Source organism: Vitis riparia, chromosome 18, assembly GCF_004353265.1.
Source record: "Vitis riparia cultivar Riparia Gloire de Montpellier isolate 1030 chromosome 18, EGFV_Vit.rip_1.0, whole genome shotgun sequence".
Lineage (NCBI taxonomy): Eukaryota > Viridiplantae > Streptophyta > Magnoliopsida > Vitales > Vitaceae > Vitis > Vitis riparia.
Window position 1 is genome coordinate 28,469,446 of NC_048448.1, and position 66,437 is coordinate 28,535,882.

At 32.8% G+C, this 66,437-nt stretch overlaps 4 protein-coding genes and 1 long non-coding RNA gene across 5 annotated transcripts; 3 read left to right on the forward strand and 2 right to left on the reverse strand.

The window, feature by feature from the left end:
• The first annotated feature begins 23,481 nt into the window (after positions 1-23,481).
• LOC117905634 lies at positions 23,482-24,286 on the forward strand. The gene is made up of 5 exons (XM_034818518.1): positions 23,482-23,538; positions 23,603-23,695; positions 23,793-23,906; positions 24,003-24,239; positions 24,272-24,286. The coding sequence occupies exons 2-5, from the start codon at positions 23,693-23,695 to the stop codon at positions 24,284-24,286; spliced, it is 369 nt and encodes a 122-aa protein (XP_034674409.1). The 5' UTR covers positions 23,482-23,538; positions 23,603-23,692.
• Positions 24,287-24,917: 631 nt separating this feature from the next.
• LOC117905635 lies at positions 24,918-26,481 on the forward strand. The gene is made up of 7 exons (XM_034818519.1): positions 24,918-24,941; positions 25,052-25,299; positions 25,411-25,590; positions 25,690-25,794; positions 25,867-25,936; positions 26,095-26,187; positions 26,291-26,481. Exons 2-7 carry the CDS (start codon positions 25,124-25,126, stop codon positions 26,384-26,386), a joined length of 720 nt encoding a protein of 239 aa, XP_034674410.1. The 5' UTR covers positions 24,918-24,941; positions 25,052-25,123; the 3' UTR covers positions 26,387-26,481.
• A 91-nt stretch (positions 26,482-26,572) lies between these two features.
• On the forward strand, positions 26,573-27,921 carry LOC117906405. Its single transcript, XR_004649809.1, has 3 exons — positions 26,573-26,611; positions 27,011-27,113; positions 27,717-27,921. It is a non-coding gene; the product is annotated as an uncharacterized LOC117906405 (long non-coding RNA).
• Positions 27,922-35,542: 7,621 nt separating this feature from the next.
• LOC117907208 (laccase-15-like) lies at positions 35,543-38,472 on the reverse strand. Its single transcript, XM_034820651.1, has 6 exons — positions 38,360-38,472; positions 37,972-38,123; positions 37,468-37,712; positions 37,247-37,375; positions 35,982-36,932; positions 35,543-35,859 (listed from the first exon to the last, which is right to left on the reverse strand). The coding sequence occupies exons 1-6, from the start codon at positions 38,459-38,461 to the stop codon at positions 35,729-35,731; spliced, it is 1,710 nt and encodes a 569-aa protein (XP_034676542.1). The 5' UTR covers positions 38,462-38,472; the 3' UTR covers positions 35,543-35,728.
• Positions 38,473-43,958: 5,486 nt separating this feature from the next.
• Positions 43,959-44,828, reverse strand: LOC117905636 (receptor-like serine/threonine-protein kinase ALE2). Its single transcript, XM_034818520.1, has 2 exons — positions 44,693-44,828; positions 43,959-44,284 (listed from the first exon to the last, which is right to left on the reverse strand). Exons 1-2 carry the CDS (start codon positions 44,826-44,828, stop codon positions 43,959-43,961), a joined length of 462 nt encoding a protein of 153 aa, XP_034674411.1.
• Positions 44,829-66,437: the final 21,609 nt, after the last annotated feature.

A 66,437-nucleotide genomic window follows, 5' to 3' on the forward strand; every position in this document is an offset into this window, starting at 1 on the left:
TGCGTGGAAATTTAGAACTCAAAATTCTGATGGCAGTATATATTCTGAATTTGAGGACAAATTTAGAGCACTTACCAGAGTCTATTTTATACATACTATATATCTTTTGAAGATCAGGAAGTTAGGAGTCCAACACTTCAAACGGTGTGCAAATCAGAGCTTAAATGTAGAAGTTATGGCTATTTGAAGAAAACTGCACCAAGTTGGAGGGTCATTTCGAAATGACTTCGAAATCCAACTTATGAATTTGAAATCCACTTTGAAATGACACCAATTTTGAATTCACCTGCTGCCACTTTGATGTTTCGCCTCCTCTGCCTTGGGAATTGCATCTAGAGCACTCCATTTGCCCTAAGTGGACCCCACACGACTAGAAATCACCATTTTATTATTTTTTTTAATCAGTTTTAGGAAATTATTTTGTAATGAGTGGCCAATGAGAGTGTGCCACATGTTAGATAATTGATGATATTATATAAACTCTCTTAATTCTAGGTTTTAGGGATCTTGAATTTTTTTTCGAAGAGTTTGACATTGAAGGTGGAAGAAGACGAGAACTTTGGTTTGTTTTCTTTTTTTTTTTTATTAAATATATTGTTTTTAGTTTCTTTTGATTCAAATTATGGATCTTTACCCTATTATGGATTGTGAATGTGACATCACCCCCATGAGAGGCTAAGAGCTAACTTGGGGCTTGAAGCATGAAAACCTAAGGGCTAGGAAACCTATAAGGACAATGGGTAAATTATTATAATAATGAGATTAATTATTGGTTGGATGACAATTTATCAATTTTTTTATTCTATCATTGTGAGTTAGTTTAGGGAATGATACGGTAGGTTATTACCCGATACTAGTGATTCTTGGTAATTCTTGATCATTGGTTATCCTCGTCTTCCCTATCATTATTTGCCCTAAAACAAAGCTATAAGGAGTATGAAGGGTTAAAAATCCAAATCTTAAACTAGTAATCAATCTCATTCATCTTATGGTTTTAAGAATCTGTTTTAAAAAGGAAAAATTAGGTTTTGGATGCAATTTTGTGTTATAGAACTCAACTTGATCACGAGCGACCAAGGATCCCAAAACCCTAAGATCATATTACTTAAAAGACCCTTGTTTTCTCTAATTTCTATACCCTAGGTTGGATTGTGGAAAACCCCAAACTTGAATCAATCGAATTTAAAATCAATATTCATTTTTTTTAATTTAATTTCTTTTACTTAGTTTCACATTATTCACATATTGATTTTCACTTTCGGATTTAAACAAAAGCAATTCATTTATTCTAGTATTGACAATTTGCATAAGTCAATCCTTGAGGACGATACCCGGAGTACTACAAAAGTCGTAGTGACTCTTTCTCTAGTTTTTCTTTACCAGAGTTGCTACATAAAAAGGCTAAGTATTTTGGTACAACAGATAAGTTCGGCCAGAGATATGGTTGAGAAATATTGATTTGACGTCTTTTATATTGGGGCATAGCCATTTGAGGGAGTATTTATACTAGGGCATGACCATCTTATTGATCTTCTAGAACATTGGAATTCGGCTACTTGATTGAGGTTTTTTATGGGTTATAGAGATGATGACGCCTTGGATTCAATTTTGTCACCATACTTGGTCTGATTTAGATACTCTCCTACATTTATTTCATACCAAAACACTCCCATTTTGTTATCTTCACACCTATATCTTGTATTCAATCCACTCATCTCATTCCATCATGACATATAAACTTATTTTGCTTCCAGATCATAGGAGGATGTAGACCAATCATGAGTTCCCTAATCAAACTTTCATGTGCCTTTTGGATACTGAATTTAACATCTTAAATGATGGCAAGGCTTAACAAATTGTCGATTGTTTGTGATGTTTTTCATTTGATAGTCTACATGTCATGACATGACCTGGTGCATATTTAGACTTAGAGCTTTAGTTAGCTTTGTTTTTGTTCATCATTTGGTTTTATTTCGATAACATAGTCCCAAGACACATAGTCCTATTTAGCTTTTCTAATTGAGGATTAGACATTTTCATCTTATTGTCGACGTGTGTATCCTAGAGTACGTCGGTTGTTGTATAACATTTCATATATTTTGTCTTTTTCCTTTTTAGTCTTATGTTAGTTGTCTTTCAATCTTTGGTATTTTCTTAGTCATCATTTGAACCCTAAGTCACACCATTAGTTCATCTTTTTTTCACCCTAGATCAACCTCAAGCCACACTTTTAGGTCATTATTTGGCCCTCGGTTGAACCTTCATGTATCTTTAAGTTTTCTCCTCTTATCTTATCTATCTTGTTCACCAATCAACCTAAGCTTTATTGTTAGATCATCTCTTTATCATTTTAGATGAGCCTTGAGCTTTACAATTAAATCATTTTCTCGATCACTCTCTAGCCTCGAGCTACACCTTTAGATCATCATTTAGCTAAGAGCTACATTTTGAGTATTATCCTAGTCACTTTTTCAGTCATCCTGATTGTGCCTTACTATCAAAGTTTGACCCATTTTTAAGTTTCTATTAGGGTCAAACCCGACTATTTAGCCTTTTATGTCTCTATTAGTACCATAACCTAATTGTCCAGCCTTTTTATGTTTTTATATTAGTGTCATGCCCTGATTGTCCAACATCTTTTATGTTTTCTTAATATCGTGCCCTAACTATCCAATCTCTTTTTATGTCTCTTGTTAAAGTTGCACCATAACTATTCAACCTTTTTATATTTATTTTTTTTAGTATTGTGCCTTAACCATTTGACCTCTTTTATGTTTTCTTAGAGTTGCATCATGACTGTCTTATGTCTCTTGTTAGTGTCATGTTATAACTATTCGACCTTTTTATGTCTCCTATTAGAGTTATGCCTTGATTGTCTTACCTTTCATGTATGTTCTTACATTGTGCTTTCAACTATCCAACTTTTCTATGTATTTTTTTAGTATCACAGCCTACCTGTCTGATCTTCTTATACTTTTTTCATTGTTGTGCTTCAATTGTCGGACTTTTTTTGTCTTTTTTCAGTGTCACATCCTAACTGTCCAACCTTTTTATGTCTTTTTTAATAGACCCCTCGACTGTTTGGCCCTTTATGTCTTTTTTTAGTGTCGTGTCTAGACTATTCAACTTTTCTATGTCTTTTTCGTGTTATACTTAGATTGTTTGACCTTTTTATGTTTCTCTCATTGTCGTGCCCTAATTGTCTATCCTTACTATGGACCCACATTTTTTCATGTGCACTCTCACTCGATCGGCGAGACTCGCTTTTTATTTGGTGAAAATTTAATATTTGAAAAAAGTCGGAGTTGCCACTTATTTTATTTTATTTTTTAAAAGGGAAATAAAATAAGAAAGAAAACCCCAAAGAAGCGACTCCATAGTTTTGGAAAAGCAAGTCTTTGAAAATTGGAGTCTCGGTTCGGGGATCAGGTTACCTATTGGGAAGGTACCTCTAAAAGGTAGCACCTCTCTAAGCCCTAAAGAGGTCTCTACTGACTAAATTGTAGGAAACATGGCAATTAATTGGTTGATCATGGATACCTAAGTAGGCTAGGTTATTTCAAAAATTGCATGCCAAACAAGAAAAACCAATCATAATCATAAAGAAGATTTAGGGCGTGTGCCTGAATTGCTTCTCAAGCACTTTCATGAAACATCAAAGTTAGTATAGAAATATAGCACACAACATTTGTTTTAATAATGGAAAATCAAACGATCGAACATATATTAAGGCAATCAAGCACACATCTAAGCACCTAAGGATCACATCAAGCATAAATAAGGCTCATATCAATATGCATGTTCATGGAATTCCAAAAAGTGAGTGATAGAGACTGTACCTAGATAGCATGCATAATTTATAAGATTCCTCAAAAAAGGTTAGAGTGGTTAGGATAAGTATATATTATATAACAACTTTATTATGTCCAATATACAGTACCAAAGCCAAAATTGAGCTAAGATAAATCAAATGACTAAAAAAATAATAACAATTTCAAGTAAAGTATAAAACCATCAGCATGCAGTTAGAAAAGGAAGCATCACAAAACAATTTCTACAAAATGGCTTAGAGTGGAATTTAATTATGAAAAAATTTTAGGAAACAACTCCTACATATCTAGATCAACATGTCAAAAGCCAAACACTCATTCAAAGGATAGATTGCAGAAAAGACACCTAAGGGTTCTACAAAGTCCATATTAGATAAGAAAAAGTGACATGCATAAATGAATTTTTTTAAAATAATAAATAATCACATAAAATCATAAAAAAAAAAAAAAAATTACACTCATATTTCAAAGTGCCTATATCACATAAAAAAATCCAGGGTCAGATAGTACTCAAAAATATTTTTAAAACACTCAAGCTAATCAGATGCCCAGAATCCAGCATGCACAGTAAGAATGACTTTGAAAAATCATATCTCCCACAAAAAGGCATATTTTTTTTAATATTTTATGCATCTAAGGTCAATTTCAAGAAGCCTAGAATTGAGGAAAAATATTGAATTAAATTTAAAAGGTCGTCTGTTATTTTATTTTTGCAAAAATATCTCGGGTGTCCAGAACTGGGTGAAAACGGAGCCCCCCTAAATACTCGTTTATATCTTCTATTCCAGAATGGCTTTCTAACTCAAACGAAACTTTAAATTCAAGTTCAAGAAGTGAGAAAGTCATAGAAGTTTCATAAATTTTTTTAAAATATTCTAAAGTTGCTTAAACGAATTTTAAATCTAGAAGGTCAGTGGTTGAATGGAAACTAGAAGCAAGAGAGAGTTTTGAAAAAATGATTTTTTTGTAGGGGTTTCACCAATTCCCCAATTGCTTTTGCACAAATTAATTCAATCAGTCCCATTATTTGGAACCATGAAGTCTTTTTAGGCTTATCGAAAATAGTGAAAATCAAGAAAATTGTTAAAAAGCAATAGAGAAAATTAGGAAGGTGCATGCCGAAAGGAAATTTGGCAGGAAAAGTTCATTGAAAGTAAGGATTTTATTGTCTAGAAAAGACGTCTAATGATGGACTTTTGAAGTTGGAATTAATTCGGTTAAAAAATGGATGTGAGAATTCAATTCAAAACGAAAAGTTCCTGATCAAAGAAACCAAGGAAGAGGGAGATTGTGCACCAAGATGTAAGCTCAGAGCACCACTAAGTTGTCTGGCAGAGACCCAACTGAAGGTGTGTGTGTGTGTGTGTTGTTCCTGGTCTGATCAGGCTTCAAATTGCGATGTGGAATACTGGTTCCCCTATATCAGAAGCAAGAGATACCCACCCATATGCTTGTCTGGATGTGCTCCTATCTTTTGAGGCCTGTTTCCGAGTCAAATCCGATTTGATAAGGCTAGTGAGTTCCCAACCAACCGTACTCAGCATATTGTCGGGTGGAGACCTTCCATATTTGACGTCTTCCTAATATTAAAATGCTGACCACTGATCTTCATGTTCCACATGCTTGATTGTCCTTTGCTGAAAGAATAGATAGTGATCCATTTTAACACATGATCCACACCGTTTTTGCCATTCTTCATATCCTATCCCTTTTATATATATGCTTCCTGAACTGTTTCTATTAATAAAATGTGGTATCTATCCCATACACCTTCCTGATGGCCAGCGTCTGCAGAAGCTATAGAAATGGTTCCATATTTTGCTTCCGCCACTTTGGCATTCTCCATGATGGGATCCAATGGTGCAGGTTGTGTCGATGTCTATGCGACACTGCTGTCCATTTTGGTGCACGGGTTGTATACCTCTTCCGGGCATGCTGTGTAATGTTTTTTATGGCTGAATGGTGCACATGATCTCTCAAAAATCTGCCACCTGTGCTTTGGAGGAAAGATCCCTCCAATGATGGCATTCTAGGTAGCCTCATCCATTTCTTTCTTTTAGGATCAAAAACTTCCCATGGCATTAAAATACAGGCCGAATAAACCCCGTGTTCCATAACTCCAAGCCCGCGTTTGAGTTTATACAAATATCCATTGCCAATCAATGACTTGAATTTCTTATTCAAACAAGCAAGTTTCGAGTAATCTCATCTGCTGCTCCAATAAAAAATATTTAATGTCGTGTCATCATTAAGACCAAGTAGGAAACTATCATATGATGCCTAACCACCATGATTCTCTTCCAAAACACAGACTGATTTCACCCCGAACAGCAGCCCAAATTTCTTCCAAACTACAAACTGATTTCACCCCGAACAGCAGCCCGAATCTTTTCCAAAATACGGACTTATTTCACCCTGAACAGCAGCTTGACCTCTTCCAAAACATGGACTGATTTCACCCCGAACAGCAGCCTGAATTTCTTCCAAAATATGGACTGATTTCACCCCGAACAGCAGTCGGAATCTCACAAAAAAAAAAAATCCTTCTGCCACGCCCCTTAGCCCTCTCTCTCTAGAATGATGCCACTGTCATCTTCAATCGTGCGTCCTCTTTTCTTTTTTCTTTTTTTTTTTTTCTTTAATCTTTTGTCAATCGTCTGTCAGACCCCTCTCCAGCCACCATGATGAAAGACACAGCAGGAAAGGTCTTTCTTCGTCTCTTCCAATCACCCTCCATCCCCTCCAATCTTCCTCTTTTTTTTTTTTCCTTTCTCTTTCCTTTTCTCTCTTCCTCTCTCTCCAATTTTCCTTTTTTTTTTCTTTGCCTTTCCTTTTCTCTCTTCCTCTCTGTCCAATCCACCGGCTGCCTCAATTTTCTTTTCTAAAATGGTGTTCCCTTTCTTTCCCATGCATGCTCCATTTCCTTTCCCATATGGAGCACGTGGAATCCCATGCAAAACAAATAATAAAAACAAAGGAAAAGGAAAATAAAAATACCAATAAAAGAAAACTAAGGGTTAGAATAATAAATATAAAAAAACGTGTAACTAAGAATTAAAAATCCAAAATATGCAATTTTAAACGAAATTAAAAATATAGATCACATGCAAAACTAAAATGAATTATTAACTCAAGCAACTTTCTATCAAAATAAATTAATGAATAGATAAATAAATAAAAAAAACGAATATGATTATTAAGCTCATGCGATTTCCTAAAAATAAATAAATAAATGAATAAAACCAATAAATAGAGAAAGATAAAAAAACAAAAACAAAATCAAGCACATGCAAGCCATACGAGCTATGCAACCATGCAAGCCATGCAAACCATGCATCCAAGCAATTGCCTAAGTGGGCCTAGGGTGCCTAAGTGGGCCTAGAGTGGCTAAATGGGTGCCTAAATGGGCCTACGGTGCCTAAATGGGCCTACGGTGCCTAAGTGAGCCTAGGGTGCCTAAGTGGGCCTAGGGTACCTAAATGGGCCTAGGGTGCGTAAATGGGCCTAAGGTGCCTAAATGGGCCTAGGGTGCCTAAGTGGGCCTAAGGTGCCTAAGTGGGCCTAAGTGGGCCTAAGGTGCCTAAGTGGGCCTAGGGTGCCTAAGTGGGCCTAGGGTGCCTAAATGGGCCTAGGGTGCCTAAATGATCCTAAGTCTAAATAGGGCTACCAAGAGTCACAATGGGGTTAGATAAGTCCCTCAAGCAAAGTCCCCAAGGTGGCTTAGAAAAGATAGGATACACGAGTAGTAATGGCCCACCAGGGAATTACTGTAAAGTATCGAACAAATACCTAATAGGACATGTGCTAGGAGGACAAAATGGAGGGTCTACACTTACTATATCATTTTTAATGTCAAGCCTTGACTATCCAACCTTCTTATGCTTCTCCCATTGTCGCACCCTGATAATCTGGTTTTCATGTTTTTTTTTTAGTATTATACCTTGACTATCCAACCTCTTTTTTATGCTCCTCATAGTGTTGCACTTTAACTGTCCAGCTTCTTTATGTTTCTTTCTTAGTGTTGTGCCTAAACTGTCAAGCCTTCTTATGCTTCTCCTATTGTTGCACCCCGACTGTCCAGCCTTTCTATGTCTTTTTTAGCGTCGTACCCTGACTATTCGACCTTCTTATGCTTCCTCCATTGTTGTGCTCCGATTGTCCGATATTTCAATATCTTTTTTTAGTGTTGTGCCCCGACCATTCAGACTTTTTAGGTTTCTTTTAGTGTTGACCTTGACTATATGACTTCTTTGTGTTTTTTTTAGTGTCACACCCTAACTATTTGGCATCCTTATGTTTTCTTAGTATAACACCCTAATCGTCTAACTTTTTTATGTCTTTGTTAGTGTCACACCCTAATTATCTTACTTTTTTATGTTTTCTACTAATGTCATGCCTCGACTATCTAACCTCTTTTATGTTTTTTTAGTGTCATACCCGGACTATTCGGCATCTTTTTGTCTCTATTAGTGTCATGCTTTGATTGTCCAACTTTTTCATGTTTTCCCAGAGTTATCTTCACTATCCAACCTTTTAATGTTTTCTTAAAGTCAAGCCCTGACTGTCCAACTTCTTTTAGGCTTTCTTAGAGTCGCACCCTAATTGTTGGGTCTTTTTTGTGTTTCCTCTAGTGTCCATGACCTAATTACCCTACCTCTTTTCATTTTTATTTTATTAGCCTTGAGTATTTTCTCTAATCATTAGTTTCCTCTCTTTTCTTCTTTCCTCTCTTGTTCACTTGTTCATTCCCTCATTTGGATAGCAAGGTCCCTAGTGTTTCACATAGATATTGTCACTACCTTATTCAAAAGAGTCTCTCTTAAGATCCACATAGATATTGCATGTTTCTCTATTAGTAGATCACTGAGCACATTTGATAACCTTAGAGAGTTTGTGTCTTACTAAGACAAATTTGGTGATCTTTCTTGTACTTTAGTAGAGCCCACTTTGTTTAGTTGGTTTATACACTTCACTTGTGAACTCTTTTGAAAATAGACATATTTATAAATCCCAAAATTTACCCCAAGCCCATTCTCACTTTTTATTTTATTTATTTTATTATTTTAATATTATTTATTTATTTATTTATTTATTTTTACTTTATTTTTTTCTTTTTTTCTTTTTATTTTTTTGTTCATTCCTTGTTTTTCACCCCCTTTTTTTTCTCCCACTAATGTGCAACTACAACGCACCCTTTCCCCTTCTTATTTTTCCCTCTTCCTTCTTTTTTCTTTGTTTTTTTTTCCTTCCTTTTTGTTTTTCTTTCTTCTTCTCTTTCTCTCTACCCACCCTCTCTCCCAAACGCATCTCCAACTGTCACCTACCTTCCCCATCTTTCCATTTTCTTATTTTTTTTCCTTTTGTTTTTCTTCTTGTTACCTATTTCTCTCTCTCACCTTGAAGATCCATAACCACAGCTGCCCCATACTCACCACACCATCGGCGAGCCATTATTAGACTACGATCCCTTTTCTCCCTTTTTTTCTCTCTTTTCTTCACTTTCTCTCTCTTTCTCTTATCTCACCCATTTTCTTTTATTTATTTATTTATTTATTTATTGTTATTATTATTATTATTATTATTATTATTATTATTATTATTATCTCATTCTTTCCCCTTATCCCTTATTCCACATTGCATTCAAGAAATGGGTAAGATTCTTTCTCCTTATCCCTTATTCCATATTGCATTCAAGAAATGGGTAAGATGCTCCTTTTCATTTTCTTATTTCTTTAGTCATTTTATTTTTTTATTTCTATAGTAATTGTTCTTGATTGTCGAGTTTACTTGTTTGGACTTTAGATAATTTCGCTTGGAATTTGCATATTATATGTTGATCTTTTTTTAGATTTTAATAAATTAAGTTATCCAAAAAACTTCTTTTTAAAAAATAAAATACATCCAATAAGACATTTTCATTAAATAAGAAAAATAGACCCAAAAATTTCTTTGAATAAAAATAAGTTTTAGACATCTTTTTTAAGATAAAATAGTCCAAAAATTTTGTTTTAATAAAAGAAACAATTCATAATTTTAAAATAAATAAATGTTAATGTATATTAAGGGTATATTATGTTATGGGCTTTAGGCCCAGTTAGGTTACTTGTACCACACACATATGCCTCCTATATAAAGGCACTGATGTATATTCTTTCACTGAGGAAATACAATACAATCTTTCAGTATTTCTAACATGGTATCAGAGTCACTACTCTGACCCTTTCTTAGCAGTCTGTCTTCAGTGTGACTTCCTTTCTTTTTAACGCTTCCGCCATCACATCTGCCGCCGCAGCCTTTTGCCGTTGAACCTCCGACGTCATCCAGGCGTCGTCCTTGGGTTCTGGACCTGCAGCCACCGTCCTTAAGGAGTTTCACACAGCACAAGATCACTGTTTTTCGCATCACCGCTGCGAATATTGCTCCGATTTCAATTTTGACGGTACCACTGAGATCGTCCAGCGCCGATCTACACATTGTGGAAACCTCATCGCCATCGGAGCCCGCACGTGCCACGTCAGCCCTAGCTACATCACCACTGCTGACGTGTCAGTGCCACGCTAGCCCTAGCTGACATCATCTCCACGTCATCCGTTTACCAGCGTTGACCGTTGACTTTGACCAGTGTTGGCCGTTGACTTTTCCAGGGTTGACCAGGTTCTCCTTACCCAGTTTTTCGCGTAGATTTCACTTTTGCAGTCTGTTTTTGCATATTGTGTCTCTAAATGGATAAAAAGGATATTTTTCTTTCTCGCCCCATCAATACTGTATTGGAGGGAAATAAAAATTACTTATCTTGGTCTCAAGCTATGCGCAGTTTTCTTAAGGGTCGCATGCTCTGGCATTATTGTACTGGTGTAATGATTATTCTTGTCAAGGGAGCAAGTGAAGGAGACGTTGTTTTTCTTAATCGCATGATTGAAGGGGATAGTCATAACCACATGATCCTCACATGGATTCGGAACACTTCCATTCCCTCTATTTCCAATCTGATGGGCAGCTTTGATGATGCAAAATCTGCATGGGATATGTTGGCCAAAAGGTACTCCACTGCTCATGGATCCTTGAAATATCAGTTAGTGGTTGAATTACATCAACTCAGGCAAGAACCAGGGCAATCCATCAATGACTATTATGATCAACTTCGCTTTATTTGGGACCAAATTGACCTTTCTGATCCAACTTGGACATGCTCAAAAGATGCTCAGCAATATGCTTCCATTAGAGATGAATTTCGCCTTTATGAATTCTTGATGTCACTTCACAAGGACTTTGAGCCCATTCATGGTCAGCCACTCAATCGCAGTCCTGCTCCCTCTCTTGATACTGCTGTAAATGAGTTGGTTAGAGAAGAAGCTCGTCTTGCAACCCTTCAAGCCCAGAATAAGCTCAATGTTTTGGCTATTACTCCATCTACTCCACTCATAGAGCAACCCCAGCAATCAGGTGATTCTTATGGCTCTAGCAATCGTCGCAAGCAGACCAACAAAAAGTTCTGCAACTATTGCAAGCGTCCTGGCCACACAATTGAGACTTGTTACCGTCGTAACAAATCTACTGCTGCTGTTGCTAATATTGAGCCTACTCCGCCAATGGCTTCCACCTCAGTTGAGTCCAAGTCTTCTGGATCTACTGTCAACCTCTCCTCCACTGAACTACAGGAGATCATAGCTTAGGCTATTCGCATGGCTGGTAATGCATCTCTTTCCACTGCCTTATCTGTTCTACCTGGTAAGTCTCAAACTTGGCTTTTTTATTCTGCCTGCTGCAATCACATGACACCTCACTCATCCCTATTCTCCAAACATGACCCTGCACCACATCCTCTAAATATTCATATAGCTGATGGTTCCACCATGCATGGGAATAGTCTAGGTTTTGTTTCAACCTCTAATCTTTCTGTTCCTAGAGTCTTCCATGTTCCTGACCTATCCTATAATTTGTGCTCTGTGGGACAATTAGCTGAACTAGGTTATCACCTTATTTTTTACTATTCTGGGTGTATTGTGCAGGATCCGAGGACGGGGCAGGAGCTTGGGATCGGTCCTAGAGTAGGGCGTATGTTTCCCGTGAGCAATCTTCATCTTCCACCTGTTGCTCCTGTTTCTATTGCTACTGCAGCTGCTGCAGTTTCTTCCTTACCTTCTCTTGCACTTTGGCATTCTTGTCTTGGTCATGCATCATCTTCTCGGGTACAACAGTTAGTGTCTAGGGGTCTGTTGGGTTCTGTGTCTAAAGACATTTTTTATTGTACTTCTTGTCAGTTAGGAAAATAGCCAGCTTTGCCTTTTAATAACAGTGAATCCATTTCTAATAATATTTTTGAGTTAATTCATTCTGATGTTTGGGGACCTTCTCCTGTTGCTAGTATTGGTGGATCTCGATACTTTGTTGTTATTATTGATGATTATTCTCGTTATAGTTGGATTTTCCCTATGAAATCTCGTTCCGAAATTTTATCAATATATAGCAATTTTGCAAAAATGGTTGAAACACAATTCTCCAAACGTATCAAAACCTTTCAGTCTGATAATGCTCTTGAATATACTCAACATGCGTTTCAAGCTCTGTTACATTCCTATGGCACTGTACATCATCTAACTTGTCCAGGTACCTCTCAACAAAATGGTTGAGCCGAAAGAAAACTTCGTCATATTCTTGACACTGTTCGTGCTCTGCTTATTTCTGCCAAAATTCCTGCCCCATTTTGGGGTGAAGCGGCTCTTCATGCTGTTCATGCAATTAACCGTATTCCAAGTGCTGTCATCCATAATCAGACTCCGTATGAGCGTCTCTTTGGGTCACCCCCTGTCTATCATCACCTTCGCTCATTTGGATCTGCTTGTTTTGTTCTTCTTCAGTCTCATGAGCACAACAAACTTGAGCCTCGCTCTAGACTCTGTTGTTTCCTTGGTTATGGTGAAACTCAAAAGGGGTATAGGTGTTATGATCCTGTCTCTCATCGTCTTCCTGTTTCTCGTAATGTTGTCTTTTGGGAACATCGATTGTTTGTTGAACTCTCTCACTTTCGTTCTTCCTTGACTAACTCCTCTGTTTTAGAAATCTTTCCAGCTGAGTCTCTTGTTCCTTCTACAAATACTTTTAATCCTCCTTTGAACTTCTCTCCAGATATTTTTTATGCTTCTCCTAGACAGGTTGCAGATGAACAGATTGATGACGAGCTACCCCACTTTAAGACTGGGTCCCCTGCTCCTACTCTGCCTGAAGATCCTCCACAAGACATTCCACCTCGCCACTCAACCCGGGTAAGATCCATTCCTCCACACCTACTTGACTATCATTGTTACACTGCCCTTGCTACACTTCACGAGCCTCAAACCTATCGTGAGGCCTCTACTGACCCTTTATGGCAGATTGCTATGAAAGAGGAACTTGATGCATTAACCAAAAACCATACTTGGGACCTGGTTCCTCTCCCTCCTGGACAATCTGTGGTTGGTTGTAAGTGGATCTATAAGATCAAGACTCGCTCTGATGGATCCGTTGAGCGCTACAAGGCTCGTCTTGTTGCCAAAGGCTTTACACAGGAATATGGGATTGATTATGAAGAGACTTTTGCTCCAGTTGCTCGTATCTCATCTGTTCGTGCCCTCTTAGCTGTTGCTGCTGCTCGTCATTGGGACCTTTTTTAGATGGATGTTAAAAATGCCTTCCTTAATGGGGATCTGAGTGAAACAGTCTATATGCAACCTCCTCCTGGTCTCTCTGTTGAATCAAACAAGGTTTGTCATCTTCAACGTGCACTTTATGGTCTTAAACAAGCCCCACGAGCTTGGTTTGACAAGTTCAGCTCCACTATTTTTCACTTGGGTTACACTGTCAGTCCGTATGATTCTGCCTTATTTCTTCATCGTACTGATAAAGGCACTATTTTGCTTCTTCTATATGTGGATGATATGATCATAACTGGTAATGACCTTAGTGGCATTCAAGAACTCAAGGATTTTCTCAGTCAGCAGTTTGAGATGAAAGATCTTGGACATCTCAGCTATTTCCTGGGTCTTGAAATTACTCATTCCATAGATGGTCTTTATATTACTCAAGCCAAGTATGCTTCTGATCTGCTGTCTCAAGCCGGACTCACTGACAGTAAGAATGTTGACACTCCAGTCGAACTTAATGCGCATCTGACACCCTCTAGGGGGAAACCATTGTCTAATCCTTCTCTTTACAGACGATTGGTTGGCAGCTTAGTTTATCTCACAGTTACTCGTCCAGACATCTCCTATGCTGTTCATCAGGTGAGCTAGTATTTGTCTGCTCCACGATCAACTCACTATGCTGTTGTTCTGCGCATTCTTCGATACCTGAAGGGTACCATTTTTCATGGCCTTTTCTACTCAGCTCAATCTCCTCTTGTACTCTGTGCATTCTCTGATGCTGATTGGGCAGGAGATCCTACTGATCGCAGGTCCACTACAGGTTACTGCTTCCTTCTTGGTTCTTCTTTGATTTCTTGGAGAAGTAAGAAACAAACTTTTGTGGCCCGCTCCAGTACTGAAGCAGAATATCGTGCCCTTGCTGATACCACATCTGATCTCCTTTGGCTAAGATGGCTTCTTAAGGATTTGGGTGTGTCCACCTCCTTTGCTACTCCCCTTTATTGTGACAACCAGAGTGCCATTCATATTGCTCACAATGATGTCTTTCATGAACGGACTAAACACATCGAGATTGATTGTCATTTTATCCGTTATCATCTTGTCCATGGTGCTCTTAAGCTTTTCTTCGTCTCCTCCAAAGATCAGCTTGCAGATATCTTCACCAAGTCACTTCCTACAAGACGCACTCGTGATTTAATTGACAACCTCAAGTTGGTCTCACATCCACCTTGAGTTTGAGGGGGGCTGTTAATGTATATTAAGGGTATATTATGTTATGGGCTTTAGGCCCAGTTAGGTTACTTGTACCACACACATATGCCTCCTATATAAAGGCAATGATGTATATTCTTTCACTGAGGAAATACAATACAATCTTTCAGTATTTCTAACAATAAATAAATAAAAGGTTTAGAAATATTTTTTCAAATAAAATAAAATAAAAAATAAAAATAAAAATAAAACAGTCTAGCAATCTTGTTTTAATGAAATAACAGTTCCAAAAATATTCTTTTTAATAAAAGAAAGTTTTCTTAGTAGAAAGTTTAGATAAATGTTTTTTGAGGAATCTAATTTTGTTTAATAAAAATTCAAAAAATTGTTTTTAAGAACAAACGGTCTAGAAATTCATTTGTTTAATAAAATTTTCCAAAAAGAAATTGATTTTTAAATAAAATTGTCCAAAAATTTAATTTTAATAAAATCATCCAAAAATTGATTTTTAAATAAAATTCTCTTTCCTTGATAAGAATGGGATTAAAAGTAATTTTTATAAATAAAGGTCTTAAAGAATTTTTTTTAATAAGAATAGGATAAGTACACCTTTAAATAGAAGTGAAAGACCTTTTTTTAATATATTGATGAACTAATCTCTTTCTAGATGAAATCCAAAAAAAAAAATTCTTTTTTAATAAATTGGAATCCATGGGAATCAATTTGTGAAATTCTTTCTCTAAATAAATTAGTAATAAAAAATCTTTTTCTAAGTAAAATAAAAATATATATATTTTTAATAAATTGGGTTGAAATTCCTTCTTATAAACTTGTAAATATCTTTCTTTAAGTTTGTAGAAATTTTTTTAAAATAAATAAAGATTGAATCAAAACACTTTTTAAAATAAATTAGTAAAATTTACCCTCTTCTTCATAAGGTAAACAAAAATCATTTCTTGTAAATTAAATCAAATCTTCTGTAATAAATTGAAGCCTTGTGAATAAATAGATTCAAATCATTAATTTGAAATTGGTGTTAATATTAATGAATTCTTTGAAAATTTTTGGAAATTGTATTATGATATTTGAATTAATAAAATTTTTCTAATAAATTATTTTGTGCATTTCTTATGTATCATTTTTGCATATCCTTATAATTTGCTTTTGCATTACTCCATATACTTATATTATTCTTTTTTTCCAATATCCATGATTAATTAATTAATTGTCATAATTCCCTTTAACGATCTTAGTAAAAACCTTTTTAAGGCTTAAAAGAGTGTTACTATAGTAGCTTCCCAATAAGTAACTTAACCTCTAAATTCAGATTCAGTTTTTGCTAACACATCTTTTCTTTAAAAATGGAGTTACACTAAGGCTTTATTTCTTATTTTGTTTTCTTTTTTTTTTTTGAAAAAATAATAATAATAAGTGATGACTCCAACTTTTCAAAAAAAAATGAGTTTTTTACAATAAAAACAAATTTCATCATCAAGTAGGAACGCACATGAAAAAAGTGGGTTCACAATTGTCACTACTACAAAAAATGTAATTTATGACGTTTTTTTTCTTGACGCTTATATAAAGTGCCATTATTTATTCTAAAAAATGGGTATTAATGACGCTTGCATTATCTTGGCGCTTTAATGGGAGAAATAATGACGTTTTTAAATAATGACGCTTTTTTAAGCGTCATTGTACAATGAATTTAAAATAATGACGCTTTTTTAAGTGCCATTGTAGGAGAACCTCAACCTTGGCGCTTTTAAAAGCGTCATTGTACAATGCATTTCAAATAATGACGTTTTTTTAAGTGCCATTGTAGGAGAACCTCAACCTTGGCGCTTTTAAAAGCGTCATTTTCTGTTCATTTTATAATTACTCACATTTTTCAATTAAAAAAAAAAGTGATAAACGTTATAAACCCTTTTCTATACCCGATGCCCACACTCAAGTCATTACCAACTCTGTCTCTAACTGAACCAGCAAGCTCCAGCCAATTTCGAAAGCTAGGGTTTTTTTAGATTCGTAGGTTGGGAGAGGCAAGAGGCAGCAAAGGCAGGTGCCTTCGGTTGAAGAGGTAAGCAAGGAGGAAAGGTCGAAGAACCAGAGGAACAGAGGAAAGAAAAGAAGGGAGAACAAAAAACCCTGAAGAGAGAGTTGTCGGGTACGAGCCCATATGTTCTCGTTTTCCCATGGATTCACATTCTTCACTATTGATTTCTGGGATTTGAGTGTGAATGCTTGCAAATCTGTTGTGGTTTTTGTTTATTATTAGTTATTTTCTTGGTTTGCATCTCCGATAAAAAGCCTCTGTTTTTAGGCTCAGTTGTGTCTCTCCTCTGTTTTTGTTCTCTGGTTCTTATGTTCTCTAGAAGATTTGGAAACGGTTCTGGTGTGTTGTTCCATTTGTGTACAATGGTTCATGCCGAAAGGAGCTTGCTTTCCATGGAGTTGTAGGTACTGCCTATAACTTGTTTGATGAAATGCCATTTCGAGATATGGGCTCTTGGAATGCATAGAAAGTTTTTCAACAATTTTTATTAAGGGATGTAGTGTCTTGGAACTCAATAATTGCTGCCTATTAAGCAGAATCATGTGGCTTTTGGAATAAATAAAAAAAATTTCTTCAGGGGGCGCTGCCCCCTTCAACCCCCACGAGCTGACCGGGCAGCTCGATCCCCGCAAGCTGACCGGGTAGCTCGACCCCCGCGAGCTGACCGGGCAGCTCGACCCCCGACATCCCAAGCGAAGTGCAACATTTACTACTAATTTAAGCATCACAATCTGACATAGGCTTCATTGCTTATGTTACAAAAGATGCTATTCAACTTCATTTTTAAATGGGTTACACAACATGTTATCTAATTAATAATAACGTCATGTTTGGTTCATCTATTCAATAAACTAATTGAGATTTGACACCCCACTTATGACCACAAACTAGAATGGTCACCCCCAACATAAGTAGAACACATGTCAAGGTGCAACTTAGCTCTACTTTAGCCTTACTTGGGAAATCTACCCAAGTCTAAGCCTAAAAACAAAATGAAAAAAATATCATGATATTATATTAATACAAATTATATGTATCTATATTGATTATCTAATTAATCAAGACTCTAAAAAATGAGTAACTTTGATAAATCATTTTGGGGGTTGGAGATGAACCAATTTTAACATGAACTTTATGTAGTGGGTCTTTAATGGATTTAGCCAAGTTTGTGAACTTAGGCCTACAATGTGATGCTTACAAACAATATTTTCCTATTCTCACCATTGCAATTGATATGAATAATTTATAATACATAACTAGATGTAATATTTTAATAAGTATTTATGTTTTAGTTTTAATCAACTATGCATGCATGAAACCTTAGAATTCCCGTTCAAGTATCATTGTGAGACAGAAGTTTCTCTTATTACATACTAAGACAATAAGTTGTCAAAATGTGAAATGTGGGTATATTTAAGCTAGTTTCAAGTTGACAACTACTAAATTTGTCTTCCATGTGATAAAGATCTTTTCTCTGCAAATGATGTTTGAATTGTCCAGTTGGACAGTGTAGGAAAACATGATATCTATGAAGTTAATTGCTTGTTCTTAATTCAATTTTTAGAAAATTTGGTAGTCTTTCTTCTTGTTCTCTGGGTGCATATTTGGACAAGGTCACATATTGTGCCTTATCCATTTTGTGTACTTGGAGAACTATAGGGAAATGCTGCCGAAATTTCTTTAAAATGAATTTAAGTATATTGGCAATTGACACATAGGGATTATGTATTCCTATATGGGATAGGAACCACCACCAAATTAAGGATGTTGGAGATGTTAGAATGCCTAAATCATGTATAAATCACTTGCTTCTATTCATTCGAATCTTAGTTCCATTCGTTAATTGTTTAAGTTCATGGTATCATTGTCTCATGTGGTTATGTGTTTTTAAAATTTTCAAACTTGGTGTATTCAATAATATAAGAGAAGACTAAAAGTTAGATCTTGCTTTTCATTCCTATTCATGAATAAAGCAAACATCATGAATGAACTAAGATCCATTTTTTATGCTAATATTGAATAACCTAATATACTAATTATGTTTCTTGTCATATTGCTTATTGTTAGATGACTTGCACATTGTCGTTTTTTGGATTGGTCTAAGTTTTGTGACAATGTGGGAAATTTTAATTTGGTAGATTATATATTTTAAGCCTATTAATAGGATTTTATTAATAACTTTAGTTGTTGGTGGTATCTAGGACTTGTGTTTATTGTACATCAAATGGATCATTCTTGGATGTCAAAGGATAGGAGATCAAAGGATTATGCAGATGGGGTAGAAAGCTTTATCGCATTTGCATTACAATATTCCACATATAAAAACTCCATTAAATGTCCATGCCTTCAGTGTGGTAATATGATATTCCACACTCCTCAAAAAATTAGAGAACATTTATTCTTCTATGGAATTGATCAGAGTTACCATACATGGTATTGGCATGGAGACGCTGCTCCAAGTGGACCACCAACTAGTAGGGCAGAATGGCATCATACAGTTGAATTTAACGATGTGGATAGTACAATAGAAATGGTTCAAGTTGCATATGATGATCGTAAGAATGACCCAAAATTGTTTGAAACATTACTTGAAGATGCTCAAAAACCTTTATATCCTGGTTGTAGAAACTTTACAAAGTTATCTGCATTGGTCAAATTATACAACCTGAAAGCACGATATGGATGGTCTGATAAAAGCTTTTCAGAGCTTTTAAGTATTCTTGGAGATATGTTGCCTCTAAACAATGAGTTGCCTCTATCTATGTATGAAGCAAAAAAAACATTGAATACATTGGGAATGGAATATGAGAAAATACATGCATGTCCCAATGATTGCATATTGTATAGAAATGAGTTGAAGGATGCAACTTCTTGTCCTACTTGTGGAACTTCAAGGTGGAAGTTAGATGGAACAGGTACTAAAAAGAGGAAGGGAGTCCCTGCAAAAGTAATGTGGTATTTTCCTCCTATTCCAAGATTTAGAAGATTGTTTCAGTCCCCAAAAATTGCAAAAGACCTCATATGGCATGCTCAAGAAAGAGAATTTGATGGTAAAATGCGTCATCCATCTGACTCCCCATCATGGAAGCTAGTTGATCACAGATGGCCTGATTTTGCTTCAGAACCTAGAAACCTTAGACTTGCCATTTCAGCAGATGGTATAAATCCTCATAGTTCAATGAGCAGTAGACATAGTTGTTGGCCTATTATAATGGTCATTTACAACCTTCCTCCTTGGTTGTGCATGAAAAGGAAGTTTATGATGTTATCTTTATTAATATCAGGTCCGCGACAACCTGGAAATGACATTGATGTTTATTTAGCACCATTATTGGATGACTTAAAAATGTTGTGGGATGTAGGGGTTGAATGTTATGATGTGCATCAGCAAGAGGTCTTTACATTAAGAGCTGTTCTACTATGGACAATCAATGATTTTCCTGCATATGGTAACTTATCTGGTTGTGTAGTTAAAGGATATTTTGCATGTCCCATATGTGGGGAAGATACATACTCTCATAGATTGAAGCATGGGAAAAAGAACTCATATACAGGTCACAGAAGATTTCTTCCTTGCAACCATCCTTTTAGGAAACAAAAGAAGGCATTTAATGGTAAACAAGAGTTTAGCTCACCTCCGCAACCATTAAGTGGAGAGGAAATCCTAAGGAAAATTGATGTCATTTCTAATTCATGGGGAAAAAAATAAAAACTCCCGAGGCAAGTTAAATGTCAATACTACAAATTGTTGGAAAAAGAAGTCCATATTCTTTGATCTTGAGTATTGGAAATACCTACATGTTCGTCATAGCTTGGATGTAATGCACATAGAGAATAATGTTTGTGAAAGCATCATTGGTACCTTACTCAACATTCCAGGTAAGACGAACGATGGACTTAATTCTCGCCTAGACCTGCTAGAGATGGGCTTAAGGTGTGAATTGGGGCCAAGGTTTGAATCAAATCGAACTTATCTCCCACCTGCATGTTATACGTTATCTAAAGTGGAGAAAAAGGTTTTTTGCCAAACTTTATCACAATTAAAGGTTCCTGAAGGTTATTGCTCTAACATGAGAAACCTTGTGTCAATGGAAGACTTGAAGCTTTATGGTCTTAAATCGCATGACTATCATACATTAATGCAACAGTTGTTGCCAATGTCATTACGATCCCTTTTGCCAAAGCATGTAAGACATGCTATTTGCAGATTGAGCTTTTTTTTCAATGCTCTGTGTAGCAAAGTGGTTGATGTGTCTACACTGGATAAGTTACAAAATGATTTGGTGGTGACATTATGCTTGCTTGAGAAGTACTTTCCACCTTCCTTCTTTGATATCATGCTTCATCTTACTGTACATCTTGTAAGGGATGTGAGACTTTGTGGACCAGTTTACCTAAGGTGGATGTACCCATTTGAAAGATTCATGAAAGTTTTGAAAGGGTATGTACGAAACCGTAATCGGCCTGAAGGTTGTATCGCTGAATGCTATATTGCAGAGGAAGCTATTGAATTTTGTACAGAGGATTTATCAAATGTAGATGCGATTGGGATTCCTATTAGTGCAAACATTGACCAAAAAGTTGGGGCGCCAATACCTGGAGGTCAAGTTGTGACAATTGATTCCAATTTGTGGTTACATGCACATCATTATGTTTTAGAGAATACAACTATTGTTCAACCTTATATTGAGTAAGAACCACTAACACTTAATATTTGTGTCTGATACTTAAAATAACTTTAAGACATTAACTTTGAATTTCTTATAAATAATTACATAGAGAGCACATGGAATGGTTGAAATTGAAAAATCCTCGTCAATCAAAAAGACAAAAGTGGCTCCAGGATGAACACCTGCGGACTTTTACTTATTGGTTGAGAAAAAAGGTATTGGAATGGTGTTAAAATGTGAAGTATTCTTTTTACTAATGTTTAACATGCATAATAACTATTATTTATAATTACAGATTGAAGCTGCAATTGGTAATAATGAACCTATATCTGAAACCCTTAAGTGGATAGCTCATGGTCCTAGCCATTATGTCTCTAAATATCATGGATATGTCATTAATGGGTGTCGATACCATACCAAGGAACGAGATGACTTACGAGCTACCCAAAATAGTGGAGTTAGTATTGTAGCTTCAACAATGCAAATCGCAAGTGCAAAGGATCAAAATCCAGTGTTTGGTGAGCTTTGTTTCTATGGCATTATTACCGAGATCTGGGACCTTGATTATACCATGTTTAGGATACCGGTTTTCAAGTGTGATTGGGTTGATAATAAAAATGGCATAAAAGTTGATGATCTTGGCTTTACATTAGTTGACTTTAGCAAAATTGCTCATAAATCAGATCCTTTCATTTTGGCATCCCAAGCTAAGCAAGTATTTTATGTGCAAGACCAACTTGATCCAAGATGGTCGGTTGTTTTGTCAACTCCTCAAAAAGATTTCTTGGATATGGAAGGAGGTGAAGACTTTGTTGACAATTCGATTGAACACCATCCCTTTATAGGGGCATTGCCACAAATTGAAGCGTTTGATGTAATGGATGACTCAGATGCAACATGTATGCGTGGCGATTGTGAGGGGATTTGGATTGAGAACAAATCCTCTATGTAGCTGTATTTTAATGCTAATGTATGAATAAAGGCCATGGAATGGGTTGCAACAGCCACAAAACAGGTAATTTTTATCCTTTCTTTATTTTTTTGCACAAAATATTGACCATTCTTTAACATCTCCCAATAACATATTTACTAAACCTTTTCCCTAAATTGTGCATGGAAGATACTAAATTAGTTATGTTTGTGAGTAAAAAAATTATGAAATTTTTTATTATCAATATGCATGTTGTGTTTTCCAAACTTAATGTAACACAAACCGATAGTCCAAAAGCTTTCATAAGTTCTTATGGGCTTGATGAACTTGTTGAAACCACGTGCTCCTTCCATGTTGATTCTTATAGGAAATTCCTACTGCAAATTTAGCTTTCTTATACAAAGGCCCTTGGGTTGCTTAAAATAAATGAAATGTTAAACAAAGTGGGACAAAAAAAAAAGTTTAAATGAAGTGTTATCCTTGTTATATGATGAACAATTCTAAAAAGATCTATTGAATTCATGATCTATTACATTTCATTGTGCAATGATTATGGATTTGTTTCTTTGAAAAGTTATGTTTTACAATTATTCTTTGACTAGGTTATATGCAATATAATTTTAACTAATCTTTATCATTTTTTATTTTTTTTGTTACAAGAATGGAGACAAAGGAAGGAGAAAAACCCATAAAAAGGAAGTACAGAGGGATGACACGGAAGCATATGATTATAAAAAACAGAAGCAAGGGGTTAAGTTGCCGGTTAAGTACAATCTTGATGGCATTTTCATAGGAGAATCAGCAGTTCATCTAACAAGCTACTTAGGAGTGTTAGCACGCACTATGGTGCCAATAAGATATAAAACTTGGCATGTTGTACCTAAACAGTTGAAGGATAAGTTATGGGACAGCATTGAGGTAACCATTTCTTATTTAAATCACTTTGATGCAAAATGTCTATCATTCTTAACCTCTTGAAATTACTAAAGTTTGGTATTAATGTGCAGACTGCTTTTTCATTAAATCATAAAAGCAGGAGGAATTGTATGTTAACAATGGGAAAATGCTTTCGGTCCTTTAAGAACTTGCTAACAGTGAAGTACATTCTTCCTTTCGAAGACCAACCAGAGCTCCTCAAAAGACCACCAATTCAATAACTTTTATTGAGGATGAAGATTGGACAATATTTGTCAAAGATAGATTGTCTGACAACTTTAAGGTATAATAAGACTCTTTACATACCTCTTATTCACATTCATTAATTATAAAATTTTAATTTATAGGAATATCGAGAAATTCAAAAAGAAAGAAGAAAGAGAAACATTTATAATCACCATCTAAGTAGGAAAGGATATGCCGGTCTTGAGGAAGAGATGGTAAGTGTAAGCCTATTAATTGCTTTTTATTTATTTTATGCATAATACATAATAGGGTTATATGATAATTATATTATACATTGTCCTATTTTGAAAGATGGTTGCAAGTGGATCAACTGAAACTATTGATCGAAGCATATTGTGGAAGAAAGCAAGGGAAAAAAAGGACGGCACCTTTGATGAAGTGGCCATACCAGTAATTGAGAAAATAGTAAGTGAATATTTTCAATTTTAATTACATATATTTATAATAAGTTATTTACAATAACAAATTTGCAATTTAACTTTATAATTAATATTTTTTAAGGACAAGCTATTGAAAGAGTCTCAAGAGAATGGTAGAAGTGTTAGTGGAAGTAATGATATACTTGTGGAAGCATTGGGTACTCCTGAGTATAGTGGTCGAGTTAGGGCCAAAGGGAAGCACTACACACCTCGCCAATATTTCAATAGTGCTGCAGATCGTGCTGTCAGGGATTTCATAGCAGCATCTAAAGAAGAACAAAGAATATTTCAGGCAAAAGTGCTAGCAAAACTGTCTCAAGTAGGAGCTGTTATTCCCCAATCTGATGTTAGCAGTTCCAAACATGAAGCAAAAACAACTTCTCCTACCAGAAGCAGTAGATAAGCCAATCCGTAAAGTTGAAGATGTGACCCCACCAGAAGCAATAGAACCATAGAAGAAGGTATTTATTCAGTTAAGCTAATTTGATGACAAAGTTTCCTCTAATACGAGAAATAATTTAATTTAATTTGTTGTTTGAATTGACTTCAAATGTTGGTGGCAACATATATGGTCTTCTTTGATGTGGCAACATATAATAGGATATGTCTAAATTATGGGTTGAGTTATATGCAATGGACTAAAATGTTATCATGCAAGTTTGTTGCAATTGAATGTAAATGAAATTGCATTTATCATTGTAATAGGAGCTATAAGGTGATTGATGATGATAATGCATTTATGTTAGTTTTGTATAAACCCACTAATATTGAAGTGATTATTGTGAATTGAGTTTGTAGGTTAGAAAATGTGAGCTGGCCATAGGCACCAAGGAAAATATAGTGGCAGGTGGAACAATTATACTTGAATGTGGTCCCAACTATTTATAGTTGTTGATGCTCCTTATGATTCAAGTGCACCCCTTCCCATTCCTATTCCTGGACAAACTACTACTGTTGGGGCTGCAATTGGTTACCAAGTTTGTGGCCAACTGATTTGGTCATCATCAGTACTCCCATCTTAGTAAGTAAATTTAATTACCAAACTTTATAGTGACTATATATATATATATATATATATATATATATATAAACTAGTTAATTTGATTTGTACCATGGTTCTTAATTGTATAGGCATCTAAGAAAGCAAAGAAACAAAAAGTAAATGAAGTTGAAGTCAAATCCAAGGGTGAAAAACCACAAGATATGAAAAATTTTGAGACATTGGTTGGCCTCATGCTGAGTACATCAAGAGCACACCCTATAAACTTCCCAGATGATGTTTTTGGTGAGAGTTGCAAGACCTTCATGATGAAAGAAGATATGGAAATGATAATATCATTAAAAGAAGTGTCATCCAATTGTATTTTATACTACATCTGGTAGGGGATTTTATAATTTTTGAATGACTTTTCACAAGATTATGAGATAGAAGGTTATTTTCTAATGACCTATAATGATTGTTGATAACTTGTCATGTGGGTTATAATCAGGCATTTGCATAGAAAGTTGATTGATGCAAAGCAGGCCGAACGATATGTTTTTGTCAATCCGGCATTGGTCTCAAAAGCTGGAATGGGAGAGGGAAGCAAGGAAAACAGGTCAAGGGTTATTGCAGATCGACTAAAGAATACAAAGCATGCTGAATATATGCTTATTCCATACAACCCAGAGTAACCTTTTATCCTAAATATCAATATGGTGTTTGTAAGTTAGTTTGTGATGTTTGAATTTGTGGATGCTATATTACAATTTTCATTTCTTTTCTTTAGTTTCCATTGGGTGTTAGTGGCATTGGAGATGAAGAAAATGATTGCATATTACCTTGATCCAATGGGCTATCAACCATGTGATGATCTTAAGGACATAGTTAACATGTAAGTATATATTTTCTCCTATTTAATACAATTGATAGTGTCTAAATAACATCTTTTTAATTCTTTTTGTAGGGCAATGAGAATCAACCCACCGGAAAAACAGAAAACATCAAAGAGGGAGCCAACTTGGGTGAAAGTGGTTGTAAGTACTTATTTGTTTAGATTAAAATATATTGCTTCACCACTTAATTTATGACAAAATTAGAAAATGGATGGTTATTAATATGATCATCAATAAGATGCTAAAGAAGTAAGAACATCATTCTAGTGTTTATTGCAATTGTTGATATTTTCCTATAGTGCCCAAGACAACCAGGTAGTGTGGAATGTGGGTATTATGTGATGAGATATATGAAGGAAATCATTGCTAATCCAAACCAACTAACATCAAAGGTTTGCACTCAATTCAATTCATATGGTTGGTCATTTTACTATAGCATTTTTTTTTTTTTTGGTCAATTGAACTTTGTGAATTGTATATGTCACTCCAATTCAGTTTTGCGGGAAGAAATCATATAGTGAAATGGAAATTAATGAAGTTCGATCAGATTGGGTTATGTTAGTGACTCAGTTAATCATTACTCATGTTTGAAGGTACCTCTTATAACTTATAGTCTAATACAACTTCATATTCTTTTAAAGATGTAGTCAATATTTTGTTAATGTTAATTTTATAATGGATTTATTCACAATGATAATTTGTTAATCTATATCTTTGTACTCCTAGTTGGCAGTGTTTCAATATGGATCATTTGGGGTTGCTCTATTATGATTGATGTATAGTTGGCATATTGAGAAGTGAAGCCAAGTAGACATGGTAGGTGTAACAACTTTTGTATATTTCCTCTACAAATTATTATCAGTTAGATTTGGAGAAATCCTACAATAGAATAGCTACAAAAATTCCTGCATGTCCAAGCTCATTTTCGTAGAGCCTTTAGTTTCATTACATGTGCATGAATTAGGAATTTGTCTATTCTCTACAAAAACATTTTTGTTCTTTAAGATTACTAGCTTTATAAACTTCTTTAATCTAAATTTATAAAGGTCTCCTACTATACTAATGGGCTTAAAGTCTATAATATCTTGTACTTCCATTTTCTTTTACATAAAAAATAGGAAGTTAGTTTAAGACTTCTTACAAATAAGCCTATGGAAGAAGGAAATAGCACCTCTTACTAATTGGTTGTTAAATTGTTTATTATATATTCTTCAGGTTGTACAAAAAGGCATAGGTCATTCTATTAACAACGTCACTACTGCTCTTGATGAAGGACACCCACAAACAATTCAAAATATATCATCAAAAGAATTTTGAGGTAACATGTTGTGGTTATTGTAAGTTTTATGAATCAATTCCATGTTTAGAGATCATTTCATGCAAGTTCCATATTTAGATAATAGATATCCTCATATTATTAAATGTTGATATACTAATACAATAAGAAGAACATAGATATTTTAACACAATTTTATAATTTTACATAAATATGTTAATTTACAATTTTATAATTTTTGGACTTCTAGTTTTTTTTTGTTTTTTTTTTCATTCCTTAGTTCCTTCTCATGCAAAACATCTAATGTCTTGTACAACCTATAAGAAGAATGAGAAGATGTTCATGGTTGAAGTTTCATAAATAAGATAAAAATCATACCAAAATAGTCAATGAGATAAAAACTTTTTTTTTTTTCTATTTTTTTTTTTTAAAAAAAAAACAGAATAAGAGTTCTAAAATATTTAGAAATTTGGTGTAATAAAATTATTGGAGTTTGTTGAGTTTGTTTGATATTTTGAAATTTATTGCAATGGAAGAAAGATATTTTGGAAATTTAAAAATTGGCATATACACATTTCATTTACAAAGTTGCTTCTTAACTATTTGTTAATACTAATAAATATGTAACCCTCAATTATTTTGCAGATTGAGCATCTAGAAAGTGAGTTACAACCATCCTTTTGCACTTGGAAGAAAAATGATGTAAAGCTAGATGTAGTGAAGGTTATGAACAATTCAAAGTTGAAGAAGAAGTTGTAAAATTGTTGGTTTTAGTTGTTGATTATGTATGATGTTTATGGATAAATTGTAATAGTGAAAAAGGAAGACCATATTTGATACTTTTTGTCAATGGAGATTCTTAAATTAAGTTTTCATTATTAATTGTTGATAGAAAATTATAAAACAGGGCATAATTAGGACATTTTAATTTCTGGGCTATTAAAATTTTATATGAGATAAGATGACGCTTTTTTAAAGCGTCATGCTTTACTTGAATAACAGAATATGACACTTCTCAAAAGCGTCAAGGTTGATGTTAAAAAAACATGACATTTTTTTTTAGTGTCAAGGTATAAAATGCTATACGATGACACTTATTATGAGTGTCAATGTTGCTCCTACAAATAAAAAGCTACAAGATGACACTTATATTGAGTGTCAATGTTGCTTCTACTTATACAATGACACTTTATTAAGTGTCAACGTTGCTCCTACAAATAAAAAGTTATAAGATGACACTTATATTGAGTGTCAATGTTGCTTCTATCTATACAATGACGCTTCATTGAGTGTCAATATTGACATGAATGAAATTATTAACATATGATGACACTTATAAAGCGTCAATGTTTCAAATAATGACACTTACTATGAGTGTCATGGTTGACGTGCAAAGAAGATGACGCTTCTAAAAAGTGTCAACGTATGCGATTTAAAAAGATGACAGTCTAATATATGACGCTTTTAAAAAGCGTCATCTTATATCTATCTTGACACTTAAAAAGCGTCATCTTTTGACATTTTCCTTGTAGTGTGTATTTCTTAGCCTTAAAATATAAAACAATTACTAAATCAACTAATGTTGTAAGTTTTTAAATCTTTGATCATAAAAGATTCAAAGTACAATAGAACAAATAGTTTTCAAAAGAAAAAAAAAATTAAAATGGAAAATCTAACAATAAAGACAATGAAACAAGGTGATATGGTAGGAGTTAAATAGAAAAATCTTTTATCCATGAATATATAGTTTATTTTTTAGAAAAAAAGTTGAAAAGAAATATTGCATATATTAATAGATTAAGTAGATAAAAGGGATTTAAGTAATTTGATATTTACGCTTTAGTTAGAGAACATCAAATAGAAATTTCATATTATTAGTTTCCATACTAAATTTTGAAATCTATCAAATGGATCTTAAGATTATCTTTCTTTGAATGGTTATATAAATTAAGAGTTTATGGGGCAACCTAATGGATTTATTGTTCTAGGACAAGAACACAAAATTAGGGATAGATACATTTAACTAGGTTGGTTTTTAACCAATCCAGGAATCAAATAGGAGTTGATTGGTTTTAACTAAAGTACAACAAATTTATTTATTTACTCAAACTAATCCAACTTAATATCAGTTCGATTCAGTTTAGTTAACTCAATTTAGACAAAAATATTGAGTCTATATGTTTTTTTCTTCACATTGACCATACAACCAAAATGATCAAACTGTTTTAGATAAAAATAATTTTTTTTTTACAAATAATACAATTAAAAATTTTAAAAATAATGTGTAGGAGCAAACCTGTGGGTTATTTGCTTGTTGGGAGTAAGTCAATGAGTAGTATTATTGACATATTGGGTGCTTGTGACTTGAAATTATATTATCATCATTATTAACTCCCATGATCTTAAATTTTAGATCATGCTTATACGATAAGCAATTTTTAATTTGTAATAAAGCCATAGGAGTTAGGCTCTAAGCCTCCAACACCAAACTGTAGCCCAGCTAAGTTGGCTTTGGATGAGCATGATTTGACTCACAAAGTCCCAAGATTCTCCACAGCACTCCAAAATCCAAGCAATTATATTTGTCCCACTCCCCTACTACTTAGGTTTGTTTGCCAATCCACTTTTGGTAAGTGATCTAGGTTGAAGTTGCCATAAGCCAAATACTCAAACTAGTTTGATCTCTAGTTTCACTATACTACCAAAATAGAGTAATTCAAGTAGACAAAACCAATGGCGCAGGCATGACAAGTTTTGTTGTCGAGGAGGTTTACAAATAGTCTGTGGAGATTCTTTTCTAGTATAATTTGGGACAACTACCGGTAGGGTTGCCTATGAACTATTATCCAAGGCTAGTTAGGTTGTCAAACAATGCAAATTGAAGATTTAAGGGCCAAATGAAAGTAACCAAGTTTGAAGTTGATGGAATTACTTATTAGCGCAATACAAAGGCTTATCTCAAGCACCTTCTCAGTACAATGCTTCAATTGGATTAACTACATTCATGCACTAAAGACTTCCACAATAAAGGAAATTTTGGAAGAATAATCTAGAGAGCTACTACAAAAGAGAATAGTCTTGTGAACATATGAAATCAATTTTGCATTAATTAAGTAAGAAGTCTTCTAAAGTTGGATAAGTTTTTTAGAATTTTTAATAGGGAATTTGTAAACATTACATAATTGATCTAAGAGATGTTTACTAAGTTCTATCATGATAATAAAGTATTGAGGAAAAACTGTACCACCAAAACCAAGTTGTATTTGCTAATAATACTTACTACATTTCTATTAAGAAAGAAACTATCTAGTGATAGATGACAAGTTGATAATTTTAATTCATGAAGTTTTCACTGCCCAAGCTAACATCAAAAGCTATAACAAGACAAATCCTAATAAGGTATGATAAAAGGCTCATAGAAGGACATTTTGCTCTTTGTTGAAAATCCCATTCAATTGCAAACTTACCACATCAAGAATGCTCTCTCTTCTATAATTTTCTCATACCCAATCCACAACACTATTATTATAGTTGTTCTGCATGCTTTTTTTTTTTTTTTGGCTTTCTAAGTTAATTTTTATTTGGTTATAGCAATAGCTTCATTGGTGTGTTAAATTCTCTTATGGGTAATTCCTCAAACATGTTGTCCTTATTGTTGCTATTAAGTATTGCAGTATGAAATAAAAAATTAAAATTCTTGTATTTAAAATCAAATTGAAGCACAAGAATTAAAAAATGCAAACACAAGAGAAACACTCAAATCCAATTCCAAAGAGTAGCATCAAAATTTCCATATCTACAAAATTCAGGTGTTTAGATTTCCAAAAATGAAAAAAATAATATAGGGTTCATTGAGAGAAGACCTACATCTATAAAACATCAAGGTGTGAGGTTAAGAGAGAGAAATTCAATCCATACCTGATACGGAGACATGGATTCGAACACATTGACTAGATTTGAAGAATGCAATTCATACATGGGAACTTGTATACCAAAAAAGGTTGGTTTTTAGAGGCACTGGAAGGTGGTTGAAGTAATGGTGGTGGTTGTTGAAAGGGTCGATGGTGGTGGGAAGCCATTGCGCGCCACTGGTGAAGAGGAAGTTAGGTGAATTGGAGACTCGGTGAAGAAGATAATGTGAGTTTGATAAAATTTCCTCCAACTTTTCCTTTTCTCTCTCTTATTTTCCTAACTAATTTTTAAGGAAAGTAATAGGGAAAATATTACAAAATTTTCTTTGGTATTTTCCTTTTTTTTCCATCATATTTTTCATGTCACCCAAACTAAGGAAAATAACATTCCACAATTTTATTTTTTTTCCTTTCCCTTGCATTTTTTGAAAACTAAAAATAACCTTTATAAATAAAAATTAAGAATTACAATAAGACTGTATATTCTTCCTCTTTATTCCTACATTTCTACATCCACTACTCTATTTTACATCATATTTTTTCTCCCTTCTTCAATCAGCATTCCTCCCTTTATATAGAGTTATCTTCACACCAATTCATAAAATAAGAAAGATGAATGAACCTTGGAGTAAGGTTGGACAACTGGTGGCAGCTAGTCAAGGCTAGAAGTCAACTTTGATTGACTTTTTGGGCATGTGCAGCAACGTGTGGACATGGTAATTATGCATTAAAATGGCTAGAACATGTTAAGCTCTCTTATTAGATGGTCTGTCAACCATGGGGGAATATATGGTAATTATGCAAAAAAATAAAAATAAAAAATGGTATCCAATTATATAGAAAGACATCTTCTAACATTTGATATAAATATGTAAAAATTAAGAGAAAATATTAAAAAAAAAACATATTAAATCTAAAAATAGGGACTTAATAATAAAATAAAGTAAAAATGTAAAACTAAAACCAAATATTAAATATGAATATAGTTTAAGTATTAAAAATATTATTATTTAGGTTTAATCATTGGGTTTGCTAGAGGAGTTTATACATATATATATATTAGTTTTTTTCTTTTTTTTTAATCCTGTGGTTGATATTAACTAAAGTTAACTTGTTATCAATATATTCAATTTAGTCATGTCGGTTGATATCAATAGGTTATTTTTAACTAAATAAAAAAAATCAAACATTTTTCATTTTTCTATTCAACCAAAAAACAAACATCATCTAGAATTTTAGATAATAAAAATGCTTTGACTAGAAACAAACTTTATATGGACCACTATCAAATACCATACACGAGGAGAAATCTGGATCCTCACTCTCTGATTCTAATGCATTGAATCTGAAGTTACCTAAAACAAAATTATATTTCATGTCCTCTATTATGAGTGGACAACCATTCCTTATGTTAGATTTTAGATAAAGAACGAATATTGAAAATTGGAGATGTAAGAAATTAGGAGAGAAATTAGGAGATCCTAATTTTAAATATGTAACAAAGTTCTATAATCACTTCAATCCACATTTTGAAGATTGTATTTCTTTCTAATATGGGAGAAATTTTTTTCTTTCTTTCTTATAAATTTCATTTGGGAATGATTTAAAAATAAATAAATAAAGGCCCTTGTAAATATTAAAAAAAAAAAAAACACTTTCTTATGAAAATTAATTAGGTGGATGGTAAGGTCAAATTTGGGATAGCTTCATATATTTTTGCTTTAACTGAAAATTAAAATCAAAATTAAAGTAATAATTTTTAAGGGGTAATGTTGATGTTGTAAAAGTTTTATTAAACATGAAAGAACTTCTTATGTAAACAAAAATAGAATTATAAAATTCTTATAAGAAATAACATTTTTTTGACTTCAATATGAAACATTTTTTAAAAGTTATAAGTTTTAAAAATAATAATTAAATAGGTATAAAAACTTTTATTCAACTTAATTTTTTTTTTTTAACTCTTAAAAGTCAGTCCAAATAAAATTTTAATATATTTGAAAATCACTTTTAAAAATCCAAAAAGTCACTTAAAAATAATTTCTGAACATTTTTTTTAATTTACGTTTAAATACTAAGTGACTCTTTTTAAAATCATTTATAATGTCAAAATATTTTTTATGGATAAAAACATTACAAATAAAAAACATTTTAATCACAATTAATTTATTTTTTAATTCATGAAATTTTATTTATTGTTCTTTATTTTTTGGGATTTAATTCTTTACAATTATTTTTGAGTGTTTATAAAGTATAATTAGGTCATGCCCAAATTTATTCCTTTAACTCTATCTATTAGGTATAGCTGGCGTGAATTTTTGGCCTCTTTCCACCTATCTTCGCTTTTGATATTGTCATGCATTACTTCATCAACTTTTGGTCATGCCCATGGATTGAAATATCGGTAAACACGGATATATCGATACTTGGATTTTATTGATATATTGGAAATATCAGAGAAATATCGGTGGATATTTTTACACAAATATTAATGAGACAAAAATTATCCAAAATTGATGGGAATGTTAAAAAAAATCTAAAGAATGATAAAATAAGTAAGAATATACATATTAAAGTTATTTTATAAGTGTAATTGACATAAATATGGTTAAAGAAAAAATATGATACTTGGATTTTAAGAATAAAAAATATGAATTTTGGAATTGTACACTTAGAAAGTTAAAATTGAGTTAAGAAATATTTGATTTTATTAAATAAAAATAATTTATACATAAATATAATACATATGACATTACAATAGTCTTTAATAAAAAAAAATGAAAATCGATGTGATTCTATTATATTGTTAAATAAAGGAAGCCTATCTTGTTGAAGATGGTGTTTATTTTAAAATTTTTTAAATATTTTTATTAAAACATGTTTTATTATATTTTAAATAAAAAATTAAATTAATTTATATAAAAGATTTTATTTGACATTTAATTTCTTATATTTTATTAAAAATATATGGTAATAACTTTTTCTATTAATATTAATTTATTTAAATAATTAAAATTATTAACAATTTATCTTATACCAGCAATAAAAATTGAAATTTGAAATTTCAATATATGATAGTGATTTAATCAAAATAAAATCGATAATTAATAATTATTTATTTAGAGTGAGGAAAATTGTTATCATGATTTGTTTCTTTTTTTTTTTTTTTTTTTTTTCATTTCTAGTCAATCAAAAAATCAAAAGGGCCATCCACTTTTCTCACTCGGTCATCAAGAAGGCCTTTTCTGAAGTTGCCCTCCAGACGAGAGAATACCTAAAATGACCCTATTTTCCTCTGCCACTCTCAATTCTCGCAGGTACTAATCTAATCATATTTTTATTTTTATTTTTTTGCAACCCCAGTTTGATTCCCAAGAAAATCCATCCCCCACTCGGTCTCTTTGCTTTTGTGCCGTTGGATTTAAATTTCACGAACCCTAAATCCACGATTTTTGAGCGAGCCTGAAAAACGCAACCTTTGCCTGCAAATAAAAAAGTTGGACAGATTTTGTATCCTGTGCGCGGGCTGGACTGGTAGGAAATATCGGAAAATTTCCCGAAACATTGGTAAAAATACCGATAAATGCCGAAATATCGGCGATATTTTCGGCCATTTTTTTAAATCCTGCTCTGCGCGTCGCTCCACTCGATTTTGCCCTTTTTTTTTCCGATATTCCTTTCGTTGTTGGAAGAAAATGAAACAAGGTCAATGAATAATTTATTAATTTATTTCTTAATTCAATAGCATTGGAATGTGAGCTGGAATATTCCAAGTCCATAAGACCAAAGTTTAATTATTTAATCTTTTTTAGCACACCCCTCAGGGCTTTACAACTTTCCTGCCTGCCGACTTAATTTATTGACTTGGACTTGGAGAGTTCGGTCAATTGCAGCAACTTAGTTAATTGGTAAGTGTCTTTTCTCTAAACCATAAATTCAAATGATCAAGTCCTATGTTTCAATTTACAAAAATCAGTGATTTGCTTTATTATTTTAAATTTAAGGAAGCAGGAAAGGGTTTACTTTAATGTGAAATAAAAAATGGGAGTTGAAAAATAATCAAATCACTAAAAAAACAGATTTGGAGTTCTTTTGTGATCGGTGATTTATTATTATTTTTTTCCTTTTCCTTTATCTTGGTGTAGATTTTGTGATATTGTTACTAAAATAGAAGGTGAAAATATAAATTATATACAAATTATTTTAATTTTAGGAAAAAACATTTATTTTTATTTAAAATAAAAAAATAAATAAAAACGGACTTTATCTCAAGTGTATAAGACTTCAAAATTATATTATTTGCAAAATATTTGCAGATGTAATAGTAAAAATTAAACAAACCATTTCATGACCTTTTTCACAAGTATCTATTTAGATCATAGTCTAATTTTAAAATATTATTAATACGAATCGGAATAAAAATTGTCAAATCAAGATAATTTTAAACTATCCCATTTAATGAGTTGTTCATATTGAAATTAATTAAGGTTGAAACAAGAACAAAACATCAAATTCTCTTTTTCATAATCAAAGACTTCCATGGAAAATTCCACCATAGCATATCTAAAAAATTATTCAAATTCCATTATCTTTATAGACTTTTAACAATCCAAGAAATTAACGTTAATAATCCCACACTGTATTCTACAACTTTACATTATTCTTCTTATGAGCATAAAAGAAATCATGAAAGCTGAATAATACGAATATTCAATGAAATATTTGGCATGTTATTTCTTTGCAGCTTCAACATGGCGGCATGTCGGATGGAGGGGGCAGCATTTGAGCTTCTGGGTGTTTACCATTTTTCACTATGAACGCAGTTTCCATGCCCCAACTCAGATGGCGTTCTATATGGCAGTGCATGAACCACACTCCTGCAACAGAGAAAATACACAACATTACACCTAACTTAATTGTAATATTAAGATTGGCAATTTCAAGGGTTTTTTTTATTATTTTTATTTTTTAATAGAGGACATGAGTGCTTGCAACATACCAGGGTTGGATGCCTCGAATCTGATTGCAGCCCAACCATTCCTAGGAACATAGATGGTATTCTGATAGGGAGGATCCACCAAATTGTAGCGCAAAGGATCCCTATTTTCATCGAAATTCCCAGATCCCCATCCAACAACATAGAAACTGTGTCCATGGAGATGAATGGGGTGGTTTGTCCCTCCAACCAAGTTTGTCCCTTGAAAAACAATCTCCACTGTGGAGTTATACTCGAGCACCCTTACTTCTGTTCCAATGCTCGGCAATTGATAGAGTAATGGAAGATAATCATATGTAAAATTGAACACCAATGGTGGAACACTAGGAAATTTATCTCCATATACACCACTGATGTTATAATAGTAAGCTTCCAGTATGTCAATTGTAGGGGTATGGAAGCTTATGTTGTTTATACTTGAGGCGGACCGCGTCCCATTGACCCCTGAACATGAATCATTGATGCATGGGAACGAGTTTAAAGAAACGGTGTAAAATAGGTTAGTGCTCGTGCTCAATGGGACATTGCAAGGATGTTCCGCATCTGCTAAGCTTCGGAGGCCGGCCATGACCTGAAGCGATGCATTTGTGTCATTGTATGCAGGTAAATGAGGCAAGAAGGGAGGTGAAGATGGAGTGTAGTATCCCCTGTATTGTACAATAGCTGTGGTGGTTGTGTTATCATAAATATTAAAACCTGTCGGGGCTTCGGAATAAGTTATAGCCGCCATGTAATAGTGATCCGGGCGTTGGTTAGCTTCTAGTAAGACATCGAAGGTTTGGCCAGGAAATATTGTGATGTAATTTTGGGTCAATGGTTTCGTGTAGCTACCATCTGTTCCAACCACTGTCATTTTATGCTTTGCAACGGAGAAGAAGAGAGGCTCGTGCAACGCAGCATTGATTATGCGAAGAAGATATGTCTTTCCATGATCCACTGTTAGCTTGAATGTGCCTACAATTAGAAAGGGAAAGTTGTATACTTATGACTAGCCAAAAGGAAAAGAAAAAGTTTCCATGAGGATCCACCAATTATGAAGTGGTTGATTGATTAGGGGTATAAATTTGGCTCCATAGTTCAAAATTATGTTATGACTGGCCTTTTCTCATGTGTTAAATCATGGCTCTACCATCCTCATAGCTATATTCCTCTTTCTTAGCATTAAGCTTTAAATATGTTGATGTTAATAAGAAAGAGTAATATGATCAACATATAAGAAAATGAAATTGTTTATAATTTTAAAATGGGAAGTTAAACTTAATTTGTACCTGATTTTGAGCATGGAAGTAGATCACCGGGTTGTCCATTTATCAATAAAGAATTAGAGGCATTGACATCAGCTCCAATTGCAAGCACTTCATCTCGAACCGCATTCACATCACTCTTCCACCATTGTCCTGCATTTCAACAACTCCAATAATTTTAGATTTTGTTTTATGGGTTAATTCATAATATGTAAATTAACATTTAAAAGTAACAACACTTATACCTAATATGATAAGAAATTCTGCGTTAGGTTTGTGAAAAGGATACTTGGTTCCCTTCTTAGGATAGATAATTATAGCTCCATGAACAGTGGCTCGGGTCCAGTCACTATGAGCATGCCACCATAAAGTACCTTCCTCAGAGGAAAGGATGATCTTTTGACTAAACTTTGACCCTGGCTGAATTGGGCATTGTGTGATATACTCAGGACCATCTGTCCATGGATATCTAGGCATGTTCACCCCATGCCTGCAAAACAATAACCATACGTTAAAACTAGTACTTATTTTTGAACTAACAAAAGATGGCATGTAGCAACATATTATCATAGTAACAAGCAGCATCAACTGTATTTTAATGGAATTGAACCAAATAACCCTAAAGTATTGTTTTAAATTTGACTTTGTTTGCAAAGCAATATATTGCAACCCCATCTTAAAAATAAAAGAATGTTTGCCATGTAGCCATGTTGCCACCGCTATTTCTCTAAGACATGTTCAGGACCTACCAGTGAATGGTGACATTTTCTTTTCCCCTATTATAAACGTCGACAATGATCATCTCTCCTTTCATAGCATGTATAGTTGGTCCCGGAAATTGTCCATTTACTGTTAAGATGTCCTTGGTGCTACAAAGCCTTGTATATGAAGCTTCCCTCACCTACAACCAATTAAAAGTTAACCATGCAACCTCATCCCAAAAGAAATATTACATGCATGAATAGTTGCATCGATCCATTTATGTAAGTATATAACCAATTAGAAATTGATACCATGCATGAACAACTCAACGACACCAGGGTAAGGGGTCTGACAGTAGAAAATGAGAGTCATACTGCTCCCTAAATATTATGATCAAAAGGTGGCATTAAGGCCAGAATCATATAAAGTATTTACCACAAAAGTATGCCGACGGATTGAAGCTTGGCAATGGATGTCACCACCAAAAAGTTGAAACACTAAAATTTGCAAGAGGAAAACCTTCATGATCAGCCACATCTTCTTTGGAATAAAAGCCTCTTCTCCTATCCTAAACAGAACTCCTTCAATTTTCTTACTCCTTTTGATGTGTTTCTTTCATATATATGACTCATTATATAGTCATGATATTCTTTCGGGATACGATACTTCCTCTCCACGTGTCAATATAAGAGGAAGTGATTTGAATGTGTATCGGCTTTTAATGTTCTTTGACCACTTCAATGAGCAGGTTACGTACACGATATTTTAGAATAAATTTCTTACAGGTTACGCGTTAAGACATGAAAACTTTGACTTCGCATGTACCCTTATCAAGATTGGTCATGAAAGCTATTTTTCTTAGTCAACTACTTTTAAGAGTTATTTTAAAATTATTTTTTAAGAATTATTTTCGTAAACAGTATTTAGAAAATCCTTATTATTAGTCTCACTTGTTTTCATGTTACTTAATACAATTAATAGTGCAGAACCCATGATCATTGTTTACGAAAATATATTTTGTAAAAAGTTGAAAATAGAATACGAGCAACTCCTTGTATGTGGTGAATCACTTAAAACATCTATTGGGACTCATACTATCTTTTCTCTCAACAAAAAATAATTTAATAATAATAATAATAATAATAAAAATAAATTATAGATTTAAAAAAAATATTTTTCAAAACAAATGCAATCTATAATTTATTTGTTCGTATGACGTGTATATCTTGATTATAGTCTTTACAAGTCTATCTTCATCTCATGACTTTTACCTAGCTAAAATATTTATAGAAATATTTTCAACCATTTTTATTATTTTATAAGAAAATTTAATATTACAATAATATATTAACTTAAGAAATATTATGTACAATATTCTTTACAAAAAGAGAGCTTTACTAATTGGGAATTTTGGACAATTTTTCCTTGGATACAAAAGAAAGAATATATTTTTTTTCCCTTTTTCAAAATTTTCCCTATTTTTCTCCTTGAAAAGAAAGGTTAAGACTCTTTATTGTAAGAAAAGAATGGTTATCATATTCATAGTTTCATTCATAATTTGAGGCGAGAAAATTGGTTAGTGAAACAATCAATTGGAATTCTTGGGCTTTTTAGAAGGTAACAACTAGTCAGAATTCTTGGACATTTCAAAAGGTAACTCAGAAACCTTATTTTTCATCAATTTATTTATTTTTCTTTCTTTGTACTTTTTATAATAAATTAAATGTTATGACAGTGGAAGCTTTCATGCAAATAAGGTTAAGTAAAAAATACAAAGATAAAACAATCACACATGTTATACAAGGTTTTAACGTGGTTTGGTTAATCATATCTACGTCCACATATGAAAGAGAATTATTTCACTATATAATAGAGAATATTACATATGACATAATTATATTTAATTATTGGGTTTCCAAAACGTTCCATGTTTCTCCACTTCTTGTATCTATATCCTACCACAAGCCCTCTTGTCCCACCGGATACCTCCCTTTCTTCTTCATATCTTTATCCACTATTTAGAATATTTATAGAGATATTTCCAACAACTTTCATTATTATATAAGGAAATCTAATATTACAATAATATATTAACTTAAAAAAAATTATATATAATATTCTTTATAAAAATATATCTTTACTAATTAGGAATTTGGGAGATAATTCTTATCAAAGCAAATAATTTGGATTCTTTTTATTTTTTTTCTTCTTCTATTTCTTTCTATGATATAAAAAGACAAACGAATTTGAATAATCATTATTTAATTTAGAAAATTGATTGAAATCTAATAACAAGTCAAAAACAAATTAACTGATTTTTAAGGTTCCCACCAAACCAACCAATTGTCAGTCATCATGGATGGGGAGTCTCACTCCTCTTATAACAATTCTTCTTGTTTAACCCTTTAATATGGCTTCGGCCCTGCCCGATAGAGGGGAAGATTGGGCCCACCGAATTAAGAGCCACGGAAAATACAACTCAAAATCTGCTTGTAGTTGCGGCTACGTTTAACTTGGTGGGCTCGCTTTCAGTCTCCCGTCTCAACCAATCTCCGCCGTCCAAACTTCAACGTGGCCTGACGTTTTGCCGCCCTTTTTGTGATTCATAGTTTGGCAGGCCACCTCAGTTTATACAAAGGAAGCTTGGAATTTAATATTTGTTCAATATAGTAAAATAAATTATTTAACAATTATTTTATTCTGCTCAATGGCTTTAAATTCTGAACTCTGCATTATATAATAAGTCTATGTGGCAATCATTTGTGATTATTATAAACCAATTTTAGAGGTCGAAATCATATTATTAAATTGATATGATTTTTTATAGTTCATTTAAAAGTATTTGACTTCTCCGTATGTTTTTTGGTCTTCTTTATTAGTGGTCAACTATCCAACCGCTCCAAATAGATTGCGTGAGAGGAAATTCTTTTAATAACACAAAAAGGAGAAAACATTAATGGTCAATTATCCAACTACTCCAAATAGATTGCTTGAGAGGAAAAAGGATAGTTCATTTAAAAGTATTTGACTTCTCCGTAAGTTTTTTTGTCTTCTTCATTGATGGTCAACTATTCAACTGCTCCAAATAGATTGCGTGAGAGGAAATTCTTTTAATAACACAAAAAGGAGAAAACATTAATGGTCAATTGTCCGACTACTCCAAATAGATTGCTTGAGAGGAGAAAAGGAATCTGTAAGGCTATGTATGATTCCCGGAAAGTACAAGGAAAGAAAAAAAATGTTAAAGAAAATGATTTTCTCATGTTTAGTTGTCCTATAAAAAATATCAAAGAAAATCAAATATAATTAAAATTAATTAAAAACTTATATATTTTTAAATTATTTAATCTTTATATTGATGAGTTAAAATAAATAAAATGAGTTTAAAGTAACAAAAAAATAATTTATCAACTTTTAATCTATTTTTTTATTTTCCTTCATTTTTTCTTTCCTTCTAATTTTCCATTGTATTTTCTTTTCCTCGTATTTTCCCTCAAATTTTTTGGGAACCAAACATAGCTGTGGACCCTGCATTTCGGCTCATGCGTTTCCCACTCAATGGCGAGCTCGATTTTTATTTGTTAAGAAAATGACTTGGAGTCGCCACTTATTTTTGTTTTATTTTTAAAAGGGTAAACAAAATAAGAAAGAAAAACCCTAAGTGTGATTCTTTGTTTTGGAAAAGGTGATTTACGAAAAACCGGATCGGGTTTGGGAGTCAGGTTACTTATCAGGAAAGTACGGTAGAGACCGTAGCACCCCTCTAAGTCCTTAAAGTCGGGTCTCTACTAATAAAATGAAGCTGACATGACAACCAATGAGAAAGTCAATGAATACTCAAATCGATCATGCACGTATGAGAATTAAAAACAAGCATAAGGAGTGACCATGATGCGAGAAAATACGTACCTGGGTGGCGAACCAATATGCGCTATCAAGAGGAGGGTTAGTGCACAATTAAGAAATAATTTCAAGCATGTCATAGAGCAGGATAAATCAATCATGTATCATAATCAAATCAAATCAATCAGTCAATCAATCAATAAGTCACATATGTGGAGCCCCCACCAAAGCCCGTTTATTTTTTAGCGAATTAATTTCATAAATTCTATAATTAAGAATTACGAAAATAAATTCACAATTATTTTAAAACATTTTAAAACAAAGGAGATGTGGAAATTTGGAAATTATTAAAAATCAAAAGAAAAAGTTTGCCAAAAATAAACATGGCAATCAATTTTATTTCTAAAAAAAAAAGAAAATATTTAAAGTTAAGAAAAGAAAAGAGAAAGAGAAGATAATAATAATAATAATAATAATAATAATAATAATAATAATAATAGATGATAATAATAATAAAAATAAGAATAATAATAATAATAATAGAAAAAAAATAAAAATAAAAACGAAAATATGAATAAAAGAAAAAAAAAATAAAGTAAAAGATGCATGATTAGTGGAAAATGATTAGAATCAATTTTTGAAAACAAATGCATGGGAATACAGGGGTGTGGCACGTGGGTTTAAGCAGTGGCCCACCAAAGGTGGCCATGCATGCCGGGCGAGAAAGAGAGAATGGGTTTCAAAGGTGCCACAAAGCCTCATTGCTACTTCACGCACCGGAAGCACCATGCGGATTCGGTCATAATCAGATTTTTCAATTATCCCCATGTTTAACGCATAACCCGTATATGCCTTAGAGTGTTCTGCAAGATACTCTATAGTCTTCGCACCCGGTTCCTCATCTTTGTTATCAAAGAAACCTCCAAGAAAAGCACCCGAGCACCTATCCCATGGTGGATCTCAACATCTCAAACCTCAGGGCTTTGAGATTGATATGAGCCCTAAAGGCCTCGTCCACATCCTTACTGTTGAGGAGATTGATGGCGAGCTTCAGGCCCTGAGCTATCAAGGAGGAGAAGAGGAAGAAACTGGAGGATACAACCTTACACACCAGCAGCCGCCTGCGCCACATCCCAGGTTTGGGCTTGTGAAAGGAGTCCTTGTCTGAATTGGAAACTAGCTGCCGCTTTGCAGTTAATGGAGACATCAGAATATCAAGGTATCTGGAATGGTTCAGTTCTCCTCCAACAGCATCTGCTCCTAATGCATTAACAACACCAAGCATCCTACCAAAATGGATAATAGGAGGATATGGATTAGAGTAGCTTTTTCTCAACAATTCCGATAAACCTTTTACGAATTCAACTTCCAAAGGGTGCACCCCTTCATTCAAAATGCATGCAAGGAGGCTTCCCACTCCAGTGCAGGACGCCATCAGCAAACTCTCGTGACAGGTTCCAGATTTTGAATGTGGTGATAAATAATTTTTGCTGATCAACCTGTGGACAACAATGTTGAGATGTTTAGGGGAAATGGCATGCAGTTGATGAGGATTAGCGGACAACAATGATTGATGGGGATAATCTAGTTTTGGCCAATTGAATGATGCTGCTGAACCATCCCTGAACTGACACCTACTAACTGTTTCACACTCCCATCACTATCATACATTCTCTGCATCATTTGTTGCTTCCTGTGAATCCATCGCTGGTGCATTTGTGGCTTCAGTTTTTTTTTTTTTAGTTTAGCATCCTTCCTCACCGTCTTGAAGAGGACCTTACTATTCATAAAGAGATAGAAATCCATAACTCTCCTGGAAGCATGAAGTCCAGTGTACCCGGGATGTGAAGAGAAAAAGAGCTCCTCATTGAAAGCAGCCTGGTACTGCTGCTACTGCTGGAGCCGGTCGCTGCGGTGGTGGTGATGGCGAAGGCGTTTCGCCGCCGGCGGCTTGAGGACAGCTTTGCCTGCAACCAAACTTCCCAATCTAAATTACTATAACTGCAAGTTACTAGGATCAAAATGTTGGTTTTGCAGTAAGGGGATTGGCACTTGTTTGCAGGGGAGTGAGTTCTTTCACTTCCAGGTGGCGGGAAAGGTTCAACCACATCTGGATGCAATATTCCTTGGACCAAGTGAATGGGTTTTCTTTGTGTTCCAAGCCTTTTCTAACACTCAACAGAGGTCGTGCTCAGACTACTAGGTTCTCCCGTCCTGGTGGTTGGGACATGTCAACTGGTTTTCTTCCAGAGAGAAGCTCAAGCAACACGACCCCATAACTGTATACATCACTTTTGACAAGTAGATGCCCTGTCATTGCATATTCAGAAGCAACATACCCAAAAGTTCCCACGACCAGAGTAGATATATGATGACTTCCTTCTGTTTCTTCCCTTGCCAACCCAAAATCTGAAACCTTTGAGCTGAAATCATCTTCTAGTAGGACATTGCTGGCCTTAAAATCTCGATCAATTACACGAGGATTAGAATCTTCATGATGATAAGCCAATCCTCTTGCTGCACCAAGGGCAATCTTCACCCGTGCATGTATCCAAGGGTCCCCAAGATAGTGTTAGATAAGTTGCTAAGGATCATTTGAAGAATCATACCACATTTCGGCACCAGAATCAGCTGGGGATGGAGCTATCTTGGAAACTCTCTTCTTTGAACAAGCCAGTTAACGCTTTTTGGGTGGGCTTAAAGATTAGTGGCATCATTTAATTGAAACTTAAGAACAAAAGCAAAGCTCTCAGCTTGCCCCAGATTCAAAGGGATGGTAACTTCACTGATTCCAACCTCACCCAGAAAAAGAGATGTTATTCCCGTCATTCACAATGATGAGATCATCGCTGCAGTGACAATACAGAATGGGACTCTTGAGAGGTTTAAAGACTGCCAGCTTAAGACACACGGATCAATCCAGACCCCAACCAGAGAAGAAACTAAGCTTGAGATTTGAAAATCTCTTAGAAGATAGTAGGACATCAGAACAGGAGTAGGAAGACTTGGACTGGGTCATGGATGCTATATACCCTATGCCCCAAGCATTTGTCAGCGCCATCACTACCAAAGTCATCTCAGAAACTTTCATTTGTATTGACTAATTCCGGTCAATGGTACCCATATTCTCCATGTCAAATCTTTGAAGGAACACACAATTCAAATCTAGATCCACTTTCCCACAGCTCTTGCATTGATCAAGACCCAGAAACAGAGCCAAATGGGTGGAGTATGAAGCATAAAAGAAAACGAGTGGAAGTGATTCTCAGAGGTTTCATTTCATGAGCCATCCATGAACCCTCTGATTAGGTGAGAAAATCCATTTTAAACACAACATTGAGGCACATTCATAATAGAAGCAGAGTATACCAAAATCAACAATGGCAACCGTGAAAGCCAGATTTCATCCCAACAAACTAAACAAATATCAACAGCAACTATGGAGGAGCAATAAGAATCAAAAACTAACAATAAACCTTTTGCTTTCATACCTGAGAGTGCCGATGTTCTGTTCAGTTTCAAACGTTCCTCAAACACTACTCCGAAATACCTCTGTAAAACGATCTCCCCAGCACCTCTTCTCCACTCTCTAATCTCTCCCTCTATCAGTCGCCCCGCCAGAAAGAGCTCCTCTAGCCCCCCAGGAATCCTCTCTGAAGCTCCCACAAAATATCTCTTCCTCACAGCTCCCCTGCTTCCTCGCCCAAGATATCTCTCTCTCCCACTCTCTCAAGTCACTCTCTGTTCTCACCAGCCAGCTCCTCCCCTCTGTCAGAAAACAGCAGCCCTCAAAAAAGCACCACCCCCACTCACAGTTTGCTGCCCCCAGCTCCTGAAAAAGCACCCTCTCACCTGCAGAAGACGCTCCCCCTCTAACAAACTCTGAACGTCCTCCCTTTTCCTGTCCATCTTTCATTGGCTCTCTTAAGCACCACTGTGATTCCATAGCAGCCAACTAAAAGATGCCATGTGGTCTCCTAGGGTTGCGACACTTGGCAACACAAGCTGAGTGAAAGTGAGAAACCGAGCCCCAAAATGGGGGTCTACAATAGCCTAAGGCTATGTTTGGTTCCCGGAAAGTACAAAGGAAAGAAAAAAAATGCTAAGGAAAATGATTTTCTCATATTTGGTTGTCCTACGAAAAATATTAAAGAAAATCAAATATAATTAAAATTAATTAAAAACTTATGTATTTTTAAATTATTTAATCTTTATATTGATGAGTTAAAATAAATAAAATGAGTTTGAAGTAACAAAAAAAATAATTTATCAACTTTTAATCTATTTTTTTATTTTTCTTCACTTTTTCTTTCTTTCTACTTTTCTTTTGTATTTTCTTTCCCTCACATTTTCCCTCAAATTTTCTGGGAACCAAACATAGCCTAAAGGAAAAATAAGGGAGAATTGTGATTTGAGGTGAGTGGAACCTCAAAGTTGATCAAAGATGCGTAGATCATTTTTTATTGATTTTAAAGATATAAAATAATGATGAATTAAAATACTTATTAACTTACATAAATTTTTTTAGGCTTTATTACATCATTGTTCACACAACCACAATAATTTTATTTTAACCATTTGGATTTTTTATTTTTTTTCAAAATTTTTTTTTATAAATAATTAAAAATCAGTATTATTTTCTATTTTAAATTATAAATAAAGGAAAATTATGTTAAAAAACTATTTAAAAAAAATATTTTCTAAAAAAATATGATAATATGATTTTTATTTTTTATATTTTTTTTTTGAAAAACTATTTAATTAAAAAATGAAAACTATTTTTAAAAATAAAAATTGAAAACCTTGTTTAGTACTTTTTTAATATGAAAATAAAAAAAAAATTGAATTTCATTCATTGATTATCTATTTTTATTTTTTTCATTAGTTATTTTAATAATATATATATATATATATATATAGTATGCTTACAATTAAATAAAGAAATTGGTCAATTGTGTATTTTTTTTGTGTGGCTATCTTTTACATGAAAAATAATTAAATAATTAAATTATATATATATATATATATATATATATATATATATATATATATATATATATATATTTATTACTCTTTTTAATTTTATTTTCTCTATTTTTTTGTGTAATAGAAAATTTTAATATATCCATAATTAACAAAGTAATAGATTAATTGTGCACATTTTAATCTTTTAAAATAAATTACTTTCTAATTTAAATAAATAAAATGAAATTAGTAAATAAATTTGGGGTTATTTTTATTTTCTAACATATCTTATATTAATATTTTTAAAGGTTAAATAAATTTTTTATTATTTTTTCTTTAATTCCAAAAATAAAATGAAATAAATAAATAAATTTGGTATTTTCTAACCGATCTTATATTTATATTTCTTATGGTTAAATTAATTTTTTATTCTTTTTTCTTTATTTCCAAAAATAAAAGGAAATAAATAAATAAATTTGGCTTAAATAATAGTTTTTAAGTAATTTTTTTGTCTTATTTTTAATTACATTTTGCATTGAAAATAAAATAAAATAAAATAACGTTTTATTTATTTTAATTATTTTAAATGTCAAACCATTAGGGACATAGTTTACACACTCATGTGGACATAATTTATGCATATATATAAAATTTATATCATTGTACAAGGCTATTATACTAATTATACAAGAAAAATGCACTAATTGTACAAGAGGTGTATAAGACTGTACATTTTGAACAACTTTCTTTTTTCTTGTCATGTAAGGATTGTACACTCTCCTACCACAAATTCTTTCATTTCATGTACTTTATTTAACTCGCATATGACAATTCAAATACTTACCCCAATAATGATGTTTGAGGAAAAATTTTGTTTACGTTTTATATCATTTTCTAAATCAAACCATTGGAAACATGGTTTACACATCATATGTGAACACATAATATATGCATGTGGATGAAATTTGTACCATTGTACAAGGGTGTTATACTAATTGTAAAGGGTAAACATTCTAACTAGATAAGGTAAATATTCTAACTGGACAAGGCAAATGTTTTAACTGTACAAGGGGTATACAAGGCCATCTTTTGTGAAGGATTTCAATTGATTTTGAACAACTCTTTTTTTTTGTCTTGTCATTTAAGGATTGCACACTCTCATGGCACACATTCCTCTATCACACACTCATCTTATGTATTTTATTTAACTTGCATATGAAAATTCGAATACTTATCCCACAATGATGTTTGAGGGAAAATTTTGTTTTTCCATCTTCCACTATTTTTTGAACCAAACCAATGGAAATATGATTAACTTACCTGTGGGCACACATTGAGTAGGGGATATATGGAATTTGGGTTACCATACAAGGGTGTATAAGACTATCATTTGTAAAGGATTTTAAGTGATTATGAAAAAATTGTTTGTTTATTTCCCCTAACCGAGGATAAATGAAATTTCTAACCCACACTGGTTAAACATACATTCATCTCATACACTTTATCTAACCTATATATGGTCATTTGAATAAGTACCTCACTTATGATGATTGTAAAACAAAATTATACAACAATTTTTTGTCTTCTTTTAAACCAAACCAATGCAAACGTAGTTAACCGACCTATTGTGAGATATTCATGAGACAATGTATGGAATTTAAGTTGTTATACATAGGTATTACACTATTTGTACAAGACAAATTTATTAACTGTACAAATGTGTGCAAGACTGTTTTTTTGTTTTTTTTTTGGATTTCAAGTGATTTTGAAAAACTTTCCTATTTTTTTCCACTCAAGGATTTTTCCCCACTCAAATTATCTCACTCAAGAATTGTTTCGAATTTTATTTTTAAACTTCATCATCAAAATTTTGTAATTGCATATATATATATATATATATATATATATATATATATTTTTGTAGTTTTAGCAATGTTCTTTCTTTCCACCATTTTTTTTTTTTGTGAAATGTTATCCAAATGAATCTATATTTAAAATTATAATCATATTTATCAAATTTTTTACTAAGAATATCTTGACTTCTTTTAATATATTTATACTCATTTATTTAAAAAATGAAAAACTTATTTTTTTGGTAAACATGTTCTATTACCTTTCAAGTAAAAAATTAAATAAGTTTGAAAGTCAATAAAAAAAAAATTAAATGCCACATTCAATAATTTTTAGATAAAATTTTATATAACATATTTTATTTAAAATTTAATTTCTAAAGTTTCACTAAAAAATTGTATTGACAATTTTCTTGTTGTGAGTAAAAAAACTTTGCATTAGTTTATCTAGATAAGAAAAATTATTAATATAATATTAGAACTTCATATCATAGTTATTTTTTCAATAAATTTATATTTAAACTTTTTTAAAATAAAAACATTAAAAATTAAGAAGCTAAAAGGATATATATAAGAGTGAAGTGATAGTCAATTTTTTTTAATTTTTTAAAATATGATTAATGTGGAAAATATAAAAATAATAATAATTAAAAATAAGAGAAAATAAATAAATAAAAGGGTAATGTAAATTTAAAATAAAAAAATAAAAATTAAACTAAAAGATAAATACAAAAAGATAAAAAATATTTGGATGAAAAATCCCAAAAATTTTATCCTTGCTAATAATAAGAATAAAATGATTCAATATCTTTAAAAATGAAAAAAAAAAAACATTATTACTTTTTATTTGACATAAAATAAAAATATGGATTGGAAGAAAAAAAAAGTTAGAAATGGGTAATTCGCAATAGGGAATAGAAAAGGGAAAAAAAACACAAAAAAATGGAAATTCATACTCACTATGTGCCTATGTAAATGTTAAAGGTATTTTAGGGATTAATGAAGGATAATATCCTTCAACTTAAATTTTACACTTTATTTGGGTATTGGACTTAAATTTGCATGATATAGGGATTTTTGGTCGATTTTGAGGCCCATCTCACATCAAAACACAATTCTCCCAAAAAATAAAAACAAGGACACGTGGATGAGCCACGTAAGCATTATTTGAAAAAGAAAAAAACTAATACTAAATGTTGTTTTGAATTTGTTGCTCTTGTGAATTGATGGTGCTTGTGGACTTGGGTGACTGTTTGTTTCATGATATTCTTTGCATTATGTGTTTGCATTGCCTGTATTGGTTTTAAAGGTAAGGCATCGGAATATCAAAGGAGTCGGTTGAGTATATTTTTGTTTTTATCATGTATACATACATATGGATTGGGAATAATCCATGCAAAATATTTATATATAGGTTCTTGGTAGTCTGGTTATTGGTCTTCATGTGCATGACAAACCATGAGGGTTGAAGGTGCATATGAAGTTGTTGCTTCTCAACGCCACACTATGAAAATGAGAAGATCTTGAAGTTTGAAACCTTTTGTGCTTTTGAAATTTTTTGGACTGGTTTGGTTGAAAAGAAAATTATATATGGCTTGACATGCAAATAGCAAATCACTATGTGCCCAGAATTTTCTTGTGAGCTGCCATTGAAGTTTCGATCTTCTCTTTCAATAAAGTGGTCAGACTTCTTTGGAATCGATAGGCCAGCTTTTCATAATTTACAAAATAAGTTTTTTTGGGCCACTTAGCTTTATAGTTAGGAAAGTTCTTCACACCCAACTTTTTATGTAGTTTTACCTCTTTTTTTTCAATTTTTTGCCACTTGTCGGTAGGACATTGGAGGGAAGTTTTCCCGGTATGAAAGATTGACCTTGGATACCTTAATCCAACCCCGAACTTTAAAATAATATTTTCAAAACAGATTTTAATGGTCAAATCGATGATTGAACTGTGATCGAATCGCTAATATTGTAAATATATAATATATATTTTATTAAAATTAAAACTATATAAATTTAAAAATCAATAACATTTATTTCTTCAATTTTATATAAATGTATTAGGACCAAGGGCTCAGTGTACGCCATAATGGCCCATTTTGCAATAATAGGACCAAGGGCATGGACTATTGGGTTGTGAGGGGGAAATTTTGGCCCATTTTGCCAAATAAATAAATAAAAAACATGTACAAGGTGATCTTGACAAGGGTGAACCGGATCGAAAAGGCCGGTCAATAGGATTTTTAAAACACAAGACTATTCTAAATAAAAAATAAATTTTAAATCAATAAATTATTTTTATATATTATTTGAAATTTATTTTATTTATTTTTTATATAAAATTTAAATAATTTTTAAATATAAAATTAATTTTAATTATATTTATATATATATATATTGAAATCAAACATAAGAAAGTAATTTTTTTAATAATTTTTTTTTTCTTTTTTTTGAACCAAAGATAACTTTAATACTCTCTTTGAAAAAGGCAGTTTGATCAAACTGCTCCTGGTTACTTTCATATATATATATATATATATATATACACACGTATATATGAACTGTTGAATGCCGAAAAGACCCTCTAGCCTCTAATCATGGCGAGAAGTAATCCTCCAAAGCCTTGTAAGTCAACTGGATCAGAACTTTTGGTATCTCTTTCTGAAAACTCTTACTACTCTTTGACCAAGGGCGGTTGAAAAGCTAGCGGCTATGCTCATCCCATCGAGTACAATGGAACCAACGAAAGGGATTCAAGGCCTCGTGCTAAGTTTGATCAGGATATCACATTCAACTCTACTAGCATATATAGTTCCAGCAGTAGTAGGCTGGATGTTTCAGGAGCTGTGTATTCCTGTTGACATGGCTCCCAAGCCGGTGGTGGGTTCGTTGACCAAGTAAGCTGAATGCATTTTACGAATTTCGTTCAGTTTGTTTGCAAGATAGCTTCAATCAAGGAGATGGCTCGTGAAGAAGAAATTCCAAGGCTCTCATCCACATAGCTTTTAAAAACTTCACTAACACCATCGGACTAAACAATGTTTTTGTAATACACAGTTTTTGTAACTTCAATTACCAAACTAATTAAAAAAAATAAAAAAAATTAACAAATTGAAGGGTGTAAGGTGTAGAAATGTTTCATGAAAAGTATAAGAGAGGCAATAAAGTAAATACTCTGCAACTAAAACCTTTTCGCCGTTGTCTTTTCACATCTAATATCTTGGAAATTGATTACCATTCTGTCTTCTCACTATTAATTAACTTCTTCTCTATTCGCAAAATTGTGATTCATAGAAAAAAACAATCACATGGCTCAAATCCTGTCTTCCCTCTATTAATTAAATTTTCACTAGTGCTCTAACTCAACTACTCACTTGTGGTTTGACTCAACTACTTAGCATAACCCATAGTACCATGTAAGAAATGACACTATCAAAGAGCAAAAAGTAACTATTATTTGGATACAACGTTTAAAAGTATGACATGATGTAAATAAATAGTTTTCATTATTATTTGTAATATGATTCTAGATACCTTTTGTCTATCCTATTCATATATTATACTTTTTGAGCATTTAGACCTAACATCATTTACATTATGCATGACTTGGATTCATTACGAGTTGCATCAAAGATCCGAGGTTCTTTGCAAGTTGGTAATTAGCTCACAGTTGATTTATGTATTTATATAATCCATTTAAATTGTAGTGCACTATCTATTAATTAGAGGGGTGCCTTATTTTTATCATTAGGGTGAGGGTTTTATGGTGAGTGCACTAGTATGTATGATTACATTTTAGATAAGACCTATGGTGTGTTATGACATTGGCTATCAAATAGTCATAACCTCACTAAGCTGCTTTGTTATATAAGCTCTCAACCATAAGAGATATTGAGTTAGTGCTAAGATTTTTAGTGGCTTTGACCTACAAATGAAATTCTAAGATAGTCATATATTCCCTATATATTGGGTCATTGTTCATTAAGGCAAGTGACAAAAAGTATTCTCAAGATAGGTACCATGATATCTCATGGGTTTGAGATAACATGTCCCCTTGTGTGGTCCTAAGGAGATGTGATCAAGGAAATCTATAGTCATAATAATTCTTTACACATATACTCTTGGAGAGGTATAGTATGTCAATTGATCATATAGTAGGAAGATCTAAAACTCAAGGATGGTAGAGGTAATCTTGAGAAGTTGATAGCATTTATCTTGTTAGATTATGGACACCAATTCATAGGGAGCTTGCATATTGTGGATCATAGGTGATATGCCTAAGTTTAATATCTTGTTTTAATATTATAGGATACTAGATTTTAGTTCTCTCTGTAGTGGGATGTTGAATTAACTTTTAAATTAATTAGCCCTAATGGGCTTCAATTAATTAATTAGCTCAATCCACAAATTCAAAAAGATTATTCATAAAATCTAGTGCAACCTTGCATTTTTATCAAAACACCTTTATGCATACTTATGAACTACAAAATAAAATCCCTCAAATAAAATGTGCCACATGAATCAAGAGCTCTAGCAGGGACCATTGGGACATAGAAAATTATTAGCTCCTTTTAAATCTAATTCTGAAGTTGACTTAATACTCCACTAAAGAGAGTCAACTAAACTCTAGTATCTTATGAAATGACAACGAGACAAAGCTCAAGTTCATAACCTACCATTCATTATATGCAAATTCTCCAAGAACTAATGTCTATAATCTAAATAGGTAGTGTAATCACCACATTAAGATTACCTCTTTAATTATTGAGTTACAGATCCTCCTATTATGTGATCAATTGATATACTCTAGCTCATAAAGAGCATGTGTCAAATTCCACTTAAATAATTATTATAATAATATATTTTATAATCACATGTCATTTGGATCACCCAAGGGACACAATGTCTCAATCGTATGAGATATTACCATGCTTCTATTAGAATACTTATTACCACCAACTTCCATCAACAATAACCCAATTCATAGGGAATATATGATCACTTTAGGATCTCACCCATAGGTCAAAGCTTCCTATTGATTTTAGCATCGATTTAATATTCCATACAACATAGTAGTTTGGTGAATCATGGCAACCCAATAGCTTTACATCATGATTCACCATAAGCCTTGTATAATGTGTAACTATACACATTAATGTACTCACCATAGGAACCCTATCCTGATGACTAAGACAAGCCACCCTTAAATTAGGAGGTAGTCCACTACAATCTTTATTGAATTGCTCAAATCCAATAACCAATTGTGAACAACTTATCATCTTGTAAGGAACCACAGTCTTGTGTTTTAATTTTTTTAATAATAAATTATAGTACCTATTTTTTATTGTTCACCATTATTTGTTTCCTTTTTTATCATAATTTTTTTCCTTAATTGATTGATTATTAAGTTCAATCAAGGTACATATGTGACCTTCACTATTACAAAAGATTTAAACCAACTCAACAATTAGTTGGTATCAAAGTTTAAGAAGATATAAAACTTGAGGAATCACATCAGTGACTTTACAACTTAGATGAGGAATCACATTGGTGACTTTACAACTCAAATTTGGTGAAAATTTCCATCTATTAGATCAAGCTTTGACCATTATTGCCTTTTATGGAATTCAACATCACACCTCGTAGGTTTATTCTAAGAGCCATCGTTTGGGTGACCCATCCTTGGGGTTAAGAGCGGCATTGTTGCACTCCAACATGATACTCCCTTGACTCAAACCCATGACCCTTGGCTTTGATACTAATTGTCGGATTGAGTTTTGACTATCTCATCTGAAAACCAATGGGTGTTTAATGAGGGTAGGCTAAATCTTTTATAACATTCAACATCACACCTTATAAGTTTGTTATAAGAGCCATAATTTGGAAGACTATTCCTAGGCTTAAGAGTGCATTGTTGCACCCCATCACTATCTAAGGATTATCACTAAAGTCCAACATAAGGAAAACTAGATTTTTTTTGCCGCTCAACCTACTTGCACTTAGTATTTATACTTGCATATATATTATATTTGAGTATATATCTATGAATAAAATTAAATATTAAAATATCTATGCACAAAATTAAATATTAAAATAAAATAATAACCTTTAATAGATCAATGTACAAAATTAAATATTAAAATAAAACTTCACTAAATGTATTAATTGTAAATTATTTTTCATTAGTATAATAGTCTATTTAGATTGAGTTGAAAACTTTGTTTCATTTATCCCAATTTGAGATTTTATAAGACAATAAATCATTGTTAAGTGTGCACTTATATTGTGTATAAGATCTTAAGAAAAAAATAAAAGGTGAAGAAAAAAGGAATGATTATACTAAAAATCAACTTATTACCATTCATAAAGTTGATTAGAACGAAATTCTACTTCTAGCAATTATCAAAGAGTACCAAAAATAATAACAGTAAGGTGGTGTTTGTTTTTTTTTTTTTTAATTAATTCTAAATAGAACCTTAATGCTTAATAGTGTTAAATATTAGGTTGTTTGTTTTTGTAGTATTTTATTTCTATTAAGTATTAAAAAGTAAAGAAAAATCAATATGTTATTTTTTCTATTTAGAAAAAGCTAGATATTTTGGCTTTTTTAAGTTAGTAAAAAGTTTATAATAAGTCATGAAAAAATAGAAAAACAAACAATCTAAATTTTGAAAACAAATTATTTTCAGCAAAAAGCCAAAAAAAAAAAAAACACCACTTAAGTGTCTTACTTAATCACACATACAATTCCAAATATAAAATCATCATTTTCATATATAACCACAAAAATCTCCATTTCCCGACAACTAAATGGAAATCTATAGGTTTTTTTCTTCTGTTTTTTTTTTTTTGGAACAAATCAAACAAGGGGTTTCTTTTTCACGTTTCAAGGATAAAGATAAAGTTTGAAATACTTTATTTTAAATAAAACAGAAGGATAGATGACATTTTAAAAGTATCAAATTTTAAAATCACATAAAGAAACTTTTGCCTTCCATTGTGACTCCCATCTACAAGACTTCAATTCTTAATACCTTTTATATGCAACTCATATTTTGAAAAAGTAATGCTATATCATTTATACAAAAAGCTCCTTGAAATCGGATCTCTGATGAGAAAAAACATCATACCTTACATTTCAATTAGTCACATACCCAACATTCATTTTTCCTAGAGAACATATTTGGAGAAATGGTTAAGAAAATCTATGATTTTCTCTATTTTTATTGATAAAAATGCACTGGATCATTTCAATACTTGATATAATTATCTAACAATGCTAGGTTGCTTTACCAATAGGATGTAAAGGTCTTAAATTTGTAGATTAAATGGTTACTTAATTGGAAAGAACCAATTCAAATTTGTAATTGCCACATAACGTGATTGATCAAAATGAGACATAAGATTTTGACTTTTTACGATAAGATGCATCTACCGATTATAACTTTTAATATATTTCTATTTTATCAATATGTATAAAAAAAAAAAACCAAGGATACTTGCAGGAGATTATATGGAATAAGCTATACTTACCCAAACTACGAATCCTTTTTCGATGCAAAATTGCATAAAGATGATCTATGAAATTGTGTTTGGCATCTTCATCATAAAAGCTCAAGAAAACTTCATATTCCCATGGACCAATAGAAGAAGAAGAAGAAGAAGAATAAGATGCCTTTCAACCATCCATCCAAACGAGGTTCTTCTCAACATGCAGAGTTCCCGATTTAAACTCTTCCAAATAGTGGAAGTAATCTCCTCAATAGCATGTGCCTCAGGCCTCTAAGTGGTAAAACATGAGACATGTTTGAGTCAATGGTTTCAAACTGTAGCAAACATGAAGAACACTATATTATACTTTTGGCTTTATTTAGAAAACCAGAATTATGGGCAAATAGAATGTGTTGAAGGGATATGGTCAATGTGATATTGTAGACCCTCTATTTTGTCCTCTTAGCATATGTGGCACTAGGTGTCTTCCCATATTTCTATCTTGACTTGTTGTCATCCCTTGGTGGCCCGTTGACACTTATATAGTTTCATTTTCTGAGCCACCTTCAGGGACCCTCAGTTGAGGGACTCATTCGAACCCACATTGTGACCTTGGCCACCCTTCATCCTTAGGTTAGATCCCACTTAGGTTCACTTAGACCCACTCTGGTTCACATAGGCCCGTTTAGGTTCACCTAGGCACCTTCTAGCTTATACAAACTCACCCTAGGTCACTTAGGCACTTTTTGGCTTGTCTGGGCCTATTTAGGTACACCTTAACTCATTTTAGGCACACCATGCCCGCCTAGGCCCATTTGGACACATTTAGGCTCACTTAGACACACTTGACCCACTTGGGCCTACTTATTTTTACCTGGCCCACCTGGGTAAACTTTTAGGCATGTTTTGCATGGCTCGAATGGCTTCCATGGCTCGCATGACTTGATTTGCATGCCTTGCATGACTTGTTTTTAGTATGGTTGCCTCACTAATTTTTTTAAATTATTATTTTCTATAATACTCTTTTTTTCTTACTCATGTAGTCAATTTAATAATTTGATGAAATTCTCCCATTTGATCTAAATAATGTGGTAAATATTTTTTTTTAATTTAAAATTTTCATAAAATATTTTTATTTAATCCAATAGTTTTGTACAATTCTTTGATTTAATTTAATAATTTTGGAAATTGCTCCTTTTTAGTCTAAATAATTTCATAAATTGCTTTTCTTTAATTAGAATAATTTTAGAAAAAAAAATACTTTTGTTTAATTTAATAATGTTAAATATATATATATATATATATATATATATATATATATATATATATATATATATATATATATATACTATTTATTTATTTATTCAAACTAATACTTTTGTAAAATGTTTTTATTTAACTTAACAATTTCATATATTGCTTTTCTTTAATTTAATATTCTTAAAGAATGATGTGATTTAGTATGATAATTTTGTAAACTATACACGGATGTGATAATTTTTTTTTTACCAAATGTGTTTAATTATCTTGAGGAGAAGGAAGATTCAGGAGTTTTAGGGGAAGTGGGAGCAGTAGCCCACGTTAGGAAGAGGAGTTTTGAGGAAGTGGGAGCAACAACCCACTTTGGGAAAGAGACAGGATTTTTTTTTAAGAATTGAAGAGTTTTGGTGGGGAAGTGGAGAAGGACCATCGGGAAGAAGAAACTGGTAGATTACGAGAGCAGAGAGAGGGGGGATATAAGAGGAGACATTGAGAAGCTTGAGAGGAGGGTTTTAATTTTAAGAAGAGTAGGGCAAAAATCAGGAAAAAAAAAAGAATTCTAAAACAGAGAGGTTCCAATTTTTGGTAGAAAGAAAAGAAACATAAGAAGATTTTGGCTGAATATGGAGATGTAGTAGAAGAGCTAGAGGCCCAACAAAACCTGCTAAAGAAGAGTGTCTACAGAGGAAGAAAATGGAAAGGAAAAAGAAGGGAGGGGACGTTTGAAGGAGAAAGGAGGGCTGGTCATTTTACCAGCTATAAGAGGGGAGCACACTCAGGTATGATTGTGACGGATTCACTATTATTCTTCATCATCATTTAATTCTTCCTTTTCTCTTACCATCTATGGGTATTGTTGCTATGGTCTGAATGTGGATATCTTGCATGTTTGATTTTTGTTGATCTTTAGGACGACATGGTTTTCTTGTCCTATCTACTATTCTTCTTGATTTTGTCAGAAAACAACCTGACTTTGTTTCATTTTTGCTGTGAAACATCTGAGAAATAATTTAGAAAATCTATGATTTTTCTATTTTAACTTTTATGGGCTATGAACCTAGGTGATCTGTTAATAACTAGAATGAGGCCTTGAATTTAATAATGAATAAGATTGTGATTTTTTAGGACAAGACAAATGCAAATATAGCTTTTCATAGATTTTTCTTTTATCATCATGTATAAAAAAACAAAGAAAACTTGCAAAAGATTGTATGAAACAAGTTATATTTACCCATTCTATACATGTCATTCAGAAAGATTGGCCACTTCTGTCAATACTGCCCCCCACCTCTCTACCTTCCTCCTTCCCTCCTCATGGTCTGTATGACGGGCAAATGCTTCTCCATAACTTTCCATCTGTTTTCTCACATATGATGGTTCCACATGGTAGAAAATTAGAAAAACTAATTTTCATTTTGGTTCTTGCACTCAATGATCTTCGCCAATCCATCCAAACACCACCTGAACTGGGCATAGTGTTCCGAGAGAATTACAAGGTTGCACCTTGACTCCTCAATAGGTGTCAATGTGCAAGTTGTGAGCTCAATCACTCCTACTACTCAAACCTCATTATATAGCAACCATGCATTGCAATGACCAAAATAGATTGCTCACTTTCTTTTACAATTGTAATTTTTTTTTTTTAATTTGAAAGGAAGTGGTAAACCATAAACTCCAATGCCTTCCTAATGCTATGCACTTAATAAGGTTTACTAAAACCATTGCTCATTCCATCACAAGATGTATTAATATCTCCATGGATTTTGTTGAAGGTCTACCACCTTTCAAAGGGAAACAAACTATAATGGTTGTTATATATTGTCTCATAGAATAAGATGACTTTTGTTCCTTATCACATCCTTATACGACCTCTACAATAGCTTAACTTTCATGGAAAACATTTTCAAGTTGCACTTATTATTTATACTTGCATATGTTATATTTAAGTAAATATCCATGCACAAAATTAAATATTAAAATAAAACTTTGGTAAATAAATTAATTTTTATTATGCTTTTTTTTTATTACTACATTAGTCTATTTAGACTAAATTGGCTATTTTGTTTTATTTATCCTAGTTTAATACTATACATGCTTTCCTACAACTTACATTGCTTGTGAAGACTCAAAGTCGTAAAAAAATGAACTAGGGAAAATACAGGTAAGTATTGTGAGCTATGAAAAAGTTAATGACTTTTAGGAAGGCATAAAGTTGGGATTAGGAAATTGAAAATTGAGTGTTTAATTTAATTGAAAAATAGGATTCTAAAGTTGAGCGCTTAAGCACCCTAATCAATCACTCAAGTATTCCTTAATAGTACACAAACGTCAACAAGGGTTGTTTAAGCTTTACTTAAAAGGCGCTCAAGCATTCAAGCCCTAAATTGCCTAGTTTGGACAATTTGTGAAGTTACAATTTTTATCATTTTACAAATTTGCTTTTGGGAAAATCATGATTTCGAAATCTTGTCCTAAGTGCATTAGGTTTAGGTTTCACCTAATATATATATATACAATCATTACTCTTTGCATTTAACTCAAAACTCTCAAACTGATTTGCCAATGTTCAAGGCTTTGTGATAAAGTATTGCTTCCTTCTTAAGGCGTTGAGGAGTCTGATTCATCCCCAATTGGTGTTCCTTTGATTCAGTCCTTAGACGGGAGTTATCAACAAAATTTATACACCTATTTCACCATATACTAGGGTAGCATAGCTAGCATAGCATAGTGGTTCTAGGATCGTTCACTAGGATGAGTTTTCATTTCACACCTGATATTAGTTTAAAGAATTGGATTGGTGTTTTTTCTTTTCTAAGTTAGCTTTTAAAAGAAAACATAATCTTTGGTTGGAAAAAGGTGGTTTTAAGCTAACCATAAATTGTAATTGATTTTAATTACAAAGAAAAGGGTCTCTTGGATTTTCAGGTCACTAGGTTCAGGCCCCTTATACAAAAGAGAAGATTCTGGATCTTTTCCTCGCATTGGGGATTTAACCTATAGTTATCCTCCCAACCGGTGTGTTACAGTTGCTTTCCATTAATGATTTCAATGCTAAATCCCTCTCACTGATGCATCTTGCAATGGCTTGTACCTCTCACCTAGCATTTGCCATTCAAGGTGATCCTTAACCTTGGATTACCCTTTAAAAGCTCGCAGGAGATAACTAATGGATGTTTCCAGGGAGTCCAAAAGTTTACCAAGTGTTGGCTATTCTAAGTAATCCTACCTTTAAACCACCTCCTAGAGGCTCGCAAGAGATAACTAATGGATCTCTATGGATTGAGTTCGAAAAGCTTACCAAGTGTTGGCCTAGGTGATTATAAGGGATTTTAAGTTAACTAAAAATATAAAAACCATTAACGGGTCATAACTTCCTTTTCATTAAAAACTGAAACAAGGAAAACTCCCACTTTTGTAGTTGGGTCCCTTACCTAGCTTCCTTCCGTCCAAGAGACAAAAAGTCTAGCCACTCATCCTCTGAGAAAACATCTTCAGAGGTTGTTTGGCTAGAAAGAAAAATACAATCAAAATGAGTAGGTAAGGCAGAGCAAAGCTCTGTATATTTCTTACTAAAAAATGTACAAGTGATCCCCCCTCTCGAATGTCTTCCGAGATTCTGAGATATGAGATATATTACAAGGAGATATCTTAAGATATATAAAGAGAGATATTTTCAACCTCTTAATTAGATATCCTAAATGTCTTAAAAGATCTTCAACTGATTACAAGGAGAGAATAGATAATTACACCAAATATCTTACGGTAAAAATCTAACGGAGTCGGTGTCAAATATCTGAATATTACATTTCGCAAGTGATATACGGTGTTGCGAAAATTTCGCATGTGGAAAAGGTGATGTGAAAATTTTCGCATCTGAGAAAGATGGCTGCGAAAATTTCTCAAGTGAAAAAGAGTGATGCGAAATTTTCGCATCAGAGAAAGGGTGATGCGAAATTCCTTTTGAACTTAGTGCAGTTGCCTTCAAATGGCTATAACTTATTCATTTTAGCTCTGATTTGCACACTATTTGAAGCATTGGACTCCTGACTTCCCAAAGTTCGAAACGATATATAGTATGTATACAATGGACTCTAGGAAGTTCTCTAAAAATTTCTTGCAGCTTCTGTCCTTTTAAATTTCGCATAGCATGCGAAGATTTCGCAATGCCTTGCGAAATTGCTTCATGTTGGATTTCTCTCTCTGTTTTTCTTCCTTGCATCTCTTGATTGGCTTGAAAACTTATTGCCAAGAGTTATACAAAATTCTCCCTCATTCTTGACTTGCTTCAATGATCAAAAAGCTACCAAAAACACCAAAACTAGCCAAAAATTGATTAGTAACACTTGCAAGGGTCCTTAATGTGCCAATTGAGTTAAAGGTATTAATTACTACTCAAAAGTGTTTAAAAGAGTTTATAACAAGCTATAAAAGAGCACTTTTTGAGTAGTAATCAAAGTCCACTAAGATGCATAAAAGTTTTACATCATCAACATGGGTTAGGTGTAGTAATGGAGCGTAAGTTTCAAGGAGTAGCAACTACTAGATAAATTTATGTACTTAATTCTTCATAACTAATGAATATTTTACCATTGGAATCTCCTACCCCATGATATTTTACTTAGATAAAGTGTCTGGGAGACTTTGTGGGAGGTTTTTTTTTTATATATATTGCATATTTCCTTATGTGATTGGAATTATTGAAATAACCAATAATTATTAATCTAATTAAAACATTCATTAAAAAAATTGGTAATTTGTAGGCTAAATTCTAAGAACTACCTATGCAACCCTCCATCACCGTACATTAGGTAGTTTCATGGTATGAGATATTAAACTTTCATTTTCAAATTTTATTTAATTGATTTTTAAAATTATAAAACCATCATGATATTTTTTCTAATAAGACTTTTTATATCTTTTGTTGTAAATAAAATAAGAAAAACATGATCATTACTTATAATTTTTTTAATAAAATTTGTAATTAAATATAACAAATATATGGTTGTAAATAAAATTTTAAATATTTTTAAATAAAAAATAATTATACATATATTCATTGATGAAAATATTGGTAATTACAGATATATCAGTATTTCAATTTTACAGATATATCGACAGATATTTTGGAAAAAAATTTAGGTAGTCTAAAGTTGATCAAAACTTATGAAAATATTGAGAAAAACTCTTATATAATAAACAATAATGGACATTTTAAAGTTGTTTTTTTTTTTAAAAAAAGGTATGTATATGATATAATTAATCATATTTGACAATAATGTTGTATGCGTCCATAAAAAAATTTGAATTTTATAAATTTATTAAATTACATCAAATGTTATTTGACAGTAATATTATGATATTTGATTATAATATATCTCATTTTAAAATTATAATTCATTTAATTTCATTTGCATTAAATGATATAAAATAAATGATGATATATGTATAATTTTTTTATTATTTATATTTTTATATTTAATTAATATATAAATGATATAAAAAATAGTTAAGAAAATTATAATGATAGGTTTTACATTTTTAGTGATTAATTAAATGAAATTTTAAAATAAAATAATTAGAATTAATTTATTTATGAAAATAATTTTTTATAGTTTTACTATATATTTGTTTGGTACATAGTATTTAACAAATGAGTGGTTAGCCTAGTGGTCATCCAAGGAAAGGTGAGTCCCAGTGCCCGCATGCATAGTTGCACATTTTTGAAGCTTTGACCACATGTTGATCGGACCGAAAAATCTGCAAAATCACCGAAAAATCGGTAAAAATATGATTTTTTGGCGAAAACTCATCGAAACACATCGAAAATTGCCGAAAAATCGCTTCACCGAATTTTTGTCTGCTTGTTTCGTGTCACCAATTGCTGATACACGAAATTTTGGCAAAATCTTCCAAAATTTTCATCTATGCATATATTACGGTTTTTATATTGTCGAATATATCCAAATTAGATGAATTATCCTTTTAATATTGAAGGCATCTTCAAGTTCTGCAAATTATTGTTAAGTATTACAAATGTTATCATAAATAAATTATTTTTCTTCAATAAAATAATTTCAACAATTACATTATTGATTATTTTATTATTCCTTAAGGTTTTTCCTAATATTTTTAAAGTTTTGATCAATTTTTATCACACCAATATTTTTTTACTGAATTTTTGTTTAATAATTTTGATATTTATGAAAATTCAAAGATTAATATTTTTTACAATTATGATATTTTAATCTCTACAAGGCAGAATTCAAATAAGGAAATCAATGCAACATTGGAGTCAATGAATTAATATTTTTCCCTTAGCTTGAACAATCTTATACATAATTATTAGAGCACTGGGTATCCCCTTAAAGCGATTATGTCTTTCTTCCCCCAATTTCTGTTTTTGAGGTCTTAGCATGTGAATCAACTTCCAAGTAAGAAGCTTAAGCTCAAAGTGATTCCAAAGCAATCCAATGTGACATCAAGCTATGGAAGATCAAGTTTGGGTCAAGTAGAGATCACAAGAAAGGAGGAAATGAGAGATTGATATTAGAACTCACTTTTGGTAAGACAGTTCACTTGTATATTGATAATTGATTTAGTAAAGTTTGGTAGCTGGGAATGCTCCGATGGCTTTTCACCTTGAGACAAGGTTTTCCACATAAATGATTTGTGTCTAATTGTGTGATTGCTTTTTAGCTTATCATCTATAACATAATCATAACATATAATGTGAAATTGAATTCGATTTTTAACTGTAAGTTAGAATTAGATTAATTGGTTTAGTTCAATCTCTTATTGATTGATTGAAGTGCTTCTTTACCTTAATAGAAGGATTTTTTGGAAAGTTTTTGGTAATAGCAAGGACAAGGCATTACCCAAGAAAAATGCCGATGCATTGAAAAAAGTGGAAATTTTAAAGGTGAAATGATAATGTTTATGCTCAACGTAAAATTTCTAGCTCATAAAATTTGATAATTAAATCCTAAAGCTAAAATTAATGAGTAGAGAGTACATGATTCAAAATCCAATACGAAAATTCATGGTTTGCCCACTTAACCATCTTTATTGGAGTTGGAAAGACTAATATTAGCTAATCAAGATGTTCAACTAAGTATATCAGCCGAAGTTCATCCAAAATTGAAGAGGAAATTAGAAAAACAAAAAAAAATGAAGATAGCAAAATGCTTTGAGACAAAAGAAAGAAAAGAAAACAAACCAGAGAGGTAGTAAGGAAGAAGTATCACATATAGAGTTTGAGAAGAGAAATATGAAATGCACTACAAAGAATTCAAAGAGAACAATTCTGAATGCTTCCACTATGGTAAGAAAATGTTGACCAAAGGAAAAAATATACTAAAAGTAACTTGGTTATATGTATATGCTAATCACTAAGACTATGTTTGGTTCCTGGAAAGTACAAGGGAAAGAAAAAGAAGTGCCAAGGAAAACAAGCGAACAAACCTACAAAAAAGTAATCAAACTTGGAGAATTGGAATGCTATGTAGCATTTAGTTATCGAAACAATCAACAATGATAAAGAAAAATAAAGACCAAAAAAGGACAAAATTCAAACCTCTACAAATCATTGAAGAGTAAAATGTGCATGGCTACAACCAATAAAGTAGAATTAATTCCTCAAATTAAATAAGTAGACAATAAGTTTAATAAATTCCAATGCTCTAGAATCCAAAAGAACTACAAAGCTTCATAAACATTGTACAAACAACTCATCCAGCCACATGGTTTTGCAGCTGGAAAAATTAGAGGTTCTAGAAACATTGCCATTTTTAAAATCTCTGTATCTTCACTCTTAAAGCTGAACATCTTACTGATGTTAAGACCATCCAACCAGATAACATTTCACCAAATTCTATAAACAATGAATGGAGTAAACCATTCCAACACTTTTGTCACAGGAGTGAAACTAACTGGGTACATAAAGAACAGCTGACAATTATATACAATAATTCATAAGAATGCAAAATTCCAAGCTGGTGGCACCGCTGCATTAATTTAGAAAGGAATTGCTACGCAGGAACCAACTAGGTTCATAAATAATAGCCGACAACTTGCATTCATCACCCAACACCAACTTTGCTTCATTTTCTTACTCAAACAACTCATATCCGCCACCAAGTGCTAGATAGAACTCAAACTGTTAGAAACTTACATAGGTTTAACAACATATTCCAGCATAATCAAAGGTCAGATTCAAACAAAAATGTTTTCCAGAAATATTGAAGAAAAGAAGAAAGACTCCTTCAAGAATTTCAGTTGCTTCAATCAAAATAAATCAATAAGAGAAAAGATGAAGACTAAGCAGAGGTTGATAGAGATATAATATACAGACATGACTCGAGGAGTTTGCCAAGAATCATTGAGAACAAAAATCATCATTGATTTCTAGCATGCATGACCAAATCAACGGAGGAGAGATTTTTATTCGAAGAAAGTGCCTGGATGATGGTAGTCATTCTTGATGGTGTTTGCGCTTGAGCTTGAGCGTGGGACTGTTAGAGGGCCCCTGACTGCTACCACTAGAACTAGAGTCCATTCCACTTCCATGGAGTCCATCTCTGTCACTGCTTCTCTCGACTACATTACATCCCCTACTCTTAAGTTGTTTTCTATTTTGTGGATGGACTCCTTCAAGATCTTTTGCATATATAAGACATACCCCACACTTCTTCTGTAATGACCCACTCCCAACCGTGTAGATATTGTCCGCTTTGGACCCAAAGGGGCCTTCACGGTTTTAAAACGCGCCTACTTGGTTAAGAGGAGCCTCTACATATATAGTGCCAGGAACATTCTCCCCTATCCGATGTGGGACATCACAAACACCCCCCCATGCAGACACAACATCCTCGTTATATCCCATGGGATTGCGGGGCCAAACAGACAAAGTCAAACAAACCCCCACACCGGGGTCGAGGATCGGCTCTGATACCATTTGTAACGACCCGCTCCCAACCGTGTAGATATTGTCCGCTTTGGACCCAAAGGGGCCCTCACGGTTTTAAAACGCGTCTACTTGGTTAAGAGGAGCCTCTACATATATAGCGCCAGGAACATTCTCCCCTATCCGATGTGGGACATCAC

Excerpts from the sequence above, each read along its gene's own strand:
- LOC117905634 (XM_034818518.1), top strand. Across the intron at positions 23,907-24,002 it reads TACCAGTAATTGAGAAAATA|GACAAGCTATTGAAAGAGTC; the intron begins GTAAGTGAATAT and ends ATATTTTTTAAG.
- LOC117905635 (XM_034818519.1), top strand. The coding sequence starts at position 25,124 with ATGAAAAATTTTGAGACATTGGTTGGCCTCATGCTGAGTACATCAAGA. Across the intron at positions 25,937-26,094 it reads CAACTTGGGTGAAAGTGGTT|TGCCCAAGACAACCAGGTAG; the intron begins GTAAGTACTTAT and ends ATTTTCCTATAG. Across the intron at positions 26,188-26,290 it reads CAAACCAACTAACATCAAAG|TTTTGCGGGAAGAAATCATA; the intron begins GTTTGCACTCAA and ends ACTCCAATTCAG.
- LOC117907208 (XM_034820651.1), bottom strand. The coding sequence starts at position 38,461 with ATGTGGCTGATCATGAAGGTTTTCCTCTTGCAAATTTTAGTGTTTCAA. Across the intron at positions 36,933-37,246 it reads ACTTCCATGCTCAAAATCAG|GCACATTCAAGCTAACAGTG; the intron begins GTACAAATTAAG and ends TTCTAATTGTAG. Across the intron at positions 35,860-35,981 it reads ATTCGAGGCATCCAACCCTG|GAGTGTGGTTCATGCACTGC; the intron begins GTATGTTGCAAG and ends TCTCTGTTGCAG.
- LOC117905636 (XM_034818520.1), bottom strand. The coding sequence starts at position 44,828 with ATGGCGCTGACAAATGCTTGGGGCATAGGGTATATAGCATCCATGACC. Across the intron at positions 44,285-44,692 it reads TAGTTTCTTCTCTGGTTGGG|CAAGAGGATTGGCTTATCAT; the intron begins GTCTGGATTGAT and ends CCCTTGGTGCAG.